The sequence below is a fragment of the Terrapene carolina genome, unplaced genomic scaffold, assembly GCF_002925995.2.
Source record: "Terrapene carolina triunguis isolate 2854851 unplaced genomic scaffold, T_m_triunguis-2.0 Scaffold96, whole genome shotgun sequence".
NCBI classification, from domain to species: Eukaryota; Metazoa; Chordata; order Testudines; family Emydidae; genus Terrapene; species Terrapene triunguis.
The window spans coordinates 21582338-21652894 of NW_020664447.1; the positions used below are offsets into that span (position 1 = coordinate 21582338).

The 70557-nt window shown below is 44.8% G+C and overlaps 2 protein-coding genes across 3 annotated transcripts in view; one reads left to right on the top strand and one right to left on the bottom strand.

The window, feature by feature from the left end:
* The first annotated feature begins 9967 nt into the window (after window positions 1-9967).
* NAT10 (N-acetyltransferase 10) lies at window positions 9968-45311 on the top strand. Of its 2 annotated transcripts, none has more exons than XM_024213855.3 (29): window positions 9968-9989; window positions 12426-12548; window positions 14368-14459; window positions 15394-15565; window positions 16100-16222; window positions 17190-17251; window positions 18693-18807; window positions 19834-19941; window positions 21270-21403; window positions 22917-23010; window positions 23711-23809; window positions 24539-24675; window positions 25395-25519; window positions 25958-26108; window positions 26799-26895; window positions 28451-28567; window positions 29919-30020; window positions 30133-30207; window positions 30872-30988; window positions 31193-31326; window positions 33290-33338; window positions 34990-35083; window positions 35181-35291; window positions 36370-36542; window positions 37217-37336; window positions 38457-38555; window positions 39013-39086; window positions 43499-43582; window positions 44886-45311. In XM_024213855.3, exons 2-29 carry the CDS (start codon window positions 12441-12443, stop codon window positions 44977-44979), a joined length of 3060 nt encoding a protein of 1019 aa, XP_024069623.2. In that variant the 5' UTR covers window positions 9968-9989; window positions 12426-12440; the 3' UTR covers window positions 44980-45311. The 2 variants fall into 2 exon arrangements, with proteins under 2 accessions (XP_024069623.2, XP_024069622.2); XM_024213854.3 differs by lacking the exon at window positions 9968-9989 and adding an exon at window positions 9996-10062.
* Window positions 45312-55598: 10287 nt separating this feature from the next.
* The window catches only part of ABTB2 (ankyrin repeat and BTB domain containing 2), a 194821-nt gene continuing 179862 nt past the window's right edge, over window positions 55599-70557 (bottom strand). The window contains exons 8-17 of the mRNA XM_024213861.3: window positions 69260-69356; window positions 67639-67774; window positions 65305-65531; window positions 64220-64398; window positions 63157-63262; window positions 62950-63052; window positions 61607-61697; window positions 59565-59633; window positions 58375-58488; window positions 55599-57126 (exon numbers count right to left, since the gene is read on the bottom strand). Of these exons, the coding sequence (XP_024069629.1) occupies window positions 56929-57126; window positions 58375-58488; window positions 59565-59633; window positions 61607-61697; window positions 62950-63052; window positions 63157-63262; window positions 64220-64398; window positions 65305-65531; window positions 67639-67774; window positions 69260-69356 (1320 nt within the window). The 3' untranslated portion in view covers window positions 55599-56928. The remainder of the gene's footprint in view (window positions 57127-58374; window positions 58489-59564; window positions 59634-61606; window positions 61698-62949; window positions 63053-63156; window positions 63263-64219; window positions 64399-65304; window positions 65532-67638; window positions 67775-69259; window positions 69357-70557) is intronic.

The following is a 70557-nucleotide window of genomic DNA, read 5'->3' on the forward strand; positions in this document are numbered from 1 at the left end:
CCAACTGCCCTCCTCTCTGGGCACCACCCTGCAGGAACAAGAGACATGCCTTCCTCTAAAAGACCGAGGAAGAGGGTGCAGATCTCTCCACAGAGAGCACTGCGGAAACATAGGCAGTCTCCTGCCAGGTCGCTATCGCTGATGCCGACACAGGCTCGGGTGAGCACCTGTGATGCTCCAGGTACTTCCTGCACTGCCGAGTCCCAAGCAAAGAAGACTGAGTTAAAGCACAGATGGCAACATGCCTCCTCCATGGCACCGAATTCACCCTTAAGGGACCCAGTACTGAGCATCTCCTCAGGCCCTATGCCTCCGCCCTTGGCACCATCGCAGTTGGCACCGGCTGGGAAAACCAAGTTGGCACTGACTGCACCGAATACATCGACAGCACATCTGAGGGCACTGACAAGAGCATCCCCATTGGCACCAATGGCACCAACATCAGAACTGCCACAGAATCTACTGCAACAGAGACTTGGCTGTGTCATTGGCACCGCAGTCCCCACTACTCGGTACTGAGGGCTCTCCTGTAAGTTAGAGGAGATCCCCATACTTCTCATGGTGCGGTACACTTGTCCAGTGATGATGATGATGTGCAGGAACCATGCATTTTCTCGCTGCACCACTCATCACTGAAAGATCGACAACCAACCTGGAGCCAGATGGGTCCTAAATACCCTTATCAGCTGGCTCAACCGTGGTACGGACCACTATGGATATATTCATCGATGGCCTTCCCAATGCAAATGGGCACATTGGGAACTGTGGGCAACTTACTGGGGTCCCCACTCCAGGCTACCCACAGCTCAGAGAGGCGAGCTGAGGTCTTATCCCATGTCTCCCACTCCACAGCCAACAGAGGCTAAGCATGTTGGGGATGACATAGAAAGCCACTTATCTGAAAGCGACATCTCCTCACAATTTTTCCTCCTCCCCGGATAAGGCAATCATGCCACCACCACCTACCTTGGCGGATTACTTCAGACAGTTCCTGGAACTGTTTAAGTGAGTCGGCTAAAGCCAGGACATCCTGCTGGAGGAAGTGCATACAAACCAACAGAAGCTGGTACAAATCTTGCAACCTGCATCTACTTCCAAAATCACTCTGCCCATTGATGATGCGATCTTAAAACCAGCGGAGACAGTCTGGCAGACACCAGCCTGAATTCTGCCGACATGTGGAAGGTCGAATAGAAAGTATTATGTCCCCACCAAAGGGGTGGATTTCCTCATGTCGCACCCGCCTCCCAACTCTTTTGTGGTCAATGCTGCTAATCAATGTGGCAAACTACAGTTTCGATTGACCCCATATGACAAAGAACACAAGAGGCTAGATCTCTTCAGACAAAAAATTTACTCTTCGGTGACATTACAATTCTGAGTTGCCAATTACTCAGCCTTGCTGGCAAAATACAATTATGATAATTATGGGAAACTCAGCTCGTTCACAGCAGAGCTCCCCGAAGAGAGAGTCACAATTCCAAGCCATTGTAAATGAGGGTCAACTCATAGCTAAAACAGTCCTCCAAGCGTCTTTGGACATTGCGGACATGGCAGCCAGAACCACGGCCACAGTCATAGTCATGCGCCAGCCATCCTGGTTACAATCCTCTGGCATACCTAAAGAACTCCAAACCAAGGTTGAGGACCTACCTTTTGACCAAGAGAAGCTTTGTGAGGCAAGTGTCTGCTCAAAACAAAACCCCCTAAGAATTTTCACCTCCTTTGCCGTTTGCTGTGGGGTGAAAGTGAGAGAGGCTTCCCTCCAGGTGTGTTTCCTCCCAGCCAGCCCAAGCAGCCAGAGCTTCCCTTTCCCCGTGCTTGCAATTGGGGAGCATAGCTCCCTATGGGGTTCCCTGATGCATATCCTGCTTCTCCTTCTGTATGTTCCAGGATTTGAGGAATCCCTCCCCCAGAGCTCAAACTACTGCTGTTACCCCTAGCTCCTTGATTTTGCTGCCTCCCTCCTCCTCTCCCCCCCCCCATAGTTGGGATTGGAGAAGGAAGGAACCCCTCTCACTAGTCAAGCTGATGGGCTCCTGTAACCTTGACCCTCCCCTAGGCTTGGGAAAGGGCAGCATCTCCCTTCTGATCCAGGTATCCAAGCGGCTGCTCTCAGTCCCGGCTCCCTCTCTGCTTCTGGTGGAGCAGTGTGGCCATAGGACAGCACCTGGGTCTGGAAGTCACAGCATAAAGCTCCCCAGGTCAGCCCCTAGGTAGGCAGTTACTCCTTACAGTATCCTCTGAGTTAACGTGTAAAACACCTGCATTTTATGGCAACCATAGCATCTATTTTTTTTTAAAGTAATTATCCACGTAAGCCATATATTTTAGGTATAAATGCAATTTAATATCTGAAAGACCCTGCATCCTATGACCTGCCAGTTCTATGCAGCTAGTGAGCAGCATACAGACCAGTATCCGATCTGGCCCTGGTCCCAGTTAGATCGGATAAATGGGGTTCTGCTATATATGGATACTGTGGGAGTGGTAACAGCAAAAGAATGAAGTTAGGCCCAGATCCACAAAAGTATTTAGGCTCCTAACTTCTGTTGAAATCAGGGGAAGTTAGGAGCCGAAATCCTTTTGTAGTTCTCAGCCTAGTATAATCTAAAGGCTCAGGGAAAAAACGGCAAATTAAAAAACTCATTTCATGTAATTTCTAGTTATATAATTCATGATTTTTGAAGTCTGGTGGTTGTAGATCTACTTTCATTAAAAGTTAAAGAAATTTGCATTTGAGAAAGATTTCATATGAGAGAGTATACTACCTTTTGTGAATATTTGGAAACCAACTTCTACACACAAGTAGTGAAAAACAGAAAGCGTACAGAGAATGGAAGAAGGGAGGGATCAGCAAGGAAACCTACCTTATTGAGGTTAGAGCATGTAGGGATGCGGTGAGAAAGGCCAAAAGCCGTGTAGAGTTGGACCTCGCAAGGGGAATTAAATCCAATACTAAGAGGTTTTATAGCCATATAAATAGGAAGAAAACAAAGAAAGAGGAAGTGGGACCGCTGAAGAATGTAGATGGAGTGGAAATTAAGAATAATCTAGGCATGGCACAATATCTAAATGAATATTTTGCATCGGTCTTTAATAAGGCTAATGAAGGGTTTAGGAATAGACGGAGTAGGACAGAGGAGAATAAAGGAGGGAGGATTGACATTACAGTATCAGAGGTGGAAGCCAAACTTGACCAGCTAAACGGGACTAAATCGGGCGGACCGGATGATCTTCATCCTAGAATATTGAAGGAACTGGCGCGAGAAATTGCGAGCCCCTTGGCGATAATTTTTAATGAATCTGTAAACTCGGGGGTGGTACCGTTGGACTGGAGAATAGCTAATGTGGTCCCTATTTTCAAGAAGGGGGGAAAAAAGTGACCCAGGTAACTACAGGCCTGTTAGTTTAACTTTTGTAGTATGCAAGGTCTTGGAAAAAATTTTGAAGGAGAAAGTAGTTAAGGACCTTGAGGTGAATGGCAATTGGGACAAATTACAACATGGGTTTACGAAAGGCAGGTCGTGCCAAACCAACCTGATCTCCTTCTTTGAGAAAGTAACAGACCTTCTAGATAAAGGAAATGCAGTGGATCTAATATACCTCGATTTTAGTAAAGCGTTTGATACGGTACCGCATGAGGAATTATTGGTTAAATTGGAAAAGATGGGGATCGATAGGAAAATCCAGAGGTGGATAAGGAACTGGTTAAAGGGGAGACTGCAGTGGGTAGTACTGAAAGGTGAACTGTCAGATTGGAGGGCGGTCACCAGTGGGGTTCCTCAAGGTTCGGTTTTGGGTCCGATTTTATTTAATCTATTCATTACTGACCTCGGAACCGATGTAGAAGTGGGCTGATAAAGTTTGCGGATGACACAAAGTTGGGAGGTATTGCCAACTCGGAGAAGGATCGGGATATTCTGCAGGGAGACTTGGATGACCTTGTTAATTGGAGTAATAATAATAGGATGAGATTTAATAGTGAGAAGTGTAAGGTGATGCATTTAGGGATGACTAACAAGAATTTCAGTTATAAGCTAGGGACGCATAGGTTGGAAGTGATGGAGGAGGAGAAGGACCTCGGAGTCCTGGTTGATCGCAGGATGACTGAGTCGGCAATGCGACGTGGCTGTAAAAAAGGCTAATGCGATCTTGGGATGCATAAGGCGAGGTATTTCTAGTAGGGACAGGGAGGTGCTGCTTCCATTATACAAGGCGCTGGTGAGACCTCACTTGGAGTACTGTGTGCAGTTCTGGTCTCCTATGTTTAAAAAGGATGAACTCAAACTGGAACGGGTACAGAGAAGGGCCACTAGGATGATCCGAGGAATGGAAAACCTTTCCTATGAAAGGAGACTCGAGGAGCTTGGTTTGTTTAGCCTAACCAAAAGAAGGCTGAGGGGGGATATGATTGCTCTCTTTAAATATATCAAAGGGATAAATACCAGGGAGGGAGAGGAATTATTTCAGCTCAGTGCTAATGTGGACACGAGAACGAATGGATATAAACTGGCCGTGGGGAAATTTAGGCTTGAAATTAGACGAAGGTTTCTAACCGTCAGAGGGGTGAAATTTTGGAACAGCCTTCTGAGGGAAACGGTGGGGGCGAAAGACCTCTCTGGCTTCAAGATTAGGCTAGATAAGTTTATGGAGGGAATGGTTTGATGGGATAACATGATTTTAGTCAATTAGGCAATAACAGCCATCGCTGGTAAAATGAGGGTCTGGCTAGAGAATCTTGCCTGTATGCTCGGGGTTCTGCTGATCGCCATATTTGAGGTCGGGAAGGAATTTTCCTCCAGGGTAGATTGGCAGCGGCCCTGGAGGTTTTTCGCCTTCCTCCGCAGCATAGGGCAGGGGTCGCAAGCTGGAAGATTCTCTGCAACTTGAAGTCTTTAGATCACGATCTGGAGACTTCAACAGCAGAGTTAAGGGAAAGTGGGGGGGTCAGCTTTTGTGGCCTGCATCATGCGGGAGGTCAGACTAGATGACCATATTGGTCCCTTCTGACCTTAAAGTCTATGAGTCTATGAGTAAATGTGAAAAAGCGTAACATAATGGAGTGAGAGGCAAAATAACAAATGAGAAATGCAATTCCCAATGCCAGATCAAATGAAACTGAAGAAGTTTTGACACGCCCAGGAAATCAGTCAGCCTTGTAGTCACATGATCCAAAAGAATAAACCTGCAATGTTAAAAAAAAAAATTTTTTTTGAATTAGAAATTGCAAATTATAATAAAAACATGCCATGTTGCACTAGTAATACTCATTGCTAAAACTATTTACAATCAATATTTTGTTAGCTATTAAAATAAATTAAATTGCTACAATGGCATACATATGCATAATGTTAATAAAGATAAATGGAGTCCAATTTCAGCAAATCAGAACAGATAAGACAAATTTGTGAAGTGCTACGAGACTTTATGCATTCATTTAAACTGATAAGAGATTCTTTTAAACACTAAAAAGTATGTGTTTGTATATTTTATTTTGGTAGGAAGTATGTAAAATATTTCACTGACTCAAGTCTCCGTTAACAGTTCAATATATCCTTTCAGATAGGGAAGAGCTAGTTACCTTGTCTAGGCAGTGGAACTTACTGTGCCTTTAAGATCACAGCCCTGGGAAGCAGGTGCTGAGATGTACTGTGCAGGAGGGGATCACCTCTGCCACCCAACCTCTATTTTTGTAAATTCTGCAGAGGGCTTTGGCCATGTATGATACCCTTTATCCCCTTTGCCCCTTCTTATCCTGGGGTTTTTCCCTGCTGGCAGTGTCTCTTAACCCTGGTTTCTACCCCTTCCCGTATCCTGAGGGGGGCCCCTTTTCATTAATATCCCATTACCAGTTTAATCAAAGCATGCAAATACTAACTTATAGAAATCCACAACTAGTAATTGGCTGCAAACACTTTCAAAGATAAATTGCCTGTTACGTTTTACTCTTTTCCACGGCCGGCTCCAGGCACTAGCTGAGCAACCTCGTGCTTGGGGCGGCAGATTCTACAGGGCGGCCTTCCGGCCAATCCTAGGGCGGCATAGCCGCTTTATTTATTTATTTTATTTTGGTTCGCCGCTCCGGCCGCCCTGTAGGGGGCGGAGGAGGGGAGTGCCCTGCTGGGAGCGGGCTGCGCGCTCTGTCTGCCCCAGCTGGTGCCAGGTCTGTAGCAAGCCCGGCAGGGCAGCCCGCGTCCTTCCCTCCCGGCAGGTGGCGTGGCGGTCGGGGCCACGTAGTGAGCGCCCCGCTGAAGCCCTGGCTGCCCCCCTTCTCTCTCTCTCTCTCTCCCTCCCTCCCCCACCCCCCCGCTAGTTGGGGCACGTCTGCAGCGTAGGGCCCCCCCCTGCTCCCCCGCTCCAGCTGTCCCGCAGGTGGTTTTTTTTTGTTTTGTTTTTTTGCTTGGGGTGGCAAAAAAGCCAGAGTCGGCCCTGCTCTTTTCAATGGGTAGTGACTGGAAAAAAGTCTGTTTTTCTTACCTTGTTCATTCTGCGTAATGGAGTGCTTACTGATGAATTCTTCTGTCACATCCTTGAAGTGTCTTGCAAATGTAACTTTCTGTGGACAATGTAGCCAGTCCTACTAAACCTTCTTGAGAAACGTAGACCTCATAAGTTTTTATTAACGTAAGCTTTGAGAAACTTCTTTCTGCAAATGCTATGGACACTGGAGCTGTGAGAAACACTCATGGAACAATACATGTGTTTGGATACATCAGGGGCAAACCCATGCTGAAAATTAACTGAAGTGACTCAAGTGCATCCACGGACTTCAGCAAAACACCAGAAAGACTCTGGAGTTCATGTACCAGGTTGCACACATATACATTCCCAATACTGTCCTCAGAACTTGTCAGAGCTGATTGCAGGTTACTGCACAAAAAATTCACTTGTTAGAAAAAAGTTTGCAATGTTTTTCACATCACACACAAATCCAACCCCATCCATGTGTTCTTGCAATAATTCAAAACATTCTCCCAAGCTCCTGAGAGCAGCTTCGCCACTATCTATCACAGTAGTGAAGAAGTTAAATTGAAATCTCTTCTGCATTGCCAATAACTTGATCCTCTGCTTTGTACCTGGACAATTTATTTTCTGTGGACTTGTTTCAGTTAGTTTTGCAGGCACTGCCATTTCTTCTATATGTTTAGCAATTAACACCTTTTCAGCTCCTTTTTCATGATAATTCTGTATTTGGCTGAGTAGCTTCAGGTAATTTGCTGACATCAAGACCAAGCACTGTGCTCTGACGTTATTTGCCTACTATAATAATTTTAAACATTAAGTTGTGCCAAACCACAAATGAGATAATGAACTTAAATGAGAGTTCATCCACCAGTGATCTGGTTTCTCCATATTCCCCATTATCTCTTGTCATTACTCTCAATTTCAACAGCGCTGATTGCGCACTCCATCTGAAACTGCAGAGTACTGACACTTTCAAGTTTGCACTCTCAGCTTGTGTTGGAGAGACCTTAATGTTTTCAAATTGGTTTTCAAAACTCTCCACCTTCTGCTTGAAGCTGCAAATATAGTGTACATTCATTAAAGAACACTGAAAAAAAGTTTTGACCAGTTTGAGAAGTTTGCTGTGTCACTCAACACTAGATTTAAGGAATGGCATCCTCACAGAAGAAAAATGCCTTTTTTTGTTCTTTTGAATTAAATGAGCTTGCACACCCTGATGCTGTCCTCTCATGTTAGATCCATTATCATATCCTTGTCCCCTGTATATAGCATATGTCACACCACGTCTAGATAACTCCTAAAATATCTCACATGATGGAGCCTTTCTGGTAGTCTCTTGCACATTCAGAAATGATAGGAAGTGCTCTTCAATGGTGATACCTCTCTTGGATCTCAAACTGACAGACATTTGTTTCTTGTGACTTATCTCAAATGTTCAGTCCAAAATAAAGGATTCTTCATCTTGTTTATGTTAATTGTATCTGTTACCTTTTTGAGATCAATACAAAATATTTTTTAGGGTAGGGCTTAAGTAATGGTGTTTCTTTAGTGAAAAATGATCTTACATGTTCTTTCATCACAGGCTCAAATTTAGCCACTTACGCAATGTGGCCTAAGAGGTTTCCATTTCCACACTTAGTAAGTTTTTCCATGGATCCATGAAATGGTAGGTTCTGTTCAGCTAAATGAAGAACAATGCCACAGTTCTTTCAAATACAACTTGCAAGTGTTCTCTCTTCAGTGTGGGCAATGATTGTGAAGTCTGGTCAGTTGCATACTCAGTTTTCACTCATCGTTCCAATTCTCTTCCTTGTATTTTCAGTATGAACATGGCTTTTCTTGTGAGTTTGAGTTATGTGGCTATATAGCCATTTCCCAAAACCACCATCAATAAGGTTGCTTGCCAACACCCCATAATTTGCAACAAGCACAGAACACTAGTCCACTTTCCTGGAGTCTATGAGCTAGTGTTTGTATATTTTCTCAAATTTTCTTTTGTAAACAACCTTCCGTGGTGAGTTGGAAAACTTTTACCTTTAACTTGCCCTAGTCAATGTGTCCCTATGGTTATTCTTGTTTTTGTTATCTATGAATCTGGGCCAGGTTGAAGGATCACTGATGTTAAAAAGAGATGCTGGAATTAGTGGAATGTCTTCTGAGTTATGCCTACTCTTGCACTTATGAAATAGTGGTGTAGTTTAAATATTTCTTGCTCATTTTTTCCCCATGTACTTCTAAGCTGCTTGATTGGTTTTCTGGGCTAATTCTACATTCAAAGGGCTGCCAGGAGTCCAAAAAAAAAACCTCAAGTGCATCTTGTATGTTTCTTAATCTGCTCTTTTCTTTTTTTTTTTTTTCTCCCCCATATGGGTTGGCTGTACCTGATGTAAATTTTTTAGAACCTCCTGCCTCTTGTGAATCAGGACCCAGCTGTGGAAATTGTTAGAGTTAGAGGACAAAAATGGGACTGAGGTAATGCTTAAGCATGCTACATATAGCCAGCTCGCTTACAAATCCCTGCCACTTACATGCCTTCCCTCTTGTTTACTCTTTCTCATCATAATACAATAATAAGCGGATATCCAACTAAATTGAAAGGAAATACATATGTGGACTTAAAAGGCATCTTTTTAGGCTCCCCTTGGGGTAAGGGCTACCAGGCCCTTGCCCTCCCTGGTCTAGTGCCCCTGGTTTGGGCCTAAGCATTCTGCCATCCCTCTCATAAATAATAAAAATCTTTTCTGCTACTCTTGACCATCAGAATATTCATATACACCATGTACCTACTTTTAAACAGCAGCACACTGTGTAACTAGTACCTGCAAGTGTATACCAAAAAGGCAATGTGTCATATCTCTAGGGCATTCACTATGCGTGTCTAACCCCGTTCAACTACACTATCCTTTCCCTCTTCACTTCATAACACTGGTAGCACTATAACTGCCCTCTTACATACAGTTAGGGTACATATGTCTATACTGCTATTAAATAACTAGGGGTGGCTGTTTAACTGCTGGTAGATGCAGCATGAGCTCTGGGACCCTCCCACCTCCCAGGGTCCTAGAGCCTGGATGTCTACACTGTAATTAAACCGCGGCCTCTTAGCCCTCGCTGGGCTCAGCTGACGGGGGCCAGCCCTGGGTTTTAATTGCTGTGTCCACCTCTCCGACTCTGCTCTGCAGCCATCGAAATAGCCTAGAAACTGCGGCGTAGCGCCGCGTCCCCCTGTAGCAGCGGGATTCCCAGGGTGGGTTGCGCCCTCGCTATTTAATCCGCCTCCCGCTCCTTCTCCTGCCGCCAGCTGTTTGCCCCTCCTGCGCCTTCAGTGCTCCCGCCCCGATGCTGCCCTGTAGCCCCGCGAGCAGCAGCCGAGAGGCGGTGCCAAGTGAGGGCGGACTCCGGGCAGAGGCGTCAGTAGAAGTTACCGAGCATGCTCCGCTCGCCGCGCAGCGTAGCGTAGCCTTCCCCTGCCTGGTCCTTCTTCCCCGGGCCGCCTGTCTCCCAGCCGGTCATCCACGTGGGTGAGTGCGCCGCGCCGCCAGAGGCCGGGGCTCCGCAGGGACGGGAGCGGCGGAGCAGTCGCCGCCGGGCTAGGTGAGGCGCGTGGTGCGTGTGATGGTGGTGGTTAGTAATGCCCCGTCCGTCCGTCTCCGAGCGCTGGTTTGTCACGTGCGGGGCGCTGTGCAGCGGCGGGGCAGTGGGGCTGCGGATTTGGGAGGCGTGCGTGGGTTTGCCCCTGGAGCCGTTTTTTAATTCTCCTGTCCGCTAGAGTTTTGAAAATGAAAATGTAAGACGCTTCTGCCATGTGGCTCGCATTAGTTAGCCTGGCGGCCATGATCTGTGCGTGTGATTTAATTCACCGCCCAGCCCTTTAGATCCTCCCCCAACGCTTTCACAAGCCTGCTTATTTTCTTGATTCTTCCCCCTCACCCCCCATGCTTCTCCAGTCTCTTTCTCCCTTCCTTCTCCTCAGTTTTTCTCAATGTTCCTGTTTTCCCGATCAATCTTAGTCTTTCTTTCTCCCCCTTCCCACACTCCTTCTTCCCAACCAGCCGCAGTCCCATGTCAAAGTCGGGATATTCCTGAATTCATTCCCGTACAGCTCCCCTTCCTCGGGTTTTTTTTTCTCTCTTTTTTCTGCTTTACATGCGGATCAGAGGGCCTGTGTAGTTTTGCAGTCACAACAGTGGTTGTGTTGGAGGGCACCTGACATCGGTTTTGTTTTGTTTTCTGAAGAAAATATTCTGGTTTTATGGAGGTGTTTAGTCACCTTGGAATATGAAAGTTACAGCAGTGAGCAGCCGGAACAGGCAGAGGATGGACTAGGTCATGGGTTCTCAAACGGGGTCATGACCTCTCAGGGTGTCATGCGGTTATTACATGGGGGTTGTGAGCTGTCAGCCTCCACCCCCAAACCTTGCTTCGACTCCAGCATTTATAATGTTAAATATAAAAAACATGTTTTTAATTTGTAAGGGGAGGGAGTCTCACTCAGGCTTGCTATGTGAAAGGGTTCACCAATACAAAAGTTTGAGAACCACTGGACTAGGTGATCAAATAGCCCTTTTCTGTCACTTCTGCTTCAGAGAATCTTGTAAGGCTCTGATGTGCGTGCATACGCTTGTAGAACAAAGGATACAATCTTTGCAATTTCAGGTAGATTCAATGGGTCTGGGAACCTTTTTGCAGCCTATCAAAACAATGTATTGTGTATTGGCTGAACTACCTCAGTTCTGCTCTTCATTGGAGTTAATATAATCCTTTAGCTCACTGAACAGAGGTCTAAGTTTTGGAAATGAACATGCAAGAACTTTCATCCATCTGGATATGATTAGCTGACAGTCATGGTCTCTGTGTGTGTGTATGTGACTACACATAGTTAAAGCATGGCATAAATATTGAGCCATTGCTTATTACACTGTCCTGCAGTAGTGTTCAAAAAGCACTGCTAGACTAATCGTCGGTGACAGGGCAAGTCCAGCATCTCAAAAAACATTAGAGCTGTATACCATTGGAAGTGAAATCTCAGTTTTTCCAGCAGCATACTGCATTGATTTTAGTTTTGTCACCCCAAGGCCGGCTCTAGGTTTTTTGCTGCCCCAAGCAAAAACAAAAAACACCTCCCGGAATGCTGTCCCTGGAATTGTGCCGCCCCAAGCACGTGCTTGGTTTGCTGGTGCCTAGAGCCGGTCCTGTGTCACCCAATGAAGTACCTAAACATAAAATGACAGTTTGATTACACCTTTCATCCTTCCCAAAATATTACCAAAGTTACTCTTTTGGTAACCTCAGGAGCCAGAAAGTGATTCTGTGAACCTAATACAACTTTAATAGCCATTTCCTCTTTGAGAATTTGGAATCCTGCTTCCCACTGGAGTAAGTCCTTAATCTGTAACTAGTGTGTTGTGAAATAACAGCTGCTTAAATCTTGTGATGAGAGTGGAGGAGAAAAAAGCAACATGGTAATCCGAATAAGGTGATTGTAAGATCTAATATTTCATTATCTTAGTGACTTTGTTGGAACAATACAAATACATCCAGTACTGTTAACTTAAGGGTTGGGCAATTGGAAGGAAGAAGGTGCTGCCTTGCTCGTTAAAGATATCTATTTACAAGTGAAACCCCATGTTAGAAAAATGCTGTCTGCTTTTTAATTGTATGACAAACCATTCTGCGTTATGGCACTGTGTTAAATGTTTTTTTAAAAGTCATTCTAATGTAAACAATCTCCCCGAGAAGTTGTCAAATTGCTTTTTTAAAATCAGATACTTAAAAAAAAAAAATCAAATATGTGATTGTGTTGGAAGATAGTGTCAGACTGAAAATATCTGATGTAAAAATCTCAACCATCTCATAAAAACTCTGGGCATCTTATGTTCTTGACACCGCTGTACATCCTAAACTGAAACATGCTGTTGTAGGTCTGAGACTGGCTAACTTTTGAAAAAACTTTTCAGGCATTTTTACTAATCATGCAGCGCAAGAAGGTAGACAATCGCATTCGAGTGCTAATTGAGAATGGAGTGGCTGAGCGACACAGGACATTGTTTGTTCTAGTTGGAGACCATGGCAAGGATCAGGTAACTATCAGCCTAGGACCAGATATTTTCAGTGGCTCTTTTTAGTTAATGTACAGAGCGGTGGTTCTCAACCCACGGCCCAATCAGCACACAGCTGCGGCCCATGTGACATCCTCAGGGCCATACAGTAGTATACATATTGTGTGGATGTGGCCCACATAACACATGGAGAGCTGAATACGTGGCCCACAATGATAAATAGGTTGAGGTATAAATAACTTGCACCTTTCATAAAGAAGGAAACTAATTTCTAGAGCAGCAGAGATGAGAATCTTATCTGACAAGTAGACATTCTGTAATTGAGTTAGTATATTGTTCATTTTTAGAGAAGTTTTTCTGTAAATATACTATGTGTTGTACCTAATAAGGATGTAAATGCTGTAGAGTGTGATATTTATATTAGTACAAACCATGAAATAATAGAAACACAAGGAATCTCAATAATGCTTGGAAGGATGTAACTATTAAGCATCATCTGCTATTTTAAAAAAGCTCAGGAAAGATGAAATAAAGCAGGTAAAATAAAGAAGAATCCGAACTCTTCTTAAAAGAAAAAGATTCTCTACTCCCTTGCAAGGCTGGTGAGAGTTTCCCTCATTTAATTTAAAGTGGTAAAATTATCCTAATGTTCTCCTACAAATTGTGTCACTTTGTGACTCATGCCAGGTGTTACCTATCCAGTTACCTTGCAAGGCTCACCACAGTGTAGAAATCCTACTGGAGTAATTTGTAGAGGCAACATTGTATGGAAAGACTTCTCCCATACATCTTCCCCTTTGGGCTCTCAGTGGTTGTTCTAGTGAGAGAGAATGACTAGCACTGCCCAAATTCAGACACCCCCATCTACTACATGGGGGTTGAATGTGCTGCCTCTGCAATGCTGCTATCATCTGCTGATGCAGGTTTCAAGAGACATGGGGGAAAAGTTACCTTTGTTTAAAAGTCTGCCTGTGCAATAGACAGTGAAGGCCTTGTCTAAACACAAAAGTTGTATTGTTTTAAATATGCTGCTACTATACTATACTGCACTAATATAATTCAGATGGTACAAACCGTCTCTGCAGTGTAGACTCATTTATAGCTTATTCCTGTAGAGAAAGGAGAATAAACCATACCAGTATAAAGCACCTTTATAGTGATACAACCCCTAATGTGGATGTAGTTATACTGGTATAACTCCACTGATTAAAAAAAAAAAAATGGCACCCCTAATTGACCGCTTGTACACACAGTTTGCACACCAAGCCGTTACAAACAAGTTATTTGGAAGGAGACACCAATTTGTCTAGTAACTAATTACCCATCCTTTCCTCCTTTATGCAATGTGTAGCTAGACATTCAGCATACATACAAAGCTTATGATGTTTGAGATTCATCTGCTTTGTATGCAGAATGCTTTATTCTGTGTCAGATATGTTTTAAAAATATGGCAAAGTGGAACTATAGAGGAAGGAATAATTGAAGCAAAGAGTTAGCAGCCCTCACCTCGCACAGATCTGCTTTAATGGCTTGATGGGTTTTGCACTGCCCATCCAGACTTTAGAAAGGATCCCCTTTCCCAGCAGTTCTGCTCCACATTATAATCTGTAGCATGCCTTGCATGGGTTCATATTCTGATGTTCTGGGGGGTAATACAAGGTGCTGGATGTGAGTTGTGCCATCTCCTAACTCCTGTTGATACTGAGCACTTGTGCAATATAAGTCTATTTCTAAAATCTGATATTTTCCACTTGGGATCTAAAAAAATGTTTCACTTCATGATTGTCTCCTCTCAATGCAGCTGTTGGTTAATGTGCCTTTGTTTTGTGCCTTTTGGTAGGTGGTTATACTCCATCACATGCTATCTAAAGCAACTGTGAAGGCCAGACCCTCAGTCCTGTGGTGTTACAAGAAGGAGCTGGGCTTTAGCAGGTAAGAAGTTTTTGTCTTTCACTCTTTGTTGGGAGTCTAATTGCACTCCAACTTGTGAAGCTGATCTAAGGGAGCTTCTTGTCAGGTCAGCTTTATGTAGGTCGCATGATTCAATCGAGTGGAGAAACTAGGCTAAATCCTGTGGTGATTGTACAAAAGTTTCAGTGTAATAGAACTGTTTGTTTTGACTTGAATAGTGTGGCAGAAGTATGGAGCTGGGAGCCAGGAACTGCTGAGTTCTAATCACAGCTCCAACGCAGAGTCTGTGACCTGGTGACCCTCTCTACCTTAGTTTCTCCCCCCCCCACATAACTTCAGTAACATTTAGGCATGGTCCATACCTAAGCATAGGTTGACCCAGCTGTGTTACTCAGAGGTGTGACTTAAGCCCCAGTATAGATACTGTTAGGTTGACAGAAGAACTCTTCCATTGACCTAGCTGCTGCCTCTTGGGATGGATTAACTACAGCATGGGGAAAACCCCTTCCATCGCTGTAGCAAGTGTCTACACTATGGCACTACCATGGCACAGCTGCAGTGCTGTAGCATCTGTAGTGTAGACAAGTCCTTAAAATTGGAGGCAGACTGTAGGCCCTCATGTCAAAATCCTCGACTTTAGGGGTATCTGAATCTGTACTTACAAATTTGGGTTCAGAATCAAAAGGGGACCTGTTTTGGGAATTTCTTTCAGATTTGGATATAAGACAACTGACATTTTTCAAGATCAGTTGATCCTATTTGATTTCTGTGATTTTTGGGCTGAAATCTCTTAGGAACAGTTGATGAGTTCAGCACTGTGTAACCCAGACATTACCCCTGGTTTACTCTAGAGCCTGAACTCTGGAACCCTCTTTTTAAATCTGAACCAGATCTCAAACAGCCTCCTCAGCCCAGCCTTCTTCCCATGACAACTATAATCGTTTTTTTTTTCCAGCCACCGTAAAAAGCGAATGAGACAACTACAAAAGAAGATTAAAAGTGGAACTTTAAACCTAAAGCAGGATGACCCTTTTGAGTTATTTATAGCAGCCACAAACATTCGCTACTGCTATTACAATGAGACCCATAAAATTCTTGGTAACACCTTTGGCATGTGTGTACTCCAGGTAACAAATTTATCATTTAGCTTAAAAAAAAAAAAAAATTACACTAGAATGAGAGTCTTCATTCCCCTGGACCATTTACTGCCTTTCTAGCAATTTAAATGCTTTACAGGAGAAATCTTTGTCTTGCTTGTATTTTTCAGTGATGATGGTTCAAGGTATTTTGCATGGCTTTTTGTGAGCACAGTGGATTTGTTGGCAGAATTGTAATTAGAAGCAAGAAAACACTAATGTTATAGAAGTTTGCCTTCCAGAAATATTAGAGAGAGAAGGTGGGTGAGGTAATATCTTTTATTGAACCCACTTCAGTTGGTGAAAGACAAGCTTGGCACTCTCACCAACAGAAGTTGGTCCAGTAAAAGAATTACTTCACCCACCTTCTCTCTCTAATTTCCTCGGACTGACACAGCTACAACTACACTGCATACCTCCAGAAATATGTTTTATGGCAGTTTGATTCCTGTTAGCCGATGCCAGTTGTCTTGGAAGACTCACGACAACCTTGAATTTGCTTGTTACTGTGTTTTTATTTGCTAGGATTTTGAAGCCTTGACGCCAAACCTTCTGGCTAGAACTGTTGAAACAGTGGAAGGAGGTGGAATTGTGGTGATTCTCCTCAGAACTATGAACTCACTGAAGCAGCTGTATACAATGACCATGGTATGTTTGATTAACAAGCACCTCTGATCCTTTCCCACACAGTGGTGGTCCAGAGTCTCCAGACACAGTGCATTTCTCTTCAGCTTTATATTATATGCTGAGTCATCATTTAAGTGCCCACCCCACCTTACTGTTCTTTCTCTGCCAGTGTGTGTGTGTGTGTGTGTGTGTGTGTGTGTCTACCATTAGGCAGTTCTGCTTAATAAGGTGACTTGAATTCCTCCTAGACTGAGAGATCAAAGGTGAGGATGCATAATTAACAACTTAATTCTTTAGATATAGAATAAAGGTTTGATTCTTCTCTGGGACCTCAATGTCACAAAGTATTAATGATCTCGGTCTGGGCACTATACAGGCAAATGGAATGTACAATTTTACCCTTTTTGGTGGGGGGGGAGGCACATTTGCTAGAATTTTATTAACTTGGAAAGAAGAGCTCAATTTGCCAAATTCATACCTACTGTTAAGTAGGAGCAACTTCACTACTGATAATATCTCTGAAGTGTAACCTATTTTATGCTGAATATATTCATTTTTCAGCTAGGGAGTTTCACTAGTAGTAATTGAGTCAGCACTTGAATTGCTGAACCAGTTTTTTTTCTAGTTTCACTGATGAGGCATTCACCATGGGGTATTCAGCCCCTGCATGACTGGGCCATAAATTAGACAGTATGATGCAATCACATAAAGTTCAGGGAGTAGATAGGGCTGGCGTGGAAATTAGTGTGGGGAAGGGTAAAAAGGTGGTATTTTTAAAGAGGAATTTGGAGGGTAGGGGAGGTGCATGGTATACAGGAAAAGGAAGTTTTATGCCAGGGAAAGGAGAGGCATAATCAAGAATGGATGGGGACAAAGGGATGTTTGATAGTCCATATGAATTATATTCCATATAAACTGTGCTCTAGCCCAGAGATTCCTTCATGTTTCAAACTTGTGAGACTGAGTGATCTTTGTCTTGTTATTTCAGGATGTTCACTCACGCTACAGAACAGAGGCACATCAGGACATAGCAGGGAGGTTTAACGAAAGGTGGGTTGTTAGGAGCTTGAAAACCTAAGTTAACAAGTCTACGTTTGCAAGAAAGGCATCCACAGCAGTGTCTTGTTTCAGGATTGGCACAATGTCCTGTTAACTTAGAATAATGTATGTGCCTTCTTATCACAGAAGTGGCTGCCCTTTCCTGGTGGGGGAGGGGTGTGTATGTATGTGTGTGTGTGTGTGTGTGTGTGTGTGTACATATATATATCTATCTCTACCCCGATATAACGTTGTCCTCGGGAGCCATTATAGGTGAAACCACGTTATATCGAACTTGCTTTGATCCACCGGAGTGCGCAGCCCTGCCTCCCCCCCGGAGCACTGCTTTACTGCAGTATATCCGAATTCGTATTATATCGGATCGCATTATATCTGAGTAGAGGGGGGTGTATGTGTGTGTATATGTATATGTATATATATATATAAAATCTTTGCATATCTTACAAGGGATATTGTGGAGCTTAATGAGTTAATGTTTGTGAAGCGCTTTGAGATTCTTTGATGAAGGGCTCTTCAGAAGCACAAATATCAGAATTACATTCTCCCAGTGTTGCAGCTCTTGATGAGACTCGCAGAGCACTTCCACAGCTTAAAAATATGAAACTGTTGATGCCTAGCTTCTCTTTATGGCATTAGATCAGTCTCTTGTAAAAGCCAAGAAATCTGCCTTACTGTACTGAATAAACAGTCTTCATTGCTATAAGGATATATAACTAGCACCATCTTTCCCCCGGGAAGAATATAGAATGTTATTTAGCATGTAGCTGGTGGATGTGTGGTCTCATGGATAAAACGGAATCAACAACCAGTATGAGTGGACTAGAATTTTACAGTGATGGGTACATGTAACTACTTCCTTGGGGTCAAGAATTGCCTGTTTACCCTGATATTTTCAAATTAATTGTCATGTCCTATTCTGAGGCTTTCTTGAAAGATCACCTTAAATTGGTGGAATGGAGGTGAATGTCTCTGGTTTATAGAAACAACAAGGAGTCTGGTGGCACCTTAAAGACTAACAGATTTATTTGGGCATAAGCTTTCATGGGTAAAAACCTCACTTCTTCAGATGCATAGAGTCTGAAGAAGTGAGGTTTTTACCCACGAAAGCTTATGCCCAAATAAATCTGTTAGTCTTTAAGGTGCCACCAGACTCCTTGTTGTTTTTTTGTAGATACAGACTAACACGGCTACCCCCTGATACTTGACACCATGCAAGACTCTAGTTTATTGAACATTCAGATGTTATAACAGGGCACACTAGGAATGTTAAGTAAAAGTGGGCTGAGTAACTAACTTGTCTCAGCCCAGCTATAAAACTGTGTAAAAGCAGGACCAGATTGTAAGTGCAGCATCTGGAGAGAAAGGGAGCCAGGGTAAATAAGCCCTGGTGTCACCAGTGCTGTATTTGAGCTGGCTTTGTCTGATCATGCAGGTTCATTCTGTCTCTGGCCTCTTGTAAGAACTGCATAGTGATTGATGATCAGCTCAACATCCTGCCAATCTCTAGTCACATTGCAAACATAACACCAGTTCCTCCACAGTCTCAGGTAAGTGTATATTACGTATTTGATTCAAAGCCTTTTCCAAGGCAAAGATGCAAACAGTATTTTAAAGTTTGATAAAGATGAGGTGGTTCTTCCCCCACTAAATAGCAAGTATTATTCTAACCTCAGACTAAAGGAGAGCAAAGCCAATTCTAAATTCTGGACTTGAAGATTCAACTGCTTCTTATATCTGCCAAGCAGTATCTATCTGGGCGCTGTAGGGAGCGGTGTCAGTGATTCAGCAGTGGGTGCTCTTTTGAATCATTGCTGAAAAAATCCTCTAGCAATTTGATAGGAAGCATTGTGCTGCTGGCAATGCCAGCTGTCAGATGAGAGGTTGATCACTTATGATGGCTGAATATCTTTTTGGCATGTTTTACAAACATATCGGGGTTTAGCTCTCTGTCCTGAGAATATTGCTGTCTGGGTAATTCTGGTCACCAAAATTCCCTGCAGTATGTTGGATGCTTCTCCTTACTTCTTGACCTAAACTGTTGAATAATATTGCTGTTATGCACTTACTGCATTTCACTGATGAAAGAAGTGTCTGTGTATAATCTGCAAAGTTTTGGAAGCACGGGGAACAGAAGGTGCTCTAAACTTGTATATCACTATTTACAACAGAACTTTGAGTTATTTGAGTCCTGAGAAGTTCTGATCCATAGACTGAAGATGACTTACCAAAAAAAACTTTAGAAAGATATCTAGCAATAATCTCCTCTTCTGAGTTAATACAGCCTATTGTACCAGTTCTCAATAATCTAGAACTGAGGCTGGGTTGATCATTCTTTTAATCCAAGTCCAGAGAGGACTGGATTCACACCTCACCTGTCCCTCATTCTGAAGGATGTATTATATGTTGGACCCAAATGTATGCCCCATCTACAAGCCTGATCCCAGTATAGCTTATTAAATTTGTAATAGAACTTCTCTTCCTGCCATATAAAGATATGACAGGTGTGGAGGTAGCAGCTGTGCTGAAAGGTCCCTTATTAATCCTGCTTTGTTAAATTCTTCTCTTGCTTCTAGGAGGATAGCCTCAGACCTCAGGATCTGGAGCTGAAGGAATTGAAGGAGAGTTTGCAGGATACGCAACCTGTAGGAGTGCTGGTTGATAGCTGTAAAACTCTGGATCAGGTTGGCATGGTGTTAAACTGGGAATGCTGTTCTCTTGACAGATGCCCCAACCATTCATGTTTTTGTCCCATACTGTTCCTCTGAATGAAAAGTTCACGAGCCAGTGCTGCCTCCTACAGGAAAGCAACTCTCCCTTGGCTTGCTTGGAAGAGTTAACATGACGGGGCAGCTCAAAGGCAGGTGTGAGAGGCCTCTTCAAGCAGCTTGACTTTCCCTAATGAAAGGAAGAGTTAGAATGGAAAGAGGCTGAGGAGTTGTACTAGCAAGTTCACTTACTGAGAGGAAATGGCATAGGGCTCTCAAAGCATCAGATTTGCGTTAAGTGGGCAACTGAGCCATATGTTCAAATAGTGGCATGAGTTGACTTAGCCCATTTTACCACCTCTGAAGGTAGCTGAGCTATTATGTAACTTATTTTGTGTCTTACATTTAACAACTTAAACTCCAAGTCCGGTCCATGGATGATAAAGATTCCCAACTCTTTCAATTGAGCAAGGGCTTGTCTTGGTGCCCTTGTTCAAAACGTCCCCATCCCTCGTGTGGTACAGAGTGCTGGTTGTGTACAGTTCTCCTTGCGAGAAGTAACTTTGCAAGCATGTGATTTGAGAAGGGCTGTGAGATCCTTCTGAGTGAAAGATGCTTTGTAAAAGGCAAATACTTATTACTCTTGCTGCTATTGTCTTCACCCTTCCACAGATTAAAGGGTGTATGTGTCTCTAGAGTTAAAACAGGTCCTACTTTGTCCCTTGCTTCCTCATGATGTCCAGTTTGTAGGATTGGTTTGGTCAGGGAGTACACTTAGTGGTTAGAGCTGAGACTGGGCTTTAAGATTCTTCCCATTGACCTGCTGTGTGACCTTGGGCAAGTCTCTAAACCTCACTGTTCCTGCCATCCCCCATCTGCACAATAGATCAGATACTTTCCTACCTTACGGAGGGGTTCTGGGACTTCCAAGGGGACTTAGGCACAAATGACAGTAAGGTGCTTATGAAAATCTCCTGGTATAAAGTGATTTAAAGTTCTCAAGTAAAACATGCTCTTAAAATCCACAATATAACTATAACTATCATTCTCTGTCTTGCCCAGTCCCATTTTGAGAGCTCAGGGTGCAAGTATGCTCAGAGATTGTGGTATTAAGTATCAAGCAGTAAAAAAAAAAAGTTATTTGGCTGGTTTTAATGTCTCTCTTACTCATCGTTTCCCGTCCTGCCCCCCAATGCCTGGAAAAGGGATGTGTCAGCTCCCACTAGTGATACCATTCAGTAAATGTGGACATGGCTTTATTTCTCCATTAGACACCACTCCTGTGTTTGTTTCCTATTCACCAGGCAAAAGCACTTTTGAAATTTATTGAAGCCATTTCTGAGAAGACTCTGAGGAGCACTGTGGCTTTAACAGCTGCCAGGGGACGTGGTAAATCTGCTGCCTTAGGATTGGCTATAGCTGGAGCTGTGGCTTTTGGGTAAGCTTAACCTCAGCTGTCCAGGCTTTTATTTCCATTGGTAAATAATGAGAAGGCTGAGAAGGTTTGAGGTGCATTTGTGTGTCAGTAATATACATATATTACGCAATCCTTTTTATGCATTTTTATGGATAGTTGTATTGATTTCCAAATCTTTACATTTTTATACTAACAGGAAATTTTAAATCTTTAAAAGTCAGAATAATCACATTTAAAAAATTAAAATAGGCAACTAAAAATCAGTTATCAGTTGTGTAGTGAAACCAATGAGCAATAGAAGTTGAGGATATAAGTGTGGTGAATTCTGACAGTGTGCTTGGATCTGTATGTAGCATGGGACTATTCATGGGCTCAAAGTTAAGATATTCATAAGTATTCATAGGATCAGTGCTCTACTAGGTAAACAATGTAATACTTGTGTACATTGGAGCAGGTGTCCCAGGAAATGGAAGGGCTTACCGTTTTAATTTTTTTGAATGTACTTTTTTTTTTTTTTTTTTTTTTTTTTTTTTTTTTTTTTTTTTTTTTTTGGCATGGTGGCTTAATGTGGATAGGGTTGTAGATTCATAACATGCAGAAATGATCGTATTTCACAATTATTTCATTTTTCAAGTATCAGTCATCAAGAAGTGATGAATTTCGCTAGAACTAGTAACACAGGAACATAATTCTCAAGTGACTTGTCTGTACATCTTAATTTAAATATTGAGATTTATCTTTTATCTACTTTCATGTGGAGAGAGAATTGTACTATTGCTGTATCTAACTAAAGTCACATCCGTTCATATAATGAAGTTCACTGTCCTTTGTATGTGAGCTCGAGTTTTATTAGATATCTGAGAATATTGATTTGCTTGTTTTAGAAATAAATGCACTTAATATATGTCCGAAATAGTAATTTTTAAGTAGTCATTCCCATCCTGATATAGTGATGGGGATATTACAATAAATTAAATAATTTGCTTTACTCACTGATTTGGGTCCGTTCATAAAAGGGTAGATAGTGTAATTCTTGTTAACAGTAAAAAGAACTTGAGGTTAGATGATGATTTATTATTGATCACTGACAAAATGCTGTTTGGTACAAAATGAAGATGGCCATTGGACCATACAGCTTACAGTCAAAAAGATGAGGTGGAGCAGAGAGTATGCACTGGAGACCCCACTGGGAAAACTAAATTTGAAAACACTTTTAGGATTCCTACTTGTGGGCATTTCAGGAGAAGTAAGTGTTGAATGCAGGAGTAGAGAAGTGTGTGCTGCTGAATACTTTGGCATAGTGGTACACACAGAAGTATCCTATAGGTGTGGTAGGAAGAATGTTTCACTTTAATTGTTGTTTTCTATTACAGTTATAAATCTGCCTTCTATAAACTCTTTATGGTTTAAGATGCTTCGTATATGTAAAATTTCAGTGTTTTGTAATGTCGTACGTGCTCTGTATAATATAAACTGAATCATTCACACTGCTTTGGATAAAAGGATTTAAAACCCTGTTTTGTTTCCTCAACAGTTACTCCAACATCTTTGTGACATCTCCCAGTCCAGATAACCTTCAAACACTATTTGAGTTTGTATTTAAAGGCTTTGATGCACTGCAGTACCAGGTAAGGAGAGCAGGCTTTTACAGTGGTTTCATAGAATCGTGTTTAGGTAGGGATTTAAAACTGCATTTCTCATTTTGGTTTTTATGTGGTTATTTTAAAAATGATATGATACCCTTTTAGCTATAGGCTGTTCGCACCTAAAAGCCTTTATAATGCTCTGTAGAAGTATATAGTGAATCAGAGTGCAGTGATATTTTACATTAAGTATTTGTAAATCAGAAATATTGTGAAACTAGATTTCTTTGCATAAGGAAACAGATATTGCTTTTAATACAAGATTTTCAGTTAGGGCCCTCAATTTAAAGTAAATGCTAGGAATACAAGTGAAATAGATTAAATAATTGACAGCTTCTTTGCTAAGAAATGGAATTTATTCTTGGATCTGCTACTCCATGAACTTTGCAAGTATTGGAGAAACCAGCTCTCTGATGGATCTCATTGAATGGACGAAAGGGAACCAAAGTACTATTATATTTTTAATACTGTTTTCACTTTAGGAATACAGGTAGGTTTAACCAGGTTGAGGCTTTCTTTACAGAATTTCTGTGCAAATAAACTGACCCTCAGGAGTGCAAGTGAGTATCTGAATGGAAGATTTAATATTAAACTAGCAGAATGTGGTGAGAAATACTTTGTTTTTCTCACAACCTGCTGTTCTGTTAGGTCTTGCATCTTCCTTTTGTTTAATCTCTTCCTTCAGGAACATCTGGACTATGAGATTATTCAGTCTCTGAACCCTGAGTTTAATAAAGCAGTCGTCAGAGTGAATGTGTTCAAGGAGCACAGACAGACTATCCAGGTAATTAATCCGCATGTCTCTTCTCCAGCCTCACTATTTCCCATTCATGGCCACTTGAAGTATAGCATATAGTTAAGTTTTTAAACTTACGTGTGTTCATTTTACATAATGTATAACGATGTTACACACCATTGTGTATTCAAACAGGTTAGAGGAGGCAAATTGCTTCCTGATCAATGGGTTCCACAAGGGAAGCTATTTATCTAGCTCTGTGGAGATCTTGTAAGTCAAGAATCTTCATTTGGATTTGCACATGCTTGTCTTTTGGTATGTATTATAATAGTGTCCAGAAAAGTGTGGTGGAGGAGCACAAATTTATAACAGACAGAAAAATGAAGGAGACCTAATCTGATACAAATAAAGTGCTTTTGTTGCTCCATAGATATGACATAAAGCATATGACCTGCTATTCCTCCTCCCTGGATTGGCACTAAAGTTCACCCAACTAGTTTACCACAGTGCCTGCACTCCATTTCTCTCTAATCAGAGACTGGCACCTTGGAAGGAAACTGTTCTTACAGGGCTGCAGCTTTGCCTCCTTTGAAGTCTCCTCAACTCCTAGACAGCAGCTCTGGATAGGGATTACCTTAGTAAAATAGCAGATTTCAGAGTAGCAGCCGTGTTAGTCTGTATCCGCAAAAAGAACAAGAGTGCTTGTGGCACCTTAGAGACTAACATTTATTTGAGCATAAGCTTTCATGGGCTAAAATGGTACTTCGCTCCTTGCAGTACATACATCCCGCCGATGCTGTGAAACTGGGCCAGGCAGAACTTGTGGTGATTGATGAAGCTGCTGCCATCCCCCTTCCTCTGGTGAAAAACCTACTGGGGCCTTACCTCGTCTTTATGGCTTCTACAATCAATGGGTAAGAGACTCACGCAGGCCTGCTTGTCTGGGAAACAAACAGCAAGGGCAGTTTCTTGTAGGACCCTGCAGATTTACTGCTCTCATTCAGGTCAGCCCTTATGCTCTTTCTGCTAGTACTGACCCTTTTGCATAACTGCTCTGTCCAATGGCTGAGAGCTGCCTTTGAATTGACTGTTGTCTTCATTCTCTTCTATGGGTCACTTACTAGTCCAGCCTCATTAATTGCCTGAGCTTGGCATGCTCTGTTCTGCGCCTGTACAAAGCGCAAATGTTTAAGCATGATGCTGAAGTCTGTTAGGCGGAGTGAATGTGTAGGGTTTGTGGAGAGCAGCCACTTTCTGAATAAAAGGAGATGAAGAAAATTCCAGCATTGTGGCTACAGTCCAGTATAGGTTATTGGATCCTGCCTGTTTAAATTCCCCTTATGTTTCTACCGGTAATTATCAGTCACTTCCTGTCACATCACTGTAGTGCCCTGAAAGAGTTGCTGTCTTTCACCCTGCAAACAGCTGCATTTCAGCATCAGGTGAAGCAGTTTGTGTGGGAATAAAGTAAGCTTGTACCAACAGTGAGGCCGCAAGGGACCTAGTAATGGCACATGGCACCAGAACACAGATGAAGCCTGCAGATAAAGTTGGATTTTAGTTCCCCACACTACTTCTGCAGTTTTGTTTCAGCCTCATCTTACATGCTTCTCTTTGATCTCTAATACTGTAGTTATGAGGGCACTGGTCGGTCATTGTCCCTGAAGCTGATTCAGCAGCTCCGGCAGCAGAGTGCACAGGCACAAGCCAGCATGACTGCAGAGAACAAATCTACAGCTACGGCTAAACTCGCCTCAGGTACCTCCCCATGCTGATATCTCTGAATAGGAGTATCTAACCCGCAATATGACTGCTGTTGACTTGCACCCTATACAATTCTTGGTGCTTGCGTACTTGGATTTCTGCAGCTGTAGAGAGTGGGGGTGGAGGAACATGCAGGAAGCTTTAAAGAAGCTTGACTTGTAACTTGCCTCTCGGCTTAATATTATCAATTTCTCACCTTCTGAAACGTAACCCACTTGTAGGGGCATGGACTCCACCTGAGCAATCGAACTACCTTGATTCTATGTGGAAATAGGCGTAAGTGTCCAATTTTGGATGGTTTGGTGGGGAAGTAGGTGGTTTGCTACTTTCAGTCTTTTGGACCGAAGCTATTGAAGGGCCTGATCCTGTTGGTGTCTTCAATATTTGTCACTTCAGACATGTTTGTTTTTTCTTTTGAATCTCTCCTTCCAGCTCGTACATTGCATGAAGTCTCCCTCCACGAGTCAATCCGATATGCCCCTGGAGACCCTGTTGAAAAATGGCTCAATGACCTGCTATGTTTGGATTGTCTCAACATCACCAGGATCATCTCTGGCTGCCCGCTGCCTGAAACCTGCGACCTGTATCCTGGCTGAAATTAATACATGCTTTAAATAATTTACTTCCAGCTGTGGCAGGGTACAGTGAGTTCTTCCAGAAGAGACTAACAGCGAGGCTACAGTCTAAGGCCCCAATTCTGCACTGGCCCATTGACCAGCCTGTTGATATCTGTAGGGCTCTGTGCAGATATAGGGTCCACCCAGGTGCTTCTCAGTGCAGGCTCCGATCAAAGTGCACTCAGGCCAGTCTTCTGGGCTCGATCTCCAAGCATGGCTTTTTTTTTTTTTTTTTTGGGTTTTGTTTGCTGTGTGTTTTTTTTTTTTTTTTTTTTTTTTTTTTTTTTTTTAAGGGGTGGGCTGGCAGTGTCTTATTACCATTGATGAGCTTCAAAGAAGAGTGGTGAGTTCTAAGGAAGGTTTTGAGCGAGGGCCAGGGTCAAAAGTATGTGGTTTTTTTTCTTAATTGACGTGCTTGAAAGGGCGTATGCAGATCAGGCGTGAAGACTGTCCAAAGCCCTGATGCTGAAGTCTTTTGACAGCAATAGCTTAAAGAATGAGGAATCGGTGTTCCCTGTCTGGCTGACGCAGGCGGAGTATAAGAGCACTGAGCCAGCTCATACTGTGATATTACATGGAAAATCACCTCAGGCTGGGATAAATCAACAGGAGACGTGTCTTTTGGCTTTGGCTGTTTCCTTGATCACCATGCTTAGATATTATGTGAACAGAGACACCCTCTTTTGTTATCACAAAGCGTCGGAAATTTTTCTCCAGAGGCTGATGGCCCTCTACGTGGCTTCACACTACAAGGTAGTACTACAGCCGTGTCAGCTGGGATGTAATGGAGAAATCTCTGCCATTTTAAAGAGGTCAAATTGAGAAAGCTTAGTGGACTGATAACTCAGTAGCTTTTCTGTGCCTTAACAGATGTACAAAGCTAGAAGTTGGGCCTGGAGTTCATCACTGTCTTCCCAATTCCCTCCTCACCCAATAGGCCCTATCTCAACATGGGTTAATACTGATTCCTGGCTGTGAAATCCAGGAGACCAAATCTTAGACATTCCTGTTGCACTTGCACAGAGCCTGATAGCTGTATTATATAGGGGAGAGAAGTGTAGGTGGTGAACAGTCTTCAGTAGCATTTATTGCATTAAATAAGAACTGGGTTTTTGAATGGCCTTAAATTTAATTTAAAAATACCGTATATACTCATTCATAAGCCGAATTTTTTTAGTAAAAAAGGGAAGCACCAGAGAAGGGGGTCGGCTTATGAACAGGTATAGAGAGGGAGAGGTGGGACACAGCCCCTCCCCCCAACAGAGGGAGCAAGGAGAGGCAGCAGAGCCAGAAGGGAAGAGGCAGGACCAGAGTGTCTCTGCTTCTGGCCATGCTGCTCTCCCCCCAGCCTCCGAAGCAGCTGCAACTTGGGGCTGGCAGGCCGCATCCGTGCCGCTCGGCCCCACCCCCCATAGCAGCTTGTGGCCACGCTACCCGGCCCGCCAGAGCACACGGCCGCCTGGCCTAGCCTAGCCTGTTGGAACATGCGGCCACGCTGCCCAGTCTGGCCAGCCTGCCGGAGCAGCTCCAGAGGCATCCTCCCCAGATAAGGTGGGGTGGGATGGGGAGAGTGTGGGGGTCCCAGGCTAGGGGTGGGGTCATGTGGGGGGTGGTCACAGGGGTTACTCTCCTGACTCCCAGCTTCCCCCCACCCCCCACCCCAAAAATTTCCCCACCAGTTGTTGTCTCGGCCCATCAGGGTGAGCCGCTGGCGCGCCGGGACACTTTGTTTACTTAGGTTTACCTCCTGCCTGCGGACGCTCGAGGTAAACAAACCATCTCGGCCCGCCAGCGGCTTATCCTGATGGTCCAGGAGCCAAAGTTTGCTGACCTCTGAATTATAGGGTCGGCTTATGAACGGGTTATAAAATTTTTCCATTTTTACTTATCCATCTTGGGGGGGGGGTTGGCTTATAAACGATCCGGCATATGATCGAGTATATACAGTAGTAATAAAATGTACCTGGAGATTGATATTATGGTTTTAAATCTCTGTAGATAATCCAATCCAAGTAATGTAGTCTAGGAGTGATAGCCTTGATTTGTTTTGAGAGTTTCTTCAGCTATCAGTATTACACCAAGGTTTTTGCTAGATCCAAATTCGCAGGAGGGAGAGGCAGGATTCATAGTAGTGTTGAACTCTAAGCAATTACTATCTTTGTGGTAGAACTTTGAAACTCTTCCCTCGTAACTGCAGAGAGTCTTGAGGATTGTTGGTCTGCAGATACACAGCCACCCATCTCACTAACACTAACTAGTAAGTGATAGAGAATTAGTGCTGTAACTTGTTTGTTTTATGGTCCTCTAGAATTCTCCCAATGACCTCCAGATGCTTTCAGATGCTCCTGCCCATCATCTCTTCTGCCTTCTGCCACCAGTCCCACCTACCCAGAATTCCTTGCCAGAAGTACTTGCTGTTGTTCAGGTAAAAGACAGAAAGCGGAAGCATACAGTGGATACAGAACTGTTTAATAAGGATGCAGTGGCAGGATGTGTGAAAGTGACTCGTATCTGTAGAACTATATAGTAGTTTCAGTTTTGTGTGTGTTATGCTAGTGCCCAGAAGCTTTAATCAGGGCCCTGTTATGCTAGCTGCTGTACAAATACACAAGGACATTGTTCCTTTCACCCAGCGCTTACAACCTAAGGAACGCATTTGTGCTGCAGGGCCTGCTGAGAAACCGAAGTACTGGTCACAGCAACCTCTTCCCCTGGGGAGAGTTGATCGCAATACTTCTCCAATGTTGCTTGTATTCCTGTTACTTCATAGCATTTGTATAGTGCTGCACAAATATGAACTCATTAGGAGATGACTGAATTGTGGTGCATTGATATTGAACCTTCTTGCATCTTATTTGCAATTCTTAAGTAACATGAGCATTTCTACATAAGTATACAACTCTTCCACCTCCTTGACCCTTTAAGTACCAGTAATCAAGGTTATGATCACCAGGGCAATGCATGCTAGTAAATTCACAATCTACGGTAGGGAACAGGCCCATCCTAAGAGGAGAAATGAGGGAAAATCTAAGAGTGAAACTGGCTAGGCAGGTGGTGGGTAGTGATTAGCTGCTGCTGAGGGCTATAGATTGTGCACATAGGTAGTCTTTGCTAAAGCATGTTGTAATTAAAGTTGACAGAATTCAGTTTTTGTGTTTTTATAATTTTGGTGGCTATCATCAATGTTTATTTTTAAGCATTTTTTATTTTTTTCAATTTAAATTTTCACAGTTGTGTGAAATGGAGGTGTCAAAAAATTGGGGAGTCAGACAATAATTATTTAATAATAGTAGACGCTGAGATTAAAAAATTTAAAGCTTTATAACTGTTAACCCAAACTGTCAACAACACACATTAAAATATGCAAAGTAAATATCCTTATATCAAACTCTTATGTTCTCGAGCAGCATTTTTCTTTGCAGACTTCAGTTACTAGTGATGGAAATAATTTTTTTGGCTGTTTGTGAGATCGATGTTTACAGATAAAAATCTAATCCTTCCAAGCCTACTTATAATCTTTGTTACACTATCCTTCCCCCGTCCCTGCCTGCTTATATCTTCTCTTTAGACTGAATGTTTTTAGGTCAGGCCCTGTCGCTGTTTGTACAAACTCCAGCAGAAGGGGATCCTAGTATGCTACAGGTTCTCCCACAGTATAAATGGAGGCTAGATGACTGACCAAGGGTTTTCTATCTGTAGGCTTCTGCAATGGGCAGCTGTAGTACGGGACTAAACATCTTTCTCTGTTCATAACCTTTCCTTCTTTCTCTTGGCAGGTGTGTCTGGAGGGAGAGATCTCTCGCCAGACTATCATGAACAGCCTGTCTAGGGGGAGGAAGGCTTCAGGAGATCTTATTCCATGGACTGTCTCAGAGCAGGTAAGTCATTTGGCTGTTTGGTTATGTTTTCGTGTGAGGGGTGTTTAATGCTGATTTGTTATTCTGAACACTCCAACTCTTTTCTTTAATCTGACTTGTATTTCGCACGCAGTTCCAAGATCCAGACTTCGGGAGCCTCTCGGGTGGACGTGTTGTTCGCATTGCAGTCCACCCTGATTATCAAGGGGTAATGTATTCCAGCATTCTGTGATTATAGGTAGCCAGCAGTGAGACCACCTCATCTGCTCTCACAAGATGACCAGAATGAGGCTTGACCACTATTTGGGTGGGAGACTTCCAATGAAAGCTCAGCTTCTGCAGCAAGTGTAGGGGAATTGTCCTCCTTAGGGGTAGTACCAAACCAATGCCCCCAGCATCTTGCTGGGCAGCGCTTTGACGCTGGAGATGTGATATGAAGCATTAGAGCCCGTGAATTTCTTGAGAGACTGGGGGGGTTAACCCTGGTGTCCTGGGGTCATTCTTTCTGCCTACTTATGGGTCCCATCTTCCAGACCGTACATCAGTAAGTACTAGGACTTCGGTGGGTTACTAATCTGAGAGCTGCGGGATTGAGCCCTAAACTTCTGGTGGTAGCTTCAGTTGGACAATGCATCCTGCACTTCCCCTTCTATAAGCTGTTAAGTACGTAAGCAGCAGATAGGTTTTTGTAGTGGCTGAATGATACTAGTATAGGTCATCTGTAAACTGCCTGCGCCCTCTGTAGGGCGAAATGTGAAGCTTTTGTGGTGAATGTGATGAGATAATGAATCTTCTTTACAAAAACAAACACACAGTTTTAAGAACTTTTTAATGTATTTTCATTTGTTTTAAATTCCCTTCCTCCTTCACAGATGGGTTATGGCAGCAGGGCTCTGACCTTATTGCAAATGTACTATGAAGGCAAATTCCCTTGCCTGGAAGAAAAAGTTACTCCGAAGCCAAAAGGAATTGCCACCGTAAGCAGTGAGGTATGAAGCTCTATGTGCTCCTGGTTTTTCTTGCTGTTTTAGGCTATTCAGTTCATATTGGAATATATGGTGGAACCCTCAGTAGCTGAGTCTCATATATCCTTCCATGTTTATAGCTTTTGAGAGATTTAATCTGCAGTCACTGTGAAGACTCTGTTATTCACCTGCTAACTTGGCTGCACTTTTTCCCTCTCTTCTCTCCAGGCTGTCAGTTTGTTAGAAGAGGCTGTGACACCTCGGAAGGACTTGCCTCCTTTACTTCTCAAACTGAGTGAGCGACAAGCGGAGAATCTAGATTATCTGGGTGTATCTTATGGCTTGACACCAAGGCTGCTCAAGTAAGAGTTTAACCATATTTGTCATCTATACCAGCGTTTCTCAAACTGTGGTCCGCAGACCCCCAGGGTTCTCCAGGGGGTCCATGGGCCCCGCTGGTCAACTCCTCCTCCTCCCTCCCAGCTCATCCTTCATGCCGGAGAACAGCTGTTCAGCGGTGAGCAGGAGGCGTTGGGAGGGAGGGAGGGAGAGGAGCAGGGACGGGGTGTGCTTGGGAGAGGGGGTGGAAAGGGGCAGGGGTGGAGTGGGGGCAAGAAGAGGTGGGGCGGGGGTGGGGCCTTGGGGGAAGGAGTGGGGTGGGGGCGAGGCCTGGGGCTGAATAGGGTGATTGGGGGTCCGTGAAAAATTTTAAATCAAAATGTGGGTTCTGGGGTCGCTAAAGTTTGAGAACCGCTGATCTATACTAAATGCGGTTGGGGGGAGCCCCTACAGATGAATGTATCATAGCACTTGGGTCCTGATATCTGTACAGGTTTCCCTTGCTTGTAATTCTGTTTCAAAACTGGCACAGCTCAATGTCCCCCTGTGGTGGGATCTGTACTTACAGTTCAGGATGGCTGGATGCAACTACTCTGGGAGCCCTTCAGGATAATGCGGAGCCCTCCCTCCTTTGCTAGCCCAGGAGCCAAGTCCCCGTTTACCATCTCAAGCTCTGGTTCTTGTATGGCCAGACTGCCCCAGTTCCATTGCAAAGCAGATCTGTGGTGCTGCGCACTCCCAAGGATACTGTTGTATTAAATTGATGAAATAAGTGGGTCCAGGAAGTTAAAGGTGTTAATATGACACTGGCAAAGTGCAATATTAAACCGCTTTTTGTAGTTTGGGGTTCTGAGGATAGACTCTCCATCCTGCTTAATTCCATGAAGCAAACACTATGAAATTCATGCCAAAATCTGGAAGTTTATTGATTGACTATGCAGCAGAATCCAAAATATAAAGTATATAAAATTGTTTGTGCATTATCATTCAATCTTAGTCAAAACTTAGCAAAATGCCGTTTTCAGAGAGGATGTCAAACAGCCCTTCTCATGGGGAAAAATCTCATCTTTTTAACTCAGCTGTTGGTGCTTTTCATTATTCCTGCTTTTGACAAAACAGACAGATACGAGAAGAAAGAAATAGGATAGTGAAAGGTGGGAAAAGTACAGCTTCCTGCTAAAATTCACAAGATCCAGTGCAGCTGATGAGTCATAAATGTGTGCTCTGGGTAGGCGGGTTGGCCATGACAGGTGCAGCTCTGGGCCCTGACTTGCTTCCTTCATCTGGAATGCTGTCTGGTCCCAGCAAGTTCCTTTTTCACCGATCCTTCTCAGGCTAGGCAGGGCTATCACAGGATCAGGTCAGGAGCCAAGGGTGTAGGGGGAAAGGATAGGAAGAAGATAGTAGTTTTGGGTTGGTAGGAAGAGAATGGCAAGACAGAACAGGATCTTGCATGTATCAGTCTGGGATACTCTTGGGTCCAGCAGTGATGATCTGGTGCCCTCACTGATGTGTTGAGGTCTAGAAATCTCTGAGGATTCTCGAGGTTCAGAGATGAAGGGAAGAGTCTCTGGTGGGAAGAGTCTCCCAGGAGTCCATGTTTTTGTTCACTGAAATCTGTTGGGTTTTTTTGTTTTTGTTGTTTTTAAGTCCCAACATTTGGTGGACAGGCTGTCCCCTTATTATTGTTAACCAATTAACCCTTATTTCTGACACATGAATTTTATCCACTTTTTGATGTCATAATCTAATGTCATAATCTTTTTGTTCATAAGTTATTATCTAAGTCTGGTCTATATCAGTAGCCCCTTTTCATGCCCTTTTGATTAACATTATTTGTTATAAGTTTACTGTGATGCCATATGAACTTTGCTCCACAATCAGGATAGGTCTGCTTTCACTACTACTACTGTAGTGTTAACATTTCAATAATTTCCAGTGTGTATTTTTTTTCTCTCTTCCGCGCCCCTCTCCACCTCACCTCAGATTTTGGAAACGTGCTGGATTTGTACCAGTTTACCTAAGGCAGACTCCAGTAAGTATCCTACTGTTTCAAGAACCTGATCCAGCTCCCACTGACGTTAGTGAAAGCCTTTCCACATACTCTGATAAGATTTGGGTTGTGGGGTTTTTCAGAAGCACCTCAGCAAATCATTGGGAGTTAGGCACCTCGGTGCTTTTGAAAATCTTATTATAAGTGTCAGAGAATTTCACTGGGGTTGTATGGTCATTTTTATCTTGTGGGTTTATGGGTTCACTAATAACTGGGCTAACATATATTTTAGGGTTTGGAAGAGGAGTAGTGACCGTCTGTAATATCTTTTAGCTGTTTACTCTGCTTAAAAACTCAAGGCTAATGCCTATGTATGTAACTCAGGCAAGTGTGTGCAGATAGCCAGGTCGATGGCTGGCTGGTTATTTGCCCATGCATTTGCCACACTTGTGATGCAGCTGCAGTAGTTTTGAATGAAAACGATGTGCACATGCTTCTGTGTACGTAATTCACACAATCTGGACCTTAATAGAAAAGAAGTTTTTAGAATTAAGTCAAACCCCATCACCATCTTACAATTCTGCTACTCTCATATCAAAATCTCCTCTCATGAGCCAGTTAGATGCTAGAACTGCAAATCAAAGCATGTCACTTAGAGTAAGTCTTGTCTGACAGCAAGTGTTAAGTTTTCTGTGTCATTGCACCATTTTGCATTTGTTTTTCTGACTCTTGAGTGGTAGCTGAGATTTTTGGCTAGCTAAGTAATAGCAAAAAAAATTGGCCCTTCTCTGGAGTTTATCAAATCCCCAAGGCTGGTGGGATGTAAATTCCATAATGATGGTCAGCAGGGCTGGCTCTAGTTTTTTTGCCGCCCCAAGCAAAAAAATTTTTGGCTGCCCCTCCCCCCACCTCACCCCTGGGCTCGCCCCCGCACCTCCTGCCGCCCCAGCTCTGGGCTCCCCCCCACCAGTGCTGACTCGGCCCGCTCCCCCCTTGCCTCCAGCCAGTCCGGCGCTGGCAGGGTCGGGGTAAGCAGCGGGGCTCCTGGGCCACGCCTCAGCCCAGCCGGGACCCAGGAGGGCAGAGCCGGGGACCGCCCCGGCAGGGGGCTGAGGAGCCGGGGCAGGGTAGACCTAGAGGGAGCGGAGCGGAGCCCCGGAGTGTGGGACGCGGGCCCCGCACGGCAGCGCCCCGCCCTCTATGGCCCCGCTGCTGCTTCTGGCCGCCTTGCCGCAGTCCCTGGGTGGCTCGGGTAGCTTCGCCCAGCCCCGGCAGCGGCGCTGGGGGGGGGCTCTGTGTGCCCCAAGGGGCGGTCCCCAGCCCGAGTGTCCCCCGCTAGGAGCCTGCCCGGCCCAGCCACAAGGTGCGGGTACTGCTACCCTGCAGTGCGAACCGCAGCGGCCCCAGGGCGACGTGCTGCTGCTGCCAGGGCCGGCTCTAGGCTTTTGCTTGCCCGAAGCAAAAAAAGAGACGGCCAGAATGCCGCCCTTGAAAATGTGCCGCCCCAAGCACGTGCTTGGTTTGCTGGTGCCTAGAGCTGGCCCTGATGGTCAGTGACTTTTAATACAACCCGTGTCCATGCAAGAAATTGGGTAAGAGGGACCCCAGTGTTTTAATTCTATTACAACACCTGTCTTTGCTTTTGTCACTTCAGTACATAATGCAAAGGGTGGGAATCTGTCTCCCTTCCTAGAATGACCTGACTGGTGAGCACTCCTGTATCATGCTGAAGATGCTAAATGAAGAAGAGAGTGAACAGGAGCACTGGCTCGCTGCCTTCTGGAAAGGTAACAGCTGGTTGTCTGTCCTAGTGTGAGAGGAAGCCTCCGTGTATCCTTTGCACAACCGTGCTGGTAACCATTATCTTTTCTTCTTGTCCTGAAGATTTCAGGAGGCGGTTCCTGTCTCTGCTGTCGTATCAGTTCAGCACTTTCCCCCCTTCGTTAGCACTGAACATTCTACAGAACAAGAATATCAAGCAGGAGTTGCAACCCCGTGAGTCTCTAGGCTTCTAAAATCCCTTCAGTGGCTTAAGATCTTAACATGGTTTATCAAAAAGGTTCTTAAATGATACCTTAAATGTTCTACAGCCTTTAGTAGAATGCTACAACTCCCTGTTGGTCAGTTCTGTTTGCTCCCTTCAGCTTAAAAATATGCTTATTGCTGAGTAAAAACTTACAGTACTGTCTCCCTGATACAGTAGAGCTCTACTTGCTCAAAGTTTTGCAAATGCTCTGAAACTAGAGGGCTCTTTAATTTAGCAGACAAATACATAGCAAGATCCAATGACTGGAATTTAAAACTGGGTAAAGTCAAACTGTGGACTTAAGGTACCCACTTTTCACAGTGAGGGCAACTAACCACTGAAACAGTTTATCTTTAGGCTGTGGTGGAGATCTCATCACTTGATGTCTTTAAATCTGAATTGGACGTCTTTCTAAGAGACTTTCTAATTCAACCACAAGTTATTGATGCAGGAATTGTGACCCGTGTAACATGGGAGGTCAGACTAGATGATCACAATGGTCCCTTCTGACTTAAAAAATTTGTGAAAGCAAACTGTGGTTTCTTGAACGTAACAAGCTCAAGATCGCTCAAGGGAGCACAGGAATTAGTCTGGTTCGGTGTTTTGTTTTTATTTAATATTTGTTTTTATTTAATGAAAGCTGCTAACCCCCTGTGTCAGAGGACAGCCACAGTGTGGGCAGAGGCGGTGCAAGCTTCCCTACCTATGTGCCACAGCCCTTGTAGAGTAAGAGGAGGAACCCAGTCTCCATGGCCCACTGTTTGCCTAGTAGTAGGAATCATGACTGTAGTTGTGAGGTGTCTGTCCCCTACACAGATTTTTATTTAATCTTAAAATTCATTCGGAGAGTTTGCATGACTAAACCAGTTGAGGATTCAGTTATATTCACTATTGTTTGGTTCATATATATACATTTCAAAGCAAATATGTGGGTTGTGTTTGTGGCTGTTAGCACACAGGCAATTGATATTCAAAGTGAGCTTGATTATCCAGATCCTGAAGAAACATGAAGTGCAATTCTAATACTGCTGTTTTTGATTTGCTCAGCAATCAGCCGTCCTGAATTGGAAGCTGTGTTCATCCCCTATGACCTGAAGCGGTTAGAGATGTACTCTCGAAACATGGTGGACTATCACCTGATTATGGACACAATTCCCGCTGTCTCCAGGATGTACTTTCTCAGCCAGCTAGGAGACACATCCCTCTCTGCCGCGCAGTCTGTATGTACCATTTGCATTCGTTACCACCTCCTTCCTTCCCTGTTGAGACCATGTCGGGTCAATACTTCTGGAGCGAGTAACTCGCTCCTATGTAACTATCCCTGCCTACATCTTGGCTCTTATTTCGTGCTGTTGTTTAGTCTAACTTCTCCCTTTGGGAGTAAGAGAGTCTCACCTTCTGTCTGCTTTTCTATCACCTCCTGTGCTCAGAACACACTCCCACTTCACATGCCACACTCCTGTTCCTCGCCTCTTTCACATCTCCAAAACCCCCTGCGTCAGCTGACTGCCTCTTCTGCATTCCTCGCTGCGCTGTCTCCTGCCTGTACTGGTCTCTCGTGTTCTGTATTTGCCTTGACTCTGATTGTAGGGACCCTGTTCTCTTACACAAGCTGCAAAGCACTACGTACGCTTAAAGTGCTGTGTAAATACTAGCTAAAAGCCCCAAGCCAGAGCAGGAGACACTGCTGGACTAAACATGTATGTAGTGATGCCCATCAAGAGTGGAGCAATTTGGGGGCGTTCCAATACTTCATACAAAACTCTGAACCCCTCACCTGTTGTGCTTTGTATTATTTTGCTGGGCCAGTAACTTTGATGGTAAAATCCAGGGAGGTGGGGAAGAACCTAACTTTTTTGTGGGTTTAAAAAAAAATAAAAATCTTATCCTCCAGGCCCTTCTTCTGGGGATTGGTCTGCAACACAAATCTGTGGATGTGCTGGAAAAAGAGATAGAACTGCCCAGCAGTCAGCTGATGGGCCTCTTCAATAGGATCATCCGCAAAGTCGTCCAGGTAATTGCATCCTGGTCAAGCTTTGCGCTCTCAAGTTGGGCCCAACGCGGTCCCAGGCCTGAGCCTTGTAGTGTGAGAGAACTGGATCAGAATCCTGTATCCTCAGCCTGTCTCTAAGAAATCATTAGAGACTCATTGTAAAGAAATGTCTTCAACTGGTGGCAAACGTAGGTGGCTGTGGTGGTGATTTCTGTTATACACTCCCCCTTACAATATGTATATTTGTGTTTATTTTCAAATGGTGAAAGGTGATGAACTGAAGGCAGGAGGCTTTAGGATCTAATGTCCAGTAAGCAAGGTGGTGAGGAAGCTGATACAACAGTCCAGGCTCAATGTCTCAATCTGCCTTAGAATGGTCATCTCTAGGGTCACTGTAGGACAGAGCTGAAGCCTGTAGATATCCAGGAAAGGTTCTAGGTCAGGTCTCCAGTCTCCTTGATCTCCCTGATGAGGCTTACAGCAAGGGTGTCCGCTGTGGCGGTGGATGGCTGTCCGTGAGGAATTTGACTTGGGCCACCAACTCCTTTCACTTAAATCATTATCAGATGGGTAATACTTTCCTCCAGTAATAACATGGGCTAGATTCAAACTGGTGCCATAGGAATAAAAGGTTCCTCATCCATTTTCCAGTCCCCTGAGCAAGTTAATGCAACAACTTAATAGGCAGAGCTTCTGCATCCTAAAATGCAAGTCAGTCGCTTTGCAGATGGCTTGCTCATCATAGAATTCTTTTAGTTGACATGAAGGAATGACTAAAGAGAGTAAATCTGTAGTACTTTCCTCCACACATTAATGGTTCAGTTGGGATTGCCTAAGTGAGGTGTATTGTAAACCACCAGCTCTTGCATTTGTGCAATTGACATTGGATGACTGATTTATTTTTTTATTAAGCTGTCTCTGCTTCTGCTTTCAAGAAGTGGCCATTGAGTTTCATTTTTTCACACAAAGTGGCCACTTAAACCCCCTCCCCCCCCCCCCAAAAAAACCCCAATTCCTTGTTCATATTTCAAAGACTACAGAAGTTCCATAGTGGGAAGCCAAACTATTCTTAATTCCTTTTTAAAGCATCTCTGTGGGAAAACACCAGTAGCCCCATCACATTAATTCATTCCTTCCCCAGTTGTTCAGCAGGATCCAGGAGAAGGCTGTGGAGGAGCAGATGGCAGTTACAAAGGAAGTTGTAATGGAGCCAACCCTGAAATCTTTAAATGAGGACTTGGTAATAATAATCTTGCTACTAAAACTTCCAATATGCACGTCAGATCACTGAGGGTTTTCTCTAACTTAGGAGTCTCGTAAGGTGGATTTCTTCCAGTATAAGGAGTGCATGACATACATGTCCTGTTATGGTAGTTATGGAACTTTGCAAGCTTTAACTGTGCCTTTAAAGCTTCATCATTTTTGTGCTTATGTTTCTCCTTATACTGTGGTGCACCTCCCAGCCTTACCTTTGCATTTATGTTATGTTAAAATGCAGCTACAAAAAACAATTAAAAAGGGAAGAGTTGTTGGGAAACACCCAGTTCAGAGCTTGGGGCTTTTTGTTGGTTGGACGTACTGCCTTTTGGATGGGAGGGGAGTCAAGAGTGTAATTTCTGACCTAGGAGACTACCTTGTAATACACGGGTTACTGATGTACATAAAACTTAGTGTCTCTCTGGGATGTTTCAATGCAGGAAGAAGCAGCAAAGGAATTCCAAGAAAAACACAAGCAAGAAATGGGGAAGCTGAAAGACATGGACTTTTCACAGTAAGAATTTATCCACATAAGTCTCACCACAAATATTCCTAGGCATCTAGTTTGAATACCCAGGCTCCAGGAGCAGTACACCTTCGCATGTGGGGGGTAGGGCAGGAATATCTCAAAGACCTTGTGCTCACTTTCAAAGCAGACATCTGTGTCATATTGTCAGCCAATAAATTGGAGCTTTGTGTTAGATCAGAAATTTGAAGTCATGGTGTTTGTCAAGACACGTAGGCTGAACTTCTTATTCTGCAATATCTAATAAATGCTGTTTTGTCATGTTTTTGGCACCTGGTGATTACAGTTTTCTGAGACGTCTGTTAATCACAGGTAATTAATAATGGTCTCTGATAAATGTCTCTTGCTCTCAAGCTAATTTTCATTTTTTAAAATTAGTTGTGGTAATAGAAATCAGTGCTCATTGGCACTGGCCATCCATCTGTACTCCGTTCAACACATGAGCTAAGATTTGTGCCTGAGCAGCATAGTGTGGACAGGAACTTTCTAGTTCCCATCCTCCGCCTCATCGCTGAGTTCTCTTATTTAGTTACCTGTGACTTTTCCTACCAGCATTATTGAGCTACGTGCCCCAGTGGTAAAAGCAAATGACTGGGAGCCAGGGTTGATTGACCACATGGTGTGCGTGTGGGCAAGCGGTTTTGGTTTCCTTTACGTCTGCCTACCCAACTGTGCAACTGGATGGCCACTAGAGCAGCAGTTCTCAATCAGGGGTCCGCGAGCCCTTTCAGGGGGGCCATAGGCCCTGCGGCTGAAGCCCCAAGCCCCAGTGCCCCCTGTGGGGCTGAAGCCAGGAGTGACACAGGGCTGAAGCTGGGAGCCCTGGTGAACCAATCCTCCTCTTCCCCCTGCTCCCTCCTCCCCCGATCTAAAGGGCGTGGGGATGAAGCTGGGAGCCCCAGCACTTCCCGCTGGCAGAAGCTCTGAGCCCATGGGCACAGTTGGGTGGCCACAAGGGTTTTCCCCCTCAAACTGCAGTGCCTTACACAGAGTGGGGCAGTCCTGGGGGCAGCTCCCCCCCACCTCCTTCTCTCCCCCGAGCCCTGCCCTCTGGCCAGGTTATAGATCAGAAGCCAGAGCCAGGCAGTGCAGGATAGCTGCTCCCCTGGCTGGTGTGCCATGGAGCAGGCAACCATGGCATTCCCCCATCTGCTGCTGGTGCCCGGGGTTGCAGCTGCTCCTCAGCTCCCAGCCCCCTTTGACTTCTCGGGCAGCTGGTAAGAGCTGCCCAGGCAGGGGGTCCTGACTCCAGGGCCAACAGAGCCCTCAGGGAGCAACCTCCGCAGGAGGAGCCCTCCCGGTTCACAGCTCCTACCTACCCCCTCCCTGCACCCTGAGCTCCCTCCTGCCACACACAGCCCCTAGCTAGCCCCCTCCCTGCACCCTGAGCAGTTTTCAAACTTCTGAGTTCTATTTTTTGGTTGTGTTCCCCCACCACCCAGCCTGTCTAGAAGTCAAACTATGCCTATTTATAGGGTCCTCCTGCTGGGCCCTGGAGTTTTTATAGCATGTTGAGGTGGGGCCTCAGAATGAAAAAGGTTGAGAACCCCTGCACTAGAGAACAGGCTGGCCTTGAAGCTAAGGCACTGGGCAGAGACTTGGGTCTGGGCTCAGGCTCAATTCTGCCAAACTTCCTGTGTGAGCTTGGGCAGTCCCTAGTTCTCTCTCTGCCTTCCTTTCCTTTCTTTTCTGTTTGGCTGATAAACTCTTCAGGGCAGAGACTCTCTTGCTCTGTTTGTATGGTGCCCGGCACAACCTGATCTTGGTTGGGCCTCCACATGATACTGCAATAGAGATAATAAATTGAGTTATCTAACCATGGGCTGTTTTAATCTGATGGCTTCTGATGCTCCTAGGAATAATCCTTAGTAAGGCTACATTTTAGTCACGGGTATTTTTAGTAAAAGTCATGGACAGATCACGGGCAGTAAACAAAAATTCATGGCCCCTCCCTGTCCATCACTTTTTCAATATACCCCTGACTAAAACTTGGGGGGGGCTGGGGGAGGGAGACCTGGGACCCCCCGCTGGTGCTGGGGAGGGGGGTTTGGCTCCGTGCCTCCCCCCCAGCAGCAGGGTTTGGGTGTGGGAAGGGGTTGGGGCACAGGACGGGGTGAGGTGGGCTCTGGGTGGTGCTTACCTGGGGGGGTCCCCGAAAGTGACGACATCCCCCTCGCTTAGCTGCTAGTCAGAGGCGTGGCCAGGGAGCTCTGCGGTGTGCGCTGTCTCTGCCTGCAGGCACCGCCCCCGCAGCTCACATTGGCCGCGGTTCCTGGCCAATGGGAGCTGCAAAGCCAGTGCTCTGAGCGGTGGCAACGCGCAGAGCTGCCTGGCCACGCCTCTGCCTAGCAGCTAAGCGAGGGGGATGTCGTCACTTCCGGGGACCCCCCCAGGTAAGCACCTCCCAGAGCCCACCTCACTCCATCCTGTGCCTCAACCCCCTCCCACACCCAAACTCTGCTGCTGCTGGGGGGAGAGGGGAGCACCATGGCCTGAGACTGCCCCAGCAGCAGCCGGAGCACCTGGCGCAGGGGCTGCCTGAACTGCCCCTGGGCCAGGCGCACTAGCCGCTGTAGAAGTCATGGAGGTCACGGAGTCCGTGACACACTCGCAGTCTTAATCATTAGCTTCCCACAAATCACGGAGATGGTCCCACTGTCTTTGACACGAGCTTAGGACTCCTGACTTATACTTGTCCTTCTCCGCTATCCTTGGCTTCAGTGAAAGCACTAGTAGAGAAGTATCCTTGTCAGCACTGACTTAATCATCCCTTTTTTACCTTTTTTTTTTCCATTTATTAACTGGCAGTTTAAACCTAATGTTGCCTGAAATGTCTTTGCACAGCTGCTTGTTAATTATTGTGGAGCTAGTCAACTTAAAGGCTACTGAGCTGCTGAAGCTGTGAGTCTCACAGAACTCCAGCAAATGTTTCTTCCTTCTGAGCTAACAAGAACCAGTCCTTCCCTTTATCCTGCGAAAAACTGTTTATTTGTTCAAAAAATATTGTTGTAGCAGTGTCTTCTATTGTGGCCCTAAATCAACCAAGCAAACACTAACAAAGCTGAGAAGAGGAATAAAAGCTTCTTAAAATCTCTGGTTATGTTGTCTGCCTGATGTGACAGACGTGGATATGCATGATTATTTCAAACTACTTTCATTTCTCCTCTTAGCCCAGTGTGGTTTGCGGCTTTTCCTTTAAATTATTTCCCCCAGACCTCAACCTGCAAAAATCACCCTTATTCGATTTTTTTTTTTTTTTTTTTAAGCCAGATTATGGAGAAGTACAATAGTAGAGCTGAGAGAGCTGGAAAGGCTTTATCCAGCATTAATATAAGGTTGAACAGAGGCTAACTTCTGTATTGAGACCCCAGAGGCTTGGGGTAGGAGGGAATGAGCACGCCAGTTCTGTTGTGTGGTCCCTTAGTTAAAGCTGCATGCTGTGTCTCAAACAATTGGCTACCATAGGGAGGGGCACAGGACAAGAGCATAAACGGACCAGAATTTGTCTTTCTGGCCTTCCTGCTCAAAGGAAACGTTCAAGTTATAATATCGTGGGCCCCTTTCTTTTCGGTCCCCCTGTGCTAGTGCTCAGTCTTACTTCTAGTCATTAACAGCGGAATGGCTACAACACCCCAGACCATCTCTACAATGGAGCCTCTCCTGTGTGTGCCATTGATCCAGGAGTTCTCTTAGTTAACTAACTTCCCCTGGTGAATACTTGCTGTATGCATCCTTGGTCTTCATCTTTCGTGCAGCACTAACTTCTGCTTCTTTACTTTAAAAACAAACCCCCACAATCCTGTAAATGGAAACTATACGTTGGATGGATGTCTTCAATAGTGTATGTAGGTCTGGTGACGGCTGCCAAATTAATAAAAGCCATGGAGACTGAAGACCTCTCTCCTTGGAAGAGTTTACTACTTGGGCAGGTGCAATGCATGTCTCCTATATGCAAAGGAAAACCACTGTGGCCTTGGCCCTCCACTGGAAGGCAGGGTGTGAGCGTGTGTGTCTGCTGCCATTCAGTTCTCTGCCTCTGTGATGGGGCTGCCATAAAAGAGCAATTTGGTAACGTTCATAATATGGGCAGCTGAAGGAACACCACTAGTTTCACATCTGTTACTGAACAGCTTTTGGATGATAAGTTCTTGGTCAGCACTGACCTAGTTTGGATTCAGACCAGTGATGTAGTCATGAATCGCTGTGTACTGCATTACAGATCCTCCTGAGCCATCTGGTTCTGCTTTGAACCAGCTCTTTATTTCTGAAAGTTTCTCTTCTGTGTGGATGCTGACACAAGCACTGGCTGGGTAGCAGTTTGTGGACAGAATTAACCTTAATTGTTCTCCTTTAAACAGACTTGGTTTTGTTTTGTTTTCTCCTCTCCACCTCTCACTTAGATATATAATCCGGGGTGATGATGAAGAATGGAACGAAGTGCTGACCAAAGCAGGACAGAACGCTTCGATTGTCAGCTTGAAAAGGTTGGGAAAGTGTGGTGGTTTTTTTTTGTTTTGTTTTTTAAATCCATGCACCTCTCTTCAGTGGATCTGTCCTTCCCAGTTTGCTTTATCGTAATGCTTAAACGTAGAGTGAAGATGAGGAGTTAAAGGCACAGGAATTGTATATCTTGCTGCTCTACGTATACGCCTAACGGGATCAGAGAGGGTAAATAGCAAGTAGGCTGGGTTTTCCCTTGAGTAGAGAAGATTGTAGTGTGGCTCTGAAAAACAGTCCTCCCTTTCTATAACTTGATCCCATCTTGGGTTTTATTTAGCCAGTATGGTACATCTCTCAATCCTAACTAGCCCCACTTTTTCACCCTGGCCATGCACCTAATTTGTCCTGATTCTCTTTGGTGGGGGTAATTCTTTTAAGAGTTACTCCTGTTCCATTTGATTTTCTTCTGCACTGGCAGCAGCTGACACCTGGGGAAGCTTGTAGAAATTCATCCTCTTAATTTAGGGCCTAATCCTCTGAGATGCTGAGTGCCCTCATCTTCCTGTGACTTCCTTAGGGGCAGATGGTTCAGTAGCTCATAGGGTCAGGTTCTTAGTTGAAAATGTTAATCTCCCTAACGTGGTTTTCATCCATCTTTCTTCTTTCAGCTCCTACACAGGTCAGCATGGGATCTTCCCTGATCTGTGCCCCTGAGGATTTATGGGATGGCACTGTCATACATGTTTTTCTTGAGGCCTAAGGACAGGAATAAATATGTTGGCCATCGTGCATCTTTATTTTGCTTTGTATGCACACACATTGCTTCTGTGAATCCTGGAAGCAGTAAATGAGCCCCTACTTATCTTAAAAAAACATACAATGACCTTTAAAATGTAATTGAAATTGGAGATTCCACAGATTTGTTACATTTGATCCATCCACCCCCAGCCTAAGCCCAGTGCAGGACTGTTATTTGTATGCCTACGTTTTCAAGTATCTAATGATTTTAGGGTGCCCCAGTTTCTGTGCCCAACATGAGATGCCTTCAAGAGGCTTGACTGTAAGAAGGTTCTGAGCACCAACCCTCTGAAATTCAGGCTACTTTAAGGTGGTTCAAGTTGGGCACCCAAAATCACAAGACACCAGAAAATCTAGGTCATATTCCTTAGTGCTCTCACTTGTCCTGCTTTAAATGAGCCAAGAAATGGGATCACTTCTTTTCCCCCACACCCTCTCCTTTGGCGGCCTGGCAGCCAAGGTTTCTGTGGAGGCTTCTCCCCCATGTAGCAGATGTTCCCCTGTTGAATTGAAATTCTCTTTAACAAATGTTTTGTTCCTGTTTCTCAGTGAAAAGAAGAGAAAACTAGACTTGGAAAAAGGACCAAAACAACAAAAGAAATTTAAGAAGAACAAAGATCTGAAGCAGAAGTGGAAGAAATGACTTTAAAAATGATAATGGACTTGAATAACCAGGAGCAAGCTCCTGTCTAGGGACCCCCATCCCCTTTTTAAAGCAAGGACTTCTCTTGAAGAAGCAGTGTCTGGAGGGGAAGGGCTTAGAGGCCCTTTTAAAGAATATATTAAGGAAAATGCAGTGACATCGTCGAGAGATGCTGCCCATGGGGATTTTTATACTGTGTCCCTGGAGAGCCTCGTTTGATGAGGCACTACACAACAAACTAGACTATTACAAGGGTGCCTAAATGGCTAAGAAATGTCAATTCCCAGGGCTAATCAATCCATAAACAACTTTCCCTCGTCTTAGTGGTTGGTATTTTAATTTTTTATTTTTTTATTTTGGGAGGCCTTTTGGAGCACTTGCTTTTATTGTGCCTTACTATGTGGTGTGGCATGCTAGCATTTTAATACACCCTTCTCTGCATCCGCTTTCCGTTATGAATGACATCAGGTTCAAGCAGCGTCATTTCTGCTTTCAAATTGAGCCATGAGCTCCATTCTCTGTGTGGGGCTTTGCTATTCACTGAGCACCAGCGGCGTGTTCAGTGCCATGTAAAAGTGGCCACAGTCCTTGCGCTAAGGAGCTTGCAGTGTATGTTTATATATATTTCTGTTTGGAAAACAAAGCCTACAGCTCCTGGTTTTAGTTCCCTAGAGGAAGCCCCTAATAAGGATGCCTCTGTCTCATTCTTAGTGGCTTATAGGCCCCTTATCTCTCAGGTGGCTCAGGGGTTTGCCCTGTGATATGCCTGGTAGATGGTCCTAATATTTCCTTACTCCCTAAGCTTGCTGTGACAAATAGAGAAGGCCCTGCTGGCTCCATGTTGCCTGGTATACTTTCAGCTATCGCTGTCTGCTTGGCTTCTTGTAGTCTGGAAATTGTGCAGAGGTTGCCATAAAATCAGCATAGGCTCCAATGCCAGGAAACCAGCCTCCTCGCCTACACTGGCTTCTCCTCAGGCGGCAGGGGCTGTCCAAGCAACTCAACAGTCCGCTCATGTGACAGTAGGTCTCTGCTTACCTGTGGTTCCTTTTTACGTTTGGGACCAGGTCTGTGTTACCCAGGCTCATGTCGTCTTCTGCTGGGGGGCTTCTGTGGTGGAGCTGCTCTCTTCTGTGTCTGTGCCTACAGACTCCCTTGAGTGAGGCAGATCTTAGCTCTTGGGGAACTGCAGACAAATGCAGCAGCTGAAGTTCCACTTCCTCCTCCCTTCCTTCCACAGAATAAGGGTTCCTATTCCACTGACCCCCATCCCACAGCCTGCTCCACACTTTGCATCTCATGCTCATTCCCTCCCCTGCATGTATTTTTCTGTCACCCACCTTCTTTACCCCTGCTTCCCAGCCCAAGAGGACTGGGAGCTGCTAATGGTAGGCTGTATTGAGAGCCCTATGCTACAGATGGGTGAGAGTTACGAATGGCTGTAGATCCTGACCTGTCCCTCCCTCTGCTTCTGGAAAACCTCACTGACCCTTGAGTCCCTCCTACCTCCCCATGAAACTCTTAAAAAACTGTTTTCTCCACCTGGATGTGCACCAGTTTCCTCCCCAATAAGCTGTTTGGATTTGAGAGGCCTGTTAACCAGAAGGAAGGGCTACAACAACAGTGCTTGTGTCTCCCTTTCATTAACAAATCAATTTGAAAGAATGCTTTGCAACAAAATTTCCTTTCCAATATATCAGGGAGCTGGGTGCCCGGAAAATTGCATTTATACCCCACCCCAAATACGTAGAAAAGTTGCTCCATCAACTGGCAGAACAAGGTGCTACCATCCAGGAGGCAGGAGTTGGGTGCTGGACCTTGGTTATCTGCTTCTGGGTAGCAGGGGCTGGAGTGTGCTGTGTTGTGCTCCAGGGTTCCCCTGTGGCTGACTCAGGATTGTTGACCCCAGAGGGCACTGGATCTCATTGGTCTGAGGGATGGTTACTGCAATGCAAGACTTTGCAAGGTGTGTCACAGGTAAATTGCATCCTTTAGGCTTTGGGTGGGGCCAGGAGGAGTGGGAAAGGAATTGACCTGTGCACCTAGAGTTAGTCTTAAATGATTGGTGTGGAATTGAGAATGATTTCATTGGTGCCTCTGCTTGTTTTGCTTGCTCCTCCGGAAGTGTGATCTGATTGGCCACAAATAACAGCAAAAGGTGCTTAAGGTACCTGTGTGGTCCTTACGGGAGTCTTAAGCAGCAGTTTTAAATTATTTCAGGCTGAGCCCTTTGAGCAGTGTGCAGATTATTAGGACTCATTCACACAGAAGTTGGTGTTTACCCTGTGATGGGGTGTTCACCTCAGACAGAGCAGGTTACATTAGTTAATTAACCTGAAAGGCTGCACCTGAGGGAGAGCCAGGGCTTGAGAGGCTGATTGATGATGGAGCCCAGCTGAGAAGGACTGGGTGGGGCTGGTAGAAAGCTGGGAAGCAGGCTGCAGTCACTCCCTGGGAGAAGGGAGATGTGTTTGGGGCTGCAGAGTTAAGTGGTCTACAGTGACTCCCTGGGAAGAGGGAGTTTGGGCTGGTAAACCTGGGAGCCAGAAGATGTAGGAAGTAGTCCAGGAAAAGAGCAACAGGATCAGAGAGAAAGCAGGCCACAGTGCTAGATATAGGGTCCCTGGACTGGAACCCGGAGTAGAGAGCAGGCCTGGGTTTCCCTACCAGCCCCATGGAAAGTGGCACAGGCTGAGCAGTGGAGCTGAGGACTGCCTGGGACAGTTGTTCAATGGGACTTTGCTAACTCTGGAAGGGGACTACAGTGGTCTGGCTAGAAGGCCAAGACATGAGGAGAGAACACCCTGAGTTGTGCAGAGAGACAGACAGAAGCATGGCAGGGTGTGCAAATGAGTGGCAGAAGGGGACATTGGACTGGAAAGGAGCTAATCCCCAGAGCAGCCAGGAGAAGATGCCCTTGTGGTGAGTGGACCCCGTGACATACCCATTGAATGTCTTGCTGGCCATTATACCAGAGTAATGGGAGGGTTTTCCTATTGCACATCCCTGCTCAAGGCCAGAAAACTTTAACTGAAACCCTTCCTCTTAAAATGTAGAAGTGGTGAAAACCACTGAGCCTGTTGTAGGAATCCTTAAACTATGGTCCTAAAGGGTTCAGAGGTGTGCAGTTTAAGATGAAATCTGTTATAGGGGCCCATTTGGCTGTGATGTCTATCAGAAGCAGCTTGTGTTAAAGGCGAGGCTAATGGGCAGAGGGTTTTGGGGTAACTGGGGAAGCTGATATTTATTTCCAAGACTAAAAATACCTCAGATGTGTATTATAAACTATATCTTTGTCCCTGTCTCTCCCAGCTATTTGTTGTTGCTTGTCTTAGATTGCGAGCTCAGGGACATGGTCTACCTGAGTTTGTAAAGAACCTCCCACGGCTAACCCTTTAGCCTGCTTGGGGCCTCTGGCTGCTCCCCTATTGTAAATGTTACTGGTAGCGTCATGGTCTCATACACAGGGCAATAGACAGGGAGTCAGGAATCCTGGGTTTTATCATCACTCCTACCTACCCTGGACTTCCTTTGTGTCTTTAGGCAAGTCACATAAATTCTCTGCACCTCTATCTGTTCAGGTGGGGATAATACATAGCCTGAACACATTGATGGGCTGAATTAATGTTTGTAAAATGCTTTGTGAGCCTCTGGTGGAAGGTGTAAAATATTATTCAGTGGAAATTAAATGATGATGTAGCTTGCTAAATCACATTGTCATGTTTTTTCAAACATGGCTTCATTTTGCTTTTATAGCGAGGCATTGCAGGAGTAATGTATTACATTGGCAGGTTCCCCTACCTAGTTTTCAAATATTCTTTAAATCAGACTACATAGTCACATTATATGAAAATATCATTGGTCAGGTGACATTTTTTGAATATATGAGTGACATACTCTTACTGTAACAACTGTTACTGCCTGTGCTGTTCAGGACATGGTTGTGGAAATGCCTATTTCTGGGGAGATCCTAAAGTGGGTTTTAAACCTGTTGTATCCTGAGTGGGTAAGATTCAGCTGGATTCTTTAAGCAAACCAGCAAAGTGTAAGAGAGTGGACCTGTTAACTGCTGTTCATCCATCTTCTTTCTTAAGCTCTCTCTAGTCTTCTCTGGTTATAGATTTTTGCTCTATTGAATGTGCATTGGATACAACCTAATTTCTCTGAAATTGGTAAGAGGCTCACTTATGAGATGTTAACAAGTAACTGCTCTAATCAGCTCATGGGATAGATACTATTTTATCTAAGCAGAATATTGACTGTTTTGCAAGGAAGGGAGTGTATCCACAGTTGAGCTGTTTTCCAGTTGTTTGGAGTATGTAAACTTCGTGATCACTAACTTCCTTTGGATCCCTCCTTCTGTTCATCAGTCACTTGTGGAAAACTGGAAAACAAAAAACCTCAAGTGCTACAATAAGTGGCACCAGATTTTTACAAGCTTAGTTGAACCACATTTTCCCTGTCTGTGCTTTAGATCAGTCAAGTAGATTAAATTGCAGCTTAGAATAAGGGCTTGTTGAAATTCATCCATTTAGCTTCATGAGAAGCTAAAATAAGGGCAGATACTCCTCTGGAGAGTTAGTCTAGTGCTTTACTTCTCAGACATTTCCCCCAGTTCAAAGACGGGGGCAATTTTCTTGGCTACGCCTTGGCTATACTGGCAATTCACAGCGCTGCACTTGCTGCGCTCAGGGGTGTGAAAAAACACCCCCCCTGAGCGCAGCGAGTGCAAAGCTGTAAAGCGCCAGTGTAATCAGCGCCTGCACGCTCCCTCGCAGCACTGCAAGCTATTCCCCTCAGAGAGGTGGAGTACTTGCAGCTACACAGCGGCAGCGCTGTGAATCCACGAGTGTAGCCAAGGAAGCTACAATAGCACCTTTGTGAGGGTTTCCTTGCTGCCCTGTTTGTATCTCCTAGGCAGAGCCAAGGTTTCATTGTTCTCCTAGCCACTGAGTGCCAAATGTTCCCCTTTTCCGTAAGAATCAATCTTAAGCACTTCCATTGTTGTTCTGTCACTAGTGCAGCTCTGTTAGCTGCTCTCCTTGCCAGTGGTTTAAATGTCCATGGCTGGTCTGTGCTAGTTGTAACAGTCTCCCTGCAGTCTGTGCAGGCCTGGGCAAACATGCATTTTGGTGCCCCGGCCCCTTTGTGTGTGGTGCTCCCAGCTCCCCCCCATTACACCTGGCCTCTGTGGGCTCCGCAGGCTCCCCAACCCCTGCACTCTGCCCCCTTTGCCCCTAACCCCTGCACCCCCGTCCTGAGCCCTGCTGTCTGTGCCCATGTGGGGAAACTGACCTGAATGCATGGAGCAGCAGGTATTGTTATTCGCTCGCTCTCCCTCCCCCCCCCATGCTGCTCCACCACACACCCCTAGGGGGCAGTGAAGGGATGAGCCATGTCAGGGCTCCCTGGGTCACTTTCACTACCTGGGCTGCATAAGGGGAAGGCTGCACAGCCCAGCCCACGTGGGGAAATTGACCTGGATGCAGGGAGCGCTTGGTGTTGCTCCTCGTTCTCACCCCCCCTCCCCAGGCCCTTGGGGGAGCATGGAGCAATATTGGGAGGTGAGCAGCATCTGAGAGTCCCTGCTCCCCCTCTCCCCGCAATGTTCCTCCATTGTAAGGGAGAAATCTGGGCACCCCCTACACAGCACCTCGTTAGTCAGGAGCAGCTTCTGACTCCACAGAGACAGTGTGCACCTCCCACTTGACCACAGTGTCCCGGGTGGTCACCTGGATAGCCGGCCCTGCTACAGTGTCTCCTCCAAAATTAGAGCCCAGGGCCTCTTTGGTCAGAAATCTGTTGCTTCACCACTATCTCTCTGCGCTTCTAAATAGCCTCCCATTACCGTCTCTCTAGTCCCTAGCTCACACTCTTGGTGTGACATTTATAAAGGAATTTTCCATTTATCTAGTGGCTTCAGAAACTCAATTCCTCTCTTTGGCTTATGTGTTTCCCTTTAAACTCTGACTTTAATGGTCCCTCTTCCTTGCCAGCACCTGGCCATTGTACCCTGGCCTATTCTCTGACCCATCCCCCCAACTCATCTCTGAGCACACACGATAGAATGGGATCTGTTTTTCTTACTGACAAAAGTAAAGGTCCTCTCTCTTCTCTCCCCCCCCCCCCCCCCCCCCAAAAAAAGCCCTTAACATTCATGTCCAGGAGCAGAGTGCTTTCCTGTTACTCTTTCTGTGCATGTGTTCACCAGTGGAGGGCGTTATGGACACCCAGAAGAATCAGACATTCAGTCCCTTTTCTGCATGTGCTTTATAGCAGAGGGCCATGCCAGCTGAACTGCACATGCTTCTCCAGTAGCCCTCTCTCCCCTTCAGTTCTGACAGTTCCTGTAATGCATTTGGTGTGAGGGCTGTCAGACCATGTCTCTATAACACAGTTAAAGCCTCAAGCCCAGTCCTCCTCTGGTTCAAAGCCATCTCCTGGTGCCTTGGCCCAGCATGTCAAGGCAGGAGCTGAGCTGTTGCTGTAGATCTCTCTCCCCTGTGTGCAGCAGTGACTGTCAGCCTGCAATGAGTGAGTGCTCTAATTGGAAGGAAATGGCAAAGCCATGTATGAACTGAGCAGCTCTCAGCAGGAGGTGGATAGGCATGACCTAGTTGTCAGTGGAATCAGCCTGCCTTCTTGGAGACCTATGAGCTATTTTGACAGCTGGAGTGACCTACCTGACCTCTAGGAGAGGTAGCTTGGGTGGAGAGGAAACAGAACTGGTGCCGTTGTTGTGAATGTGGGTGGTGGGTGAGGGGGGAGCTGAGGATCTGCCAGGGTGCTCCTTTGGCCTGTTCTCTAGCTACAGGAGGTGAGTCCCCATGGCCCTGAGGCCTGAATGTGAGCAAGGTGCTAGAGTAGGGAGCTCCTCTGGCTCAAATAGCAATGCATATAGTAAGGGTGGGAAGGAGGGGAAAGCATCTTTATTCTCTTCTGTAGCTGTTTTTATTCCACACTCATTCCTATAATATCTGAGTGCCTTTCAGTAGGGTGTTAAGCAGCATGGCTGCAGATCTGTGTCACGGCGCTTGGTGTCTCATCCTAGGGTTGGGCATTTGACTGGACCAAAAATAATTGGTCAGTTATATGGTTAAATATTTAGAGCACTAACTTCTTAGAACAGTAACAAAAAGAGCAATATTTTATGGTCTCGAATAGGTGTAGCCTTAGATACACACTCGTGTCTAATTGCTAAAAAAAAAAAAAAATTTACTTAACTAAGTTAGGTAAAATGCAAAACAATGAAACAAGTTCTAAAAAATGAAAACAGCCCCATGCTACAATTGAATGGTGGGCTGCGGCCTACACCAGCATGTTCTTGCTGGAATAGTTATTTGACTGTGGGCAAATAGGGGGTCAGCTGACCAGACAATGACAGCTTGCAGGCCTATCTCCTCCTACCAGAGGGAGAAGCATGTGCATCGGAGTGCATTGATTTGATGGTATATGGGGGGGTTTGTTTGATGTAAGTGTACCTGTTGGTATTGGAGAAGGCAAGGTAAAAGCGGTGAAATTTGTTGGTCCTTAATCCTCTCCTCCATCTAGGTTTTGTGATAGTGTATCCTTAGGCTCCCTGAACATCTAGACCCCATAATCATAGGGCTGCGTCTGTATTGGTAATGCACCTAGACTCATTTTCCACAAGGTGTGTGTAGCTGGAAACTATGTTAGGGTGAGAGCAGCATTGTGGAGGCAGGGGCCAGAGGCTGGCAGTCAACAAAAAAGGGCCTCCCCTGGCTCAGAGCAAAGCTGAGCTGAAAGTGAGGTGACAGTTGAGATGTAAAATCCTTTCCCCTCTCTGGGCTGTGGGAGCCCCTGGGAGACGGAGCAAAGCGAGGTGAGAATTTCACTCGGTCTAATAACCTGCCACTCCTGCTGAGTGCAGCTGCGGGGGCAATAGGCTGTGACTGCTCTGTAAACCAGGCCAGCAATCTAGCGGAGGGGCTCTAAAGGGGCTTAATGGTTGAGATCAATACCAGCCCAGAGGTGGCCTGAATGACACTGACTACAGTGGGGGTGGGAGGAGTTTTGCTCTGAAATCTGCATTTGCAGTCTAGTTTTGGAAATAATCCCTGTCTCTGACAAGCTGCATGAAATCCCTGCATCTGCTTCTGCAGCACGAGCACCCCATCTGTGAAATGTCAGACCAGGCACTATGGACTGGCCCTGTCTCCAAACGTTTTGTCTTCCATGGCTGCTCTAGTGTAGGAGATGGGCATTGAAGGGAGTGCTTGAGAGCCAACAGAGTCCCAGAGGATCATGTGAGCTTTGGCCCTGTAATACATCATTAGCCAGTCTTATACAAAGGGGTTTATATTGTTATGACTAAATGGAGCATGGATGTACCCCCAACATAAGGCAACTTATCCCTCTGCTCCCCATGGGGGAAAACATAGTGCTTCCTCACCCAATCAAACTCTTGTCTAGCTGGGTCTTCGCTTCACTGGGACAACTGATTCTAGGTACTGCGGTGCATCTGTCAGGAATTTTTCCTTAAGTCACCACGTCTAAGACTGTAATAAGGTAGATTCCATATTTAAACAAAGCTTCCAACCCACGGGGCAAATCACCTTGTTTTCCTTGATTCTATTGCATAACAGAAGCCTCTTTAGAAAGCTGTCCAGCTGTTCCACATGTGCAAATGAGGAAAGCACACAAGGAGCCTGAACTAGGCATATTCCATTTTGTTAGCACTAGGGCACCATGGCAACTGGGGTTTCATCTTTGCTGTGCAAAGGTTTACTCTGAAGTTTAGCACAAGCTTTACTGTAGCCTGGAGAAAGCAGCCCTTGAGTGTCTCCAAGCCCCTGAAACTCAACAAAGGACACCCCAGTGAGATGTATGTTCTGTGTATTTCCTTTGAAGATTTGTGCTTCTCCAGACAGCCCATGGACAGTCCTTGATTTGCATAGACTAGAACAGGTAGCCAGGCAACCTCCTGAGGGAAATACTTGAACTTATTTATTCCATTTCCTTGAGTAAAATGGGCCCCCAGGAAAATCTGTCCATCTTCAGCTGAGACTTGCCCACTATCTCCTCTGCTAGGTTACTACAGTAATTACATAGCCAACTTGGCTGAGAAGCCCAAATGTATGTCATCAAACCATTTTCCTTACAGCCTGGCTTCTGCTGAGGATTTCCACAGCATCACTCCCTTCCCTGAGACACTTAAGAGGGCTCTAAAGAGCTGAAAGAGGAGAGAAATAGCTGCTATGAAAGAAGGCCCTACCTCAGTCTCTTCCTGAAGAAAGTATCAGAGGGGTAGCCGTGTTAGTCTGGATCTGTAAAAAGCAACAGTCTCCTGTGGCACCTTTAAGACTAATAGATGAAGTGGGCATTCACCCACAAAAGCTTATGCTCCAATACATCTGTTAGTCTTAAAGGTGCCACAGGACTCTCTGTTGCTTCCTGAAGAAAATTATTTAGATTTTTTTTTCTAATTCCCCTTCTCCCTGTTTGACAATAACTTAAGTGCTCTAAAATGTGAGTGAGTCTCAGGCAAGAAAGACAAATCCCCTCATGTTACCTGAGGTAGAAACCCAAACTCCTTCCCTCTACTCCCCTTGTACCTTCTTGGACAGTGGCAGGAAAAACATGCTTCCTACACCCCATTTTCAGACCTATTCCAATTTATGAAAGGTAAATGGCACACCTGTCCCTACACACACACACACAGGTAAAAGTACAGACCAGCCTTGTCTTCATGAGTGGAAAAATGTTACCATGTGGTAAATGCTCCCCCTCACCTCCCAATCTAATATGCTAAAATCCTAGTGTGGGCAAGGCCATACTTTGCCCTTTTGTCCTACAGTGTGCTCCCTAACCATGCATGTTCACACACACAGCTCATCCCACCCCCTTACAGCCCCTCATAACTGAGTCAAAACTCAAAAGCATAAATGTTACATTGTTAGCAAAATCCTGGTACATTTACATAAATGACAATGTACAGTTAACAGACAATATTACAGCAATAAAACTAGACCTATGCTTTTGTACAGATAGCTGGAGCAGCTCTTTGAAATATATTCCAGTCTATGGCCTTTTTGGGGTTTCTTTCAGTGATAAAGCTGGAAGAGCCTCTGGCTCCCTAAGAATAAATAGGGTTAATGAAGCTGGTGCTCTTCAAAACTGTATATTTTATAACACAAGTCAGACCAACTGGTGCTCCCAGCCAATTTCCAACTGATAGTCTATAGGCTTATAGATCCCTGACTAGCCAAGCACACTCATGTCATGCAATCCACCTGCGACTTGCAATCCTGTGGGGGCCTCAGGTTTTGACCAATTAACTGGAGATGCTGCAATCTGCCCTTTTCCCCTCCTCCATCAAACCTTCTTTTCCTGACTCTTCTTTTCAGCTGAGCCTGAGCCGTCTCCCCTCAGCGTGTTTAGCATTTCATTGTTCAGATTGCTAAGAAATGCTAACTGGACATTGAAAGCTTTTTCTCCCCCCAGCAGCCTAAAATGAAGCATTTTAGCTAATGCTTTCCATATGTGTTAACACAGACCGGGGGGGAATGGTTGTAGGGGGTGTTTTATAGCTAATGGTGACTGATGTCCACTCATCCTGCTATCACCTTACATCTTTGTTTCTAAGGCCTGTGCTTGTATTTTTTTTTTTTTTTTTAAAGTTTGATAGCTTACAAAGGGCAGAAACGTCTAAGAAAACATGGTGAATCTTAGGTGCTAGGGTTGAAGTATCTAGTTTTTAAGTATTGCAACCTCAATGTTTCCTAGACATAGAGAGCAAAGGTGTGCAAGTATTATGCAGTATACCCTCCCCGCCCCAGGAAGTAGTGTAGATGAGGCAGTATCCCCATTACTTCCATCTCCACAGCTGTAGAGAGAACTGACTTGCCTAAGGCCACAAGTTTGTGTCAGCCAGCATAGGCGTCAGGCCTTCCTCTCATCCATGTTTCTCTACACCATGCCACCTCCAGCATGAGAGAGTACAGCATCAAGGAATAATGAGCTGTACATTTCTGCTTGGCTTTACGGGAGTCCAGGTGGTACACACAATACTAGGACGTAGGCCCCTCAACACAGCAATAGGTTTTACTGTACCTCCTGCCACAGCATTTTTGAAAACCGCCTCTTATTGCATTAATCATGCAGGAGTGCTCCATGTGCCATTCCCAGACGGTTAAAGAGGGGATGACTTGGACACTACAAGACATTTGATCAAACCTTTACAGTGTAAATAGGATAGGCTATTTTCTTTCCAATTGGCCACCACTGAACACAGACAAGTAGATCAAAACTTGGCTAAACTCTTCAAAGTAGGTGCTACTGAAAAAAGATAATTGTAGAGGCCTATTTTAGTCTCTCACACTTTGTAACCCATAAGGCTGAGAGAAGGTACGTCTTAAGGTGCAAAGAATTTATGGGAAGTAATGCTAGAGTTTTTTGTCATGTGTAAAACTGGTGTTTATAGCTACAGTGGTAGTCTGAGTGTGCTAACTACTATACGCCTTTAGTCAGGTGACTGAATGCTCAGAAGTTCGTGAGATTAGAGGACTATCAACACACCCTTGTATATACACCAGTGGTGCTTGTAGGTAGATGGTTTAGATTAGCATGTTAGAAACACCTCCAATGTTAGGCCTCACTCCACTGCATCTGCACTCTGTTTCCCTAGCAGCTTTCACCTTGTGCTCATGAAAATGGCAGCGTAGATCCGCTTTTCGGGCCAGGTTCTTCAGTTGCTGCTTCAGTTTTTCCTGTTGGTGCTGTCCTGGTATCGCTCTGATGCTGTGCAGCACAGAAGAAAAAAGCCACCTCCTCGCCTTTGTCATTAGATTTGTTGCAGCACCCTAACACGCTCCCCAGAGAAATCACTACTCTAAGGGCGTCAGCTTGTGGGGACTTTCAGCATGAGCCGGTGGTTCCATAAGACAGACCTGGATGCCCTAGTGTTCCTGCTGCTGCTTTGCCCCCGCCTCACACTCTTGAAGTGATGTAAATAGAATGCAGTCGACTGGCCAGTGTTGTCTGCAGGTCCCGCAGAGGGTCCAGACCCTGCACCTTGCTGTTCCTGCCATAGATGAGCTGTCGGAACGAGTCCTGTTCCAGCAGAGAGTTCATGTGTTTGAGGAAGAAGCCCTCGCAGAACGAGGCCAGTTCAGGTGCACTGTGAATCTGTAAAATAGAACAGGAGTCAGTGACCTTCTCTGTGAGCCTTACAGATTAAAGCACATTTTCACAGCTGCCACTACTAAGCCCTTTCCCTCTGACAGCTTCATTGGGCAGGATGCCTGCAAAACAAAGGACTGTTAAGGGAAGGGGTATGTACGTAATTATGTAGTTGGTAAATGCTAATGGAAAGGACACTCGTGCTATGAATGACTCTCTTTTTCCTCTCCCTGTGTGCATGCATGCAACCAGAGAGGTTCATCCTACTGGGATATTTTCCAGGCGATAAAGTAAATTTTTTATTTCTAATCCTCTGATCTCCTGCTGTTACCTGAGCCACAGTCCAGTGGCTCTTCAAGGAAAAGAGCAGCTGGCTGATGAAATGGCCAAGATACCTGTTTTGTGTGAGCCTGGAGTCTGTGTGTTGCATCATGACACAACAAAGGAATCTTGCCAGCTGGTATGTAATATGAGTAGCCATGGAAATATGGTGTATATGATCGAATGCTCACTCCTAGACCAAAGCGCAGAATGAGATGGGGAAGAGCCACTCTAATACCGTGCCTCAGATTGTCCCATTGGCTCTATAGCTTCTAAATAGTCTCCTTTGGTTCTCCCAGTAATTATTTACCTAGTTACATCCAGTTCAGCATCATCAGAGAAGACACAACTACAATGAGGGGAAAAGCAATGAATTTTATGCCCAACATTTAGAAACTCCCAAAGGTTTTGGGGTTCTTAACAGGAATAGAATTTTTTATGGAAGTAATGTAAGGAACTCAATTTACATTGGAATAGTTTCCCCTTGGCTGTTGGGAACCCAAACACAGCAGCCTTGGGCAAGTGCAGGAGATTCCAACATTGAAACTGTGTAGTGACACTAGACTGACATAATGCAAAAACGTTAACAGGAAGTAAAATTAAAATAGCATGTTTAAATATTTTCTGATGTAATCTTTAGCAGCCTGCTCCTGCCTCTCTACTACATCCCACACTCCTGCTGACTTCCAGGAATGCTGAACTGCTCCTCTATGTTCCTACTGGTAACACATGTTGGGTCCTTTATATTAAATTACAGATTGGATACAAACTCTCATTTTGCAAGCAAATTTAGCGCAGAATTGGCCCAGCCAGAGCATGCCTGCATCATCGTGCACCATGACTCTTGTCCAAAATACCACACAGCAGCAAGCATGTGAAGTGCCTGTGTTCCTAGGCGTTTGTGGGGTCTAAACAAGACAGTTCGGCCTTTACCTTTGCATATTTATAGATGTTAACAGAGCTCTCCATGCTGATGGTCTGGGCACATAAGATTTCACAGTGTCTTTGGAGGCCATCCAGTTGAAACAGGCTGGCGGCAGACAGCAGCTATTGGGACAAGAGAGATGTTTTTCAAAATCAAACTACATTCCCTCCTCAAAGGATCTTCTAACTCCTTCTCTTGAGGGCTAGCCCTCCTGTGAGAGCAGAAAGGCCAATAAGGAAGAATACGCATAGCATCCTCTTTTCATTATTCAGAGTACAGCACTGAATGAAGGTAGCAAGCGCCTTCCTGCATTCTTAAATTTGTGCGCCTCCTGGTTTCCAGAGGGAATGAACAGAACAGGTAATCATTAAGTGATCCATCCCCTGTTGCCCATTCCCAGCTTCTGGCAAACAGAGGCTAGGGACACCATCCCTGCCCATCCTGGCAAATAGCCATTGATAGACCTATCCTCCATGAATCTATCTAGTTCTTTTTTGAACCCTGTTATAGTCTTGGCCTTCACAACCTCCTCGGCAAAGAGCTCCACAAGTTGACTGGGCATTGTATGAAGGAATACTTCCTTTTGTTTGTTTTAAACCTGCTGCCTGTTAATTTAATTTAGTGGCCCCTAGTTCTTGTGTTATAAGGAGGAGTAAATAACACTTATTTACTTTCTCCACACCCATCATGATTGTATAGACCTCTATTCCCCCCCCCCCCCAAGTCATCTCTTTTACAAGCTGGAAAGTCCCAGTCTTATTAAATCTCTCCTCATACGGCAGCTATTCCATACCCCTAATCATTTTTGTTGCCTTTTTCTGAACCGTTTCCAATTCCAATATATCTTTTTTGAGATGGGGCGACCACATCTACACACAGATCCCCTTGTTCTGCATAAGCCATCTGAAGTAGTAATTGCTTCCTATTTCAGATGACCCAAAACCACATCTCACCTTCCACAATTCCTTATTTTCTCCTAAAAGAATACTAGGTGTTTTAACACTTTTCTGTGTGCATAAAGCAGCCACATGACACGTCCCATAAAAACACTGGTAGCTGCTCTCATCTTTCCCAGCAGGCACTTGTCAAGCAGTATTGACTATGTGCTTTGAAAGCATCTCCTCCTTTCAAAGCTCTAGCTTCTTCTGGCTTCCACGCCCCATCATCCCTGACTGCATTTGGAAGAAAACGTTCTCACCTCTAGGATATCAGCTGTGGGAATTTCCATAGATTCTGTTCCTCCATAATATAAATACTGCATCAGCATCTGAAATGGGAAAAGGGCCAGGCCTGAAGCTGTTGTCAGTCAGTACACATTGGAATTTGAACACCCATGCTGCCCTTAGGAAGCAAACAGAAATTGCAGCTCCAGCTTCCCGTGGGTCTTCATAACAGCTTTGACATTTTCTAATGGTCTGGCTGTGCTGCTTTCCAATGTTCTTTTCTTTCTCTGGCTTTGAAGGGGGCCACATCAAGGAATTTAGGCCAAGGGTGACAATGTGTCTCTGAGCAACTGCAAGGCCCCTGTAAAAACTCCGCAGGGGTCCTGTTTTTTGTAACGCTTTGCAGGCTAGCCACACCCAGGAGCTGCCAGGCAGTGAAACTGGTGGTAGGCTAGCTTAGTGCATGTGCACAGTAGGGCCTGCCAGATGGTGACACACTGCCCTCCCCTAGAGCTTCCAATAAGCCTCCCCCTGCCACAAGTCTTTCAGCTGGGAGGTTTGGGGCTGGGAAATAGAGGGGGGGGGTTGGCTGAGGAGACAGGCCTGGTCAGCCTTTCCTCTCTCACCCTCCCATGCTCACCTCCCTACTGTTCCAAAACCCCTCTCCTGCCCCTTCCCCATGCCCATTATCAGGGAACTGATTTTTCACTTGAAAACCAAGGTCATCCTATTTACTACTATTTATATTGCAGTAGTGCCAAGCAGCTGCAGTCAGGGTCCCATCGTTCTAGCAAAACCTGATCCCTGTGCCTGCTGCTGAACAGAACCCAGGGCTCTTGAATCTCAGTTTAGTACTTTATCCACTAGGCAAAACTCTCTCCCCTAAACAGTGAAAATGATACCACTTTTAGTAGGTAATCTCGTGTCCTCTAAATGTGCCCCAAAGTCTCCCCACACATCTGCTCCCTCTCTACTTCGTTAGAAGGCCACCTTTAGTGGTCATTTCTTACGGCTTTCAGTGTATTACTTTTCAATCTACCACATTGTCCAGAGAGGCAAAATCCTCTCCCTGCCCCCTTTGGGTCTATGACACTGCAAACACCACAGCCTGAAAATCATGCCTTGGAGCTTCCCGAATCACAAAAGCCCATTGATCAAAGATCTTCTTTGTGCTATGTTAAGGAGACCTGCCTTAATACACTCAACTTTATTCTCTTCAGGTCATGGGCCTGAGCTGCACAGCTTGGATACAGACTTTTCAATTCAAATACAAAACATAGGAAACCCTCTTGGGATAGAGCAGTAGGGATGTTTTTATGCTCAAATTATTCCCATTGGATGCAGAGATACTATGTGGTGATGACCATATAGAGAAATTGTGAGGGAGAAAGCCAAGATGAGTCCTAAACACTTTAGTGAAACAGTTAGACTTTCAGCAGTTCTGCACTTTCAGATTTCTGTATTCTGCACATTTCCTTTCTAATTTGAAATGCAGATCTGGAAAGCTGGAACAATGCCTGACTATTGGATTTCACTGACCTGCCTTTTTTTATTTTATTTTTTTTTTAAACCTACCCTCTTTTCATCATGAATGAACCTCCCTCAGGTCACTTCAATATGGAAACATCAACAAAAGTAAAAGTGGAATTCTCAATGTCAAGTCTTTAAAGAGAGCCCCATAGACTTCTGATAGTCTGATCTGAATTAATGTGAAGCCTGGCAGTTCTCTGGCTCTAACCAGGCTTATTTTTTTGCTTAACACAGCATGAAAATTGTGCCTGGGAACTTCCAGAACTATAAAAAAGTACTCAATAAAAGACCTCATTTGTCCTCCTTTATGAAGGAGATCAGCTGCATTAAAAAAAAAAAATCCAATCGTATTCTTTTCAGAGCTAGGCCCAAGCTGACAAGTTTGGATGCAGATCAGAACACACCTAAAAATGCAGAGATACTTGAATTAGACCAAGTGCTGCTGTTATCATTTATCTCTGGCATTAAAACTTGTAGCCTTTGCGTCACAGTAAGTACAGGAGGAGACAAACAGTGCTAATGGTAAGGATGCACATAATTTACATACCTTGAAAATATTGTATTTCATATCACTAATTTCAACAGTCTTACTGCCTTGGCTGTCTAGTTCTGTTTTATTGGTCATCAGAGTCTTAAACCTGAGAAAATGGAGACAGAAGTTTGCTTAATAGATTCCTGCATTTTTGCCACTCTGCATCATCTTTGCTTGGATTAGTCGTCAGTAAGCAAAGGGGAACTGGAGAATCTTGGTCCTAGTGTATTTGCATTTATACTTGATATTTTCCAAAACAATCAATCAATAGGTTTCCATCGGGGGGAGGGATAGCTCAGTGGTTTGAGCATTGGCCTACTAAACCCAGCGTTGTGAGTTCAATCCTTGAGGGGGGGCATTTAGGGATCTGGGGCAAATTTCAGTCTGGGGATTAGTCCTGCTTTGAGCAGGGGGTTGGACTAGATGACCTCCTGAGGTCCCTTCCAACCCTGATATTCTATGCTTCTATGCTATGCTATCTTTAACAGCAACTAAACTGTAAACTCCACAGGACTGAATTCACTCCCATGTTACTGCAGCTTTAAGGTGCTCTAATTACACTGAAATCAGTAGCGTTAGATTCACATAAAACTGGAGTGACACAGAGCTGAATCAAATCCTGAGAATTGTACACTGCATTAATATTAATTTTAAAAGCAAATAACTGATCCTATAATAGAATCAACTGAACAATATCTCCATGGGAGGAGCAAGGACAAAATATATTGGGGATTCAGAGTATTTTGTTTAAAAAAAAAAAAGCACCACCACCAAGGTACACAGTGCTAAGGAGCCACATTCTTTACCTCCCTCACTCCCCTTTGCTCCTGGGGTGCAAAAGAGGACAGAATCTGGCCTTAACACTTTTGCTGAGGACTTCCCTGGGGTGAGGCAGGCTCCAGTAAGTACAGAGCTAGAATAGCTGGCTCCTACACTGTCCTTCCCTCAGCCTTGAATGCAGTGGGGGGTGAGAGGCATGGAGGGGTGGAAAGAAGTGGCCAGAGCAAGCTACGCTCAGCTGTTGAACAGTTCCTTAGAAAACATTAACTGCTAGTACATATCAGAGCAGCCCCCTTGTTCTAACCTGTATTGGGACTGGGTAGAAAATCAGGCCTTACCCCACTCTCTAATGGTCTGAGCGTAGGCAAAGAATCTGGCTCTAAAAGTTTTGTGGCTTGGGCATGTAAACTCAAGTGAGTAGCCTTTACTCATGCCAGTAGCCCCATTGAGACTATTGGTGATTAAGGGCTGCTCATCTGAGTAAGGGATTATGGGCCCCTGTCCTCCATTACTAATCTTCATTTAACATAAATAACACAGCTGCAGTTACTCAGTGTAGTTCATGGAGGCTGACTCACCTGTTGGAAGCAGTAACCAGCAGGACTTTGTGTGCATAAAACAGCTTTCCTTCCACTAGAAAAGTTACATCAGACATTTCTTTATTGTTTAGAAAGTGAGGATCTGTTGGAAATAAAGATGGGGGGGGGGGGGTTTAAAATGCTGCAGCACGGCAAAGAGAAAAAGCAAAACCACTGTGGAAACTGAGATAAAACTGAGTATCTCACCAAGCCGGGCCGGCAACGTCTTCTGTATTTCAGGAATGTTGGGTATAGGACTGCTGCCGTAGCAGTGGGTGAAGATGGCTGCAAGCTGCTGGTTGATAGAATCATTCTGTAAGGAAGAAGGAATTTATATCATTAGTGCTTAAAAGTAGGCTCCACAGGCTGTAATAATTTGCTTGCTGCTTTATAATAAGAATCTTCCTTTGCTGCTTTTAAGGACGACTCTATTTATAAGGGCTCTGTGCAGCGGGGCTAACTCCAGACCTATGCAGAGGGGTGACTTTCACCACAAAAATATTCTCAGCGAGTTTATGGCACACATCTGTCAAAGAAAAATAATTAATTTAAAAGAGCTCAATCCTTACACAGCAAAGCTCCCCCAACTTCTACACAACAAAGTCCACAGCATGGCTTATCATCAGGAAACACTGTTCCTAATGTATCCGTTTGTTGCTCGGCACTGCACTATTTTAAAGTTCAAATTTTGCATTAGTTTTTAAGCAGCCACTCCCTCTCCCTGCTATCTCCAGGTAGAGTCTACAACGATATAGGACTTGATCTTACTCCCACTGAAATCAATGCAAAAACTACCATTGAATTCAATGGAAGCGTAGTCAGGCCAACTTTCAAAAGAAAGAAAGAAAAAAAAGATTGCTATTCACTAACAGCTAATAATATTGTTCAGAAAATTCCACGAAGGTAGATGACATGCTACTGACAGCCTGAGTTCCCCAGTACTTTGCAGGTAATCCCTTTCACTACTGTAAATGCACTCAGTTCCAGAAGCCAATCACGACAGTGGGGTTTATACAAGGATTTCCATTTCCATTAAAATGAGCATCTTTGACATGGAGGAAGCAAGTATTTGATCCCTTCTGTCTTGATCCCTGGTAGTGCAATATTACATGAGCTTGGGTAAACACAGCCATGGCTGTCTGTACATCCATAATTCATTGGGACCCTGACACAGGTTTACATTGCTTCTAGTACAAACACTAACCAAATAATTGTGAAACTCCTGCCTGAAAGGATTTGAACTTCATATTGTTAAAAAATGAATGATTACTTTGCTGGTCTTGAGGATATCAAACATTAGCTGCAGCCCTTCGTTAACCAGCTCTTCGTTATAGTCCTCCTCCTTAATAGTCACAAACTCCCTTAAGAGGTTCTGCACGACGGAATAGCGAGACTGGTAGAAGGTTGTCCGTAATGACTCAATCCACACATGAAGCTTCCACGGGATTCCTGTAACCAGACACAAGGGAAACTGAGGGGCTGAAATAGCAGGCAAGAGGGTATTTCTTCTCTTGTTGTAATCATCATCATCAGCATTTAAGTGGCTCTTTTTATTTTGAAAGTGCTCTACACTTTACGCAACTGTACCACTATCCCCATTTTAAAAGTGAGAAAACTGAGTCACAGGAAAGTGAAGTGACTTGCCCATGGTCACAGAGAAAATTAGTGTCAGGACTAAAGATTAGAACTCAGGAGTTCCTGGTTCTTGCCAAGCCTGCTACTCTTTTAACCTTCATTTCATGCACTGTTTTTCTCCGCAAGCATAGCGAAGCAATCTAAATTCTGCAGATTGGCTATTCCCTATGCTGTAATGGTGCAGCTAATCTTATATAAACCCACTGTGATTGCTATAATTCAGTATTGCGGCTCGCTTGTTCTGATGAGCTATCTTATCTAGACATGCACATTTCAAAGTCTTCAGTCGACTACTTACAGGTGTAAGAATAGGTGCACTCTGGGTCCTCAAATCCTATGCCTGGGCATTAGCTGTCTCTGGTTTTGAGAGCTCAACTTGAAACACTTCAGAGGGGCCTGAGTTTTCAGATGTGCTGAGCACTCACAACTCAGACTGACTTCAAATGCAGTGGAGTGAAGGGCTCAGCTGCTCTGATCCTCAGGTCCCAGGCTGTTCCAGAAATTGGGGCATCCTAAATCAGTGGGTCCTTTAGAATATGCAGCTGAGTGATCAGTAAACAGTTTGATGTCATTTTCTATTTAAATTAGAGACTACCCTAAGCTCCCCTCAATGTGTGTCAGGTCTGAATTTGATGGTGCAGGCCCTTCTCCTAGTGACCTGTAATCCCCGCTCTCACAGAGATAGGTTATTAGGTTCTAGCTACTTTGAACCTGCCTTACCGAGTACCCTGAGCTCCATGGTGATGTCCACGTAGCCATGCTCAGCACTGTAATACATAGCCTCCTGCAGGGCCTTCATCCTGGTTTTACACAGCCTGACCTGCCCCTCGTTGGAGCTGTCCTGGCTGGAGGTGTCACTCTCTACTCCCTCAGCTAAAATCTCCTCCAGCGAGAGAACATCTCCCTTCGACTGCTGGGGCTGGGTCAGGAGCTTGCGTAGCACGTTTCTGCGGAGGAAAAAGAAGAGGAATTGCTCTTTAATAAATGAAAGGCCCGCAAACCAGACAGGCCAGGCAGGGTGATTTGGGCCCAGAAGTCCTGGAAGCCTGACTTAGTGACTCATTTCTTTCCAGAGATGAACCCTTCCTCGAGCGGTGCTGGAACAATTTTTATAGTGGGGGTGCCGAGACCCAGTGAACCAAACTGTAAACCCTGTATATAATGGAAACCACTTCAAGCCAGGGCATACTGCAGCACCCCCTGCCCCCCCTAGTTTCAGCACAGGGGGAGGGATAGCTTAGTGGTTTGAGCATTGGTCTGCTAAACCCAGGGTTGTGAGTTCAATCCTTGAGGGGACCACTTAAGGATCTGGGGCAAAAATCAGTATTTGGTCCTGCTAGTGAAGGCAGGGGGCTGGACTCGATGAGCTTTCGGGGTCCCTTCCAGTTCTATGAGATAGGTATATCTCCATATATTATTATTATTTTTATTACCTATGCCTTCCTCCTCCCCTCAGAAATGAAGTTGGCTCCTCTAATGATTGGGTCTTTAAACATTATTATGGCAGTTTAGTCAGGACTGGTTTCATCAAATCCCACGAGTGTTTACTTTGTGTGGCTGGCAGACCAGCAATCACTAGCAATGGCTTGCCTCTGTCTAACACCCGAGGGTCCCCTTTAGAATGCCTGGGTCCTTGGTTTTCCTACAGATCTGAGAAGCCTTAAGGGACAGATGTTGGCTATCCAAGACAATCAAGCCAACATAAGATGTTGTGCTGAATTGCCACTAGCTGGCGCTCTCAGTGCATAAAGAACTGGATTTTACCCTTTCTGCATGAATTGATACTACATAATCTCATGCCTTCTGATCACCCTCCCACAAAAATCATCCAGAAATAGGAAGCTTAACTTCATTATTTGCACAATCAGAACATGTTATAGAAAGAGGACTCTTACTGTGGCACAATTAACCCATCAGATGCTTTACCATAAGACATTGCACAATCAAGGATGTTAACACTGAAAAGATAAGGTGCAACATTTCACATGCTCTTGGGTCATGGAAAGTAGCACTAGGAAAATGTTTGCCAGTAAAACTACATCACTATAGTTCCTGGGGAGCCAAGCCTTAATGCAGACGTGCTGCACCAATATAAAGTGGGGTTTACATTGTTGTGATTCAATCTAGTAAATTACCAGCATGTGCTGCATTGATCTAAGCCCAGTTGTACACTGCTGCAGTACATCTAGGTTACGGGTTTGGAATTGGTATAACTATATCAATGTGGTTACACCAATGCTAATTTCTCTGATGAAGACTGGGCTAGAATGATTTCCGGATCAGTTTACAGATAATAAAATGTTATTTCTAAATACCAACCCTGCAAACACCGCCTGGGATGGAAGAGCCAAGCTGTTTTTTTTCCTGATTCACACATCATCTGTATTAAAGTTTCTGCAGATCTAATTCTGCCTCAGGTTACACCTCGGCAACCCCATTGCCATTAAATTCTGCCTCCAGTATACACATGCAACCCACATCTTCGGAATTGTGCCCTGCAGTTGGAACTTAACAATTCTGATGTTGCTTCCTGACCCAGAAACAAATCCAGCTCCTTCTCTCCTAGCTGTGGTGGCTCTGTAGTGCTACTAACAGGTGTGAAAAAAGCAGAAGAAACTTATTTGCTGACTTCAGTGACTAAAATATAGATCTGCAAACCCAGAGGGATTGCATCTGTTGAATAAGAAGGTGCCAGTTTTACACAGTTATTTTGGGAATAGACCCACTTAAAGTGATAATTACTTTCCAATGCATCCCTTCAAAAGTAAATGCAGGGTCTGGCCACACTAGAGTCAGAATAATGCTAGCAACTCTACTGCATTAAAACATGGCTATAGCCGGGAGGGTTCTAGCAACACTTCCTAGACCGGTGTGGATCGGGATTTTTGGTCTGGGAACTGTAGTGTAAAGCCACGCTACAGCCTGTGTGCGATGGGGGTAGCCTACAACATTGTTCTCAGGCAAAAGACCTCAGTGAACCTGTACAACAATTGTATGTGAATCCCCGCACTGAGAGGGTCTTCATTTTAAGGCTGAGCTTGAACAGAGGTTTACCTGTGCCCATGTGCGGCTGAGTGACTAAAGCAGTTCATGTCTTCGTGAAGCGATGAGGACATCCCATTGACTTCCAGCATACTCAGGAGGGGGTCTGCGCCCCTGCTCAGTAACAAACTGACCAGCTCGTAGTTCCCTAAGAATTGGCAGAAAAGTAACAATAATTCCGTTTTCCAGCATCCTTTAAAAGGCATAGAGTACTTGTCCTGGGCACTTCTATAACACCCCACAAGCGTTAAATTAGGCCTCACAACACCCCTGAGAGGGAGACAAATATTACCACCCCCATTTTACAGATGGAGGAAACAGACACAAAGAGGCTAAGTTGCCCAGTGCCACACAACTAGTTAGAGGCACAGCTCAGAAGAGAACCCAGGAGTTCTGGCACCCAGTCCTGTATTCTATTTAAAGCACAGGCACATCTTTATATATAAAGGGGGAGGGAGGGGAGAAAGAGGTATATTTTACTATTTTTTTAAAAAGTTACATTTCCCTCATGTGTTTCAACATCTTGAAGTCAAACTACACTACAAGCAGATGTACATGTATCTGGCTTCAATATGGGCCAGATTCTCAGCTGTCAGCTCCTGCTGAGTGTAGCTAAAAGGGGGTCCAAAAGAGAATCTAGGGGCTGCTCTAAACTGTGCTAGCTGGCTATGGCCCCCCCAAGGGGTCATCCTGCAGCCGTGGATAACTGGAACAACATGCATTCCAGCCACCCTCCACCCCACTGCCAGAGGCTGCAGGGAGTGGTGGTGGGAGAGCCAGCTACAACAGCTTTGGGGACGACCTTCTGCTCCCTTTATGCCATTGGGATGGCACAAAAAGAACAAACGAGAGAATCCATCCCGTAATAATCAAGCTTCAAATGATGGAGAAAGAACAGAGGGAAACCAAAATAGTAGGCTGCAGGTGATGGAGAAGAATAATGATCTTTGGGCTGGCACAGGTAAGTCCTTACATGCCATGTAAACCCCTGATGTGGCACCTGCTTGGAGAACAGGCCCAAAATTTTGTTTCTTTTTTAAACAAATGAGATAAAACACAGATCTTTGTACAACCTCAGATGTTTTTTCCCAGTGTGACTCGGGCTGATGAAAGGTACTAGTCTGACAGCCGTGGAGGCTGTTCAGCTCCAGGAGAGGCAGAGGATGGACAGTGGCAGCCTAACTTTCCCAACGCTGCCCCATGCATGCTCTAAGAGTGAAAGCACACTGCAGTCCCACTCAGCACTTGGCTTCCCTGCTGAGGCTGTTGGCAGGAAGTGATAATTAGTGGCAGTGGTAAATGTGGACTGAGCTGATTCACAGCAGCACATTTCAGGTTGGTCACCAAACAGCAGATGGTAACAGCTCTCAGATACTGCTAACCTGGGCTAGGCGTCCACTAGTGATTTAGGCATAAAAAAAGTACTATATCCCATTATCTAACCCCTGAAGCTACCTAGTCCTCCACCAGTTTGAAATTTTCATTATATCTTTCATTGTTAATTGGCTTAAAGTACAATGCAAAGTAAATCCCAACTCATGTAACTAAAATCTAAACATCTGACCCATAGCTATACTTCTGCCATAGTTTTCCCGTGATCTTGGGAGCAAGAACGTAAGCGTCTTTGACTCACCTGCTGCTGAAGCCAGTTGAAGTGGGGTCTCAGCATAGTTGTCTTCACCACTGTTAACGGCGGAGCCCTCAACATGGGCACCAGCATCCAAGAGCAGCTGCAAAAGACCAATCAGAGACAAGAAGTTCAGAACAGAGCAATTCAGAAAGACACAACAGAAGAGCCTGTGTGTTGGAAGGGAAACCCATTAGGTCCATAGCAAAGGGTGAAAAACACAAAGGGAGCTCAGCAAAAACTAAAGGAAAAATATCCATCGCAAGGCACACTCACCTCTCACATGCATCTGTTTGGTGCTTGAGTCTGGGACTGAAGCCTAGGGACTCATGGCTAACATCTCTTTAGGGATTTATTTCTTCTCTCTTTACTGTACTTTTTTTGTTTGTTTGTTATAGTCAGTCTAGTTCTGGTGGAAGGTATCAGGTGGACAGGAGACTAAAGGCTGCTATTTATTGTATCCCAATGGGCACATGTTCATCTGTTCTCCAGATTCAAAAGGGTTAGATGCTTCTGCAGTGTGGGAAGTCCCTGCCATTTGGTTACATGCTGTGCAGGAAGCAGACAAGATGTCTAACAGAATTTGCCACAATAGGCCGAACTGCTCTGCCAGAACCTCAGGCCCTGAAGATTCTGGATGAGGAGACTGTGTCTTTACTTTGGCCAGGAGTTCACCAGCCCAAACCCTGGGGGAACTCTTTGCAGGCAGACTGGCGCTAACCCAGCAGTAACTGGCCATGAAGGAGTGGGGACAATATCCTTTTCAAACATTTGAAGTAGCAAAAAGTATCAAAGTCACATTGACACCATCATGCAGAGCGGGGTCAACTGGCAGGAAATGGAGGTTACTTAGCTGTAACTGGAAGTTCTTTGAGATGTGTGGCCCCTAGCTGCATTTGACACGTGGTGCACATGCGTGTAAATTCTAACAAGCATTGGCCTGCACAGGCGCAGTCATTCACCTTGGGCTCCAGACTGAGGACATAGGAGGCAGTGTGGTCCGATGCCTCTCCAGTTCCTCCTCATACCGCAAATCTAGTAAGATCCAAAGCAGAGGGGATGGAGGGCAGATAGGGACCACGCATCTCAAAGAATTTCCAGTTGCTGGTAAGTAACCTCCATTTCTTTTTCGAGTGCTGGTCCCTATCTGTATTCCACATGTGGGTGATTGACAAGCAGTACTCAGACTGGAGTGGGGGTGCAAGACAGATGCTTGAATTATTGCAGTTCCCACTACTGGGTCTGCATTGGAGGCTTAAACTAGCGTGTAGTGTTTAGTGAAGGTGTGAATGGAATTCCAGATA

Bases quoted from the DNA above. Each gene is read 5' to 3' on its own strand.
- NAT10 (XM_024213855.3), top strand. From the start codon at position 12,441: ATGCAGCGCAAGAAGGTAGACAATCGCATTCGAGTGCTAATTGAGAAT. The intron at 14,460-15,393 runs GTAAGAAGTTTT...TTTTTTTTCCAG, and splicing joins AAGGAGCTGGGCTTTAGCAG to CCACCGTAAAAAGCGAATGA. The intron at 21,404-22,916 runs GTAAGCTTAACC...TTTCCTCAACAG, and splicing joins GCTGGAGCTGTGGCTTTTGG to TTACTCCAACATCTTTGTGA.